The 72,089-nt window shown below is 36.5% G+C and overlaps 3 protein-coding genes and 1 pseudogene across 5 annotated transcripts; 3 read left to right on the forward strand and 1 right to left on the reverse strand.

The window, feature by feature from the left end:
• The first annotated feature begins 1,761 nt into the window (after positions 1-1,761).
• LOC121253056 (G-type lectin S-receptor-like serine/threonine-protein kinase At4g03230) lies at positions 1,762-6,253 on the forward strand. The gene is given in 9 exon segments (XM_041152953.1): positions 1,762-3,084; positions 3,087-3,204; positions 3,518-4,051; positions 4,252-4,422; positions 4,545-4,756; positions 4,846-5,056; positions 5,186-5,423; positions 5,560-5,710; positions 5,799-6,253. Coding segments are annotated over 9 exon segments (3,216 nt in total). The 5' UTR covers positions 1,762-1,812; the 3' UTR covers positions 6,108-6,253.
• Positions 6,254-24,434: 18,181 nt separating this feature from the next.
• On the forward strand, positions 24,435-25,675 carry LOC121253226 (zinc finger protein CONSTANS-LIKE 4-like). Of its 2 annotated transcripts, none has more exons than XM_041153205.1 (2): positions 24,435-25,077; positions 25,201-25,675. In XM_041153205.1, exons 1-2 carry the CDS (start codon positions 24,553-24,555, stop codon positions 25,447-25,449), a joined length of 774 nt encoding a protein of 257 aa, XP_041009139.1. In that variant the 5' UTR covers positions 24,435-24,552; the 3' UTR covers positions 25,450-25,675. The 2 variants fall into 2 exon arrangements, with proteins under 2 accessions (XP_041009139.1, XP_041009140.1); XM_041153206.1 differs by having other exon boundaries at positions 25,204-25,675.
• Positions 25,676-36,111: 10,436 nt separating this feature from the next.
• LOC121253263 (frataxin, mitochondrial-like) lies at positions 36,112-48,304 on the reverse strand. Of its 2 annotated transcripts, none has more exons than XM_041153261.1 (5): positions 48,003-48,304; positions 47,722-47,794; positions 47,319-47,366; positions 47,135-47,229; positions 36,112-36,483 (listed from the first exon to the last, which is right to left on the reverse strand). In XM_041153261.1, the coding sequence occupies exons 1-5, from the start codon at positions 48,212-48,214 to the stop codon at positions 36,459-36,461; spliced, it is 453 nt and encodes a 150-aa protein (XP_041009195.1). In that variant the 5' UTR covers positions 48,215-48,304; the 3' UTR covers positions 36,112-36,458. The 2 variants fall into 2 exon arrangements, with proteins under 2 accessions (XP_041009195.1, XP_041009194.1); XM_041153260.1 differs by having other exon boundaries at positions 36,112-36,495.
• Positions 48,305-56,672: 8,368 nt separating this feature from the next.
• Positions 56,673-59,359, forward strand: LOC121253377 (annotated as a pseudogene).
• Positions 59,360-72,089: the final 12,730 nt, after the last annotated feature.

Raw genomic sequence — 72,089 nt, forward strand, 5'->3', positions numbered from 1 at the left:
TTAAAAATAAACCATAACTATATATATATTTTTTTTTTTTAATAGACTAAATCATATCTAAAGTATAAAAATAACATTACACCATTATCGCTTATTCTTAAAATAAAACTTTACTTAATAACATGATAAATTACTTAAAATATTTTTGTAATCATAATTAAATAAGAGTTTATTAACACATATTAAAATTTTAAAACACATTAGCATAACTTGCAGTTCAAAGGGTAAAAAAGTAATTAATGATATTAATGTAAAATATGGCTTAGAAGCGTGTAATTACACTCACGTAAAAACCAAATTCTTTGAATAAAACAAAAGCTACGTACACAATGGAGGTTCACCGTGAAGAGTGGAGCTACGATGGAGTGGGGTGCTGTGGGCAGCGGTGGTTACTACGGTAGTGCACTGGAAGAGAGAGAGTGATGAGCGAGAAAGAGAGAATGGAGAGTGAGAGATGTGCGAGATAGAAACAGAGACGGAGAGAAACCACACGGGATACTCACCGAGAGGGCAGCGATGCGGCGGCAACAAGGTGGTTGGGTAGCAGCAGATCACAGAATGGTTGGGGTGTCAGCATCGTTGGGCTTCCCTTTGTCATGGCTGGTGGCACCGAACAAGATAAAGTGCCCTATTTTGAGATGCAAAAACAGAGGTCCTTCAGTGTGTTTGAGGGTGGTGTTTTCCGACGTGGGTTCACGGCTGGCTATGGCGTTGAGGTCTGGGCAGAGGTTCACTTGGGGTGGGTGAACTAGAGTGACAAGGTGGTGCAACTTAGTGGCCCGTGGCCGAGCTGGGGGGTGTTGCGCTACTGGGCTTCACGCGGGAAGGATGTTCCCGATGGCAAACGATTGCTGTTGCTGTTCTCCCACGGTGGTTGAACGTGGAGGCTTGCGGGTCGAGTGGTTTCTCGGGTGCAGTGGTGAAAGGTAGCATTGTGGAGGTGTAGTAGGCTAGCGGCTGCAACGTGGAGGAGGTGTTGCTTCACTGAAACTTAGGCGGCTGCACTCTAGCTTAGGTTGGAGATGATCACTACGTGCTTGAGGGGTTGTGATGTGTGCGTGAAGTGTGTAACGCATATATATGAAAAGAAACTGATAAAAAACCCTAGAGATGAGAGAAAGTGGCGTGCATGCAAAGGAATAAAACGGGCGTGAAACTGGGTAGCACGTGGAAAAAATAAAGTAGCACGGGCTTGGGCTTTTTTTGTGAATTATAGGCCCCGACTCAAACTCAAAAAAAAATACTACAACTTTTCTTATAAATTTTTGTAGCCCATAAAAAGAAATCCGGACTAGAGATCCATAAAAAAAATACTTGTTAATCCGAAGTGGGTTTTTCTTATCTATAAACTCAAAAATTTTATAAAGCGGGCTTGGCTAGGTCCGGATGTTATATTTTTAGTAAAATATAATTAATTTTTTGTAGAAAAATAAGTGATGCGTCAATTTTTATATCCGATACGTTCTTTGGACAACAGGAAAAGTCAAGCCATCAAGATTCAAAACCACAAATAAAAAGAACTGATATGCTTAAAAAAAAAAAAAAAAAAAAAAAAAGTGATATGGACGTGGTCGTCCAGTTAACAAATGATAGGGAACTGATATAGGTACTTATCTTAAAAACTGTGAACCAAAATCTTGGAGACCTTTCCTTGGTGGAGTTACAGTGACTGCTCCAGTGCTCCACCCAAATTCAATAGTTTGACCTCAAACTGAACATGCCTCAGCAAGTAAAGCCCTTAATTATAGTCGTCACGCCAAGAGGAAAAGTTACTGGCCGCCCCAGTTTTTAGGAGAAAAAAAAAGAACTGAAATGGTGAACCAATGTACACCAGCTCCTTTCTTGGAAATGGCAAGCCACAGAAGAAAACTGAACAGACGATGGTCTGCAAGTCGCTTGCTTTCTTTTATCTTTATCTTCTTTTGTTCCTCTCCTGTATATTGCTATGCTGGAGATACTCTTAAGCATGGCCAGTCTATTGTTTTCAACAAAACTCTTGTCTCCGCTGGGGAAAAGTTTGAACTGAGATTCTTTACCACTACCAGCATTAACGCCACAGGCCCCCAAAGTTTCGTTGGAATATTCTATCATCAACGGGATCTAGATTCACCTGTATGGGTTGCCAACCGGGACAACCCATTGCTTAGGAATTTCACTGGTGTTTTTCGAATTGCAGAAGATGGAAACCTCAAGGTATTGGACACCGCCGGGAAAGAATATTGGTCTACAGGTCTTGATGAGAATTCCTCCTCTACAAATCGAGCTGTGAAGCTCATGGATTCTGGAAACCTGGTATTAAGCGATGATGATCACATGGAGACGAGTCTGTGGGAGAGCTTCAAAAATCCAACCGATACTTTTCTTCCAGGTATGAAGATGGATGAAAAACTAACATTAACTTCATGGAAAGGCAAAGATGACCCTCGAAGTGGGCTATACACGTTTAAGCTAGATCAAGAAAGAGAGGGCCAATATGTTGTCATAAAACAATTCGTGTACTGGAAAAGTGGGATGGCAAGAGGTAAGTTCCCGAGCTCGGATGACATAATTCCTCCTGCCATAGCCAACCTGTTATCCAATTTCAGCAACAGCGTCATACGTAACTTTCTGAAAAACACAACAAAACAGCTGCCGACTAATGGAGGTTTAGATTTCACAAGGCTGGTAATGAATAACACTGGGCAGTTACAGTATCTGACCTGGGATGTGTCGGAACACATTTGGTCTTTAACATGGTCGAAACCGGAAGACGAATGTGACATTTATAACTATTGTGGGAAATTCGGGAGCTGCAATATTAACAATTGGCCTTTATTATGCAAATGTTTGCCGGGTTTCAAGCCTACTAACCCTTTTGATTATTGGCATTCAGGAGATTTTTCTGGTGGCTGCACAAGAAATTCGGCATCAACTAAGTTCGATAAATTCTTGAGCTTAAAGATGATGAAAGTGAGCGACCCCGACCCAAATTTAGGTTCCAATGTAGCGAATAAAACAGAATGTGAAACGAAATGTCTTGAAAATAGCCAGTGCGTCGCATATTCATATCAGCAAGCTGAAAACAGCACGCAAAGAGGTGAGACAATACTACTAGTGTTAGTGACAACATCTGCGGGATTTGGATTGATCTTTTAGATAATCTTCAAGAGGAGTATCCGAACCAGGGTCGTAATCTCTCTCTTCGCGTAGCAAAAGCTGACATAGGTAATCCCTTTTAAAAATGTCATAATATTATGGAGTTGATTCAATAGCTGAATTGTAACAATAGTCGTTGATTTGGCCAATGTATTATAGCTACTTTTCAAAAAAAAAAAAAAAAAAAAGAGAATATAGATAAGGAAAAGGAAGAGAAACAATCAACTCTCACCTTCAAAATCTTTAATTTCGTTAGGCAGCCTGAAAACTCTGCATAGCAGATCTGTAACATGTTTTAATGCTAAACAAGTTCTTAAAACTAAAAGGGGCAAAGCTCAATTTTTAGTGTATATTTTCTATTTTGAACTTTATAATCTTGCAGAATCAACTGCGAGGACTTGTAAGCCTTGTGGCACATATACGATCCCCTATCCCTTGAGCACGGGACAAGATTGTGGTGACCCCATTTACTTCATTTTCGACTGCAACACCTCGTCAGGCCAGTTTAGCTTCAAGGCACCCGGTGGCGCCCATCGTGTTGTTAGCATCGATCCAATTGCACAAAACTTTGTCATCCAAGTCGAATTCCAAGAATATCCTTATGCTAGAAATTCAGCAATAATTCCGTCGCTCAATAAGTCATTGCCATTTTTTTCGACTGGCACTTTGATTACTGAGGTAGGCAACTCCACTGATCAATTGGAAGGCAGAGCGGAGCCTTCTAGATCACAAAGGAAAAATATAGTCGGCGTAGAGTTTAGTTGGAAGCCACCATTAATGGAGCCAACCTGTACTTCATCCCAGGGCTGCAAGGATTGGCCAAATTCAACTTGCAACGCAGCCATAGATGGAAAGCTGAGGTGCCTTTGTCATTCAAACTTCCGATGGGATGGCTCAAATTTGAATTGTACTAAAGGTTAGGATGGCTATGTCAGATGCCTCCGCAGATTAGACCTGTGTGATGTTATTGCTAAAGAGGAGTCAGTTCTATTGAAACTATTTTCTTGTTTAGCAATATCTGTTTTTCCCATTTGATCTTGAACATGTCCTATTCAAATAGAGTCATTTCAATATTTTAAATATCTAAGTGAGACATGTACCTTTTCTTTCTTGTAGGAGGTGATTTTCCTAAGTCTTCAGAAGAGCCTTCGAAAGAGCCTTCAAAAGATCAGCCTTCAACGAGAAAGATTCCATTGACCTTGATTGTTGCGTTACCTCTTGCATGTGTGACTGCTCTCGCTTGTATCATTATTTACATGTGGATAAGAAAGATGGCCAAGAGACAAGGTAACTCCTTTGTGCAATTCACACCGTACTCTACAATAATATCATAATGAAACCACTACTAGTATGACTAGGATCTCGAAATTATCATGTAAATAATATACATGTTTGTCTTCGGCACTCAGAAGTTATAAGAAGTGATAAAAGAGATCGAGCACTTCGCCCATTAGACAGTGAAAGGCATGTCAAAGACTTGATAGACTCGGTTGAGCCCATAGAAGAAGATGGGGAAGGCATTGAAGTACCTTTTTTGGATCTGGGAAGTATACTAGCCGCTACAAATAACTTCTCAGATACAAACAAGCTCGGACAAGGGGGCTACGGGCCTGTTTACATGGTAATCGATCGTAGAAGCATATATAATTTGGTATGTTCATATATGCTAGTTTCTGTTATTAGTTTATATTGTGGGTAATTTTGTCACAGGGTACATTTCCAGGAGGTCAAGAAATTGCTGTAAAGAGGCTCTTATGTGTATCAGGACAAGGCTTCCAGGAATTTAAAAATGAGGTGGTGTTGATTTCAAAACTCCAACACAGGAATCTTGTTAGACTTCGAGGATATTGCATAAAGGGAGATGAAAAGATTTTACTCTATGAGTACATGCCCAACAAAAGTTTGGACTTTTTTCTATTTGGTTAGCTTCTAAACCAAACTCGTAACTAATTCCTGTAGTGTTTGATAAAACTGTATCTTGTTAGAGTAAAAGCTTATTTTTTTGGCTGCTAAAATTCTTCTCTTCAATGAAAATTGGAAACCTTGAAAGATCAAAATCTGAGCATGCTTTTGGACTGGAAGATCCGCTTCAACATTATCTTGGGAATAGCTAGAGGACTTCTTTATCTTCACCAAGACTCCAGATTGAGGATCATCCACAGAGATCTGAAAACTAGCAACATTCTTCTAGATGAGGAGATGAACCCCAAAATATCCGATTTTGGTTTGGCAAGGATTGTTTCAGGCAAAGAAACTGGGGATAACACAACCCGAGTAGCTGGAACTTGGTAAGTTTACAGTTAGTCTATGAAAGTTGATTTTCGTATAATATAACCATAATTCCCAATGATCTCCAAATTCCAATTAGACAAAACTCAAGAAAGTTTCAAACTTTGCATACTGATCAAAATCATCCTAATGCAGTGGCTATATGTCTCCGGAGTACGCATTAGATGGACTTTTCTCGGTCAAATCCGATGTTTATAGTTTTGGTGTAGTTCTTCTTGAGATTATATGTGGAAAAAAGAACACAGGATTTTATCGGTCTGAAGAAGCCATGAGCCTTATAGCTTATGTAAGCGTGTTATAGTTTTTCACAATTTTTTTAACTTTATTTTTGATCGTCTTATTTCATATCAATATCTGTTTGAAAAATGTATCAGGCATGGAGATTGTGGGTAGAAAACAAGGTGTTGGATTTAAGGGACCAGAACTTGCGTGAGAGTTGCGATGTTGATCAGTTGGTGAAATGCGTTAATATTGCATTCTTATGCGTACAAGAAGACCCAAGTGACCGCCCCACCATCTCAAATATTGTTACCATGCTTGACAGTGAGACTGCGATGGTTCCAAATCCGAAACAACCAGCTTTCATTCTAAAGAGAGGCCTTTTTAGCACAGCAAGTTCTTCTAGTCGACCGGAGACACATACAGAATTGACCATTAGTTCAGGAGAAATACAAAATGAATGATGTGGTGATCGTGCTGTTTCTATGCAACTTACTCTGATTTTAGCTGTATTCTTGCTGGAAATTTATTTGTGTGAGTCTTAACATTCATACATTTTACTCTGTTATGAATTTCTTTGTGGGTTTGGAATTACATACCCACTTAATAATCATTGGGCCACTAAAGTATTAATGGACTTTAGGAAACTCAAGAGTTTATCAGTGGGAGTAAGAATTATCAGTCTTTGATGCATCTAAAACTCCTTGGGCCAGCAGAGATTTCTTCCTTGGGCCTTGGTAATTGCCATGCATGCTTGATAATGAGCGGATGGTTAGGTTAAAAGCACATTGCACAACAGTGGTTAAAAATTCAAAAATTTATCCAGCCTTTGTTATATGTGCCTAAAGGTTTTAGGCCGTGGTTCAAATAATTGAAGCTTGTGATATTTCATTCTAAGTTTTATATATAGATGATTTATGTGATTTTGAATCCTTCTCCTCTGAATCCTTGTCCTCTCCCCATCACTATCTTCTCCCTATTTACTCTCCCACGTCGTTCTTCTAACTAACATGCAGATGACTCCCTCTCTAGTTCTCTGTGATTTATATCGCCCAAACCCAACTGTATATAAATCTCTACTTCTCCGTCATGAAATTGAAGCAAGGAGCAAACCTCACCTCACCTTCTCACATTGCCTGTAAGTTCTTCGTCCTTTCATTTTTCTTGCACGAAATAATTTGCTACACTACCAAGCCCCTCCAGTCCACACCAGCAATCCACCATTACCACCCTTCGTTGGAAATAGAAACTGTAAGCCACCACCGTGAACCCCAAACAGCATCGTGAGCCTCCTTCACTCCTCCACACTGTTGTACCTTCCCCTCACATACAGTAAGTCCCCGCATGGAGCAACTGCTTGCAAGGCCCCATCGCTACAGAAACTGCTACCCCCCGAAACTACTGAATTGCAGGATAGCCACCACCTCCACACCGTCTGAAACCAGCCCTACACCTCCACACACAACCAACCCAGCCTCTGTTTTAAAGAAGGAAAAATAGTGCACCGCTCTTCTTCCTCCAAGCACGACAAACCAGCAAACAAAAACCCTTTTCAACCGTCCGACATAGAAAAAGACGGCGCCACCCTACGTCGAAATTGTTAGAATGACAGACTTGAGGAAATTCTTCCATAATATTTCATTATGTAAACAGTGGTCCATATATAGACTGTCAATTTTTATCATAACATTACCCCCTCTACATCTCCTATTCATCTCCTGCACAAGTTCCTGAGCCGCAGCCTGCTCCGGCGAAATAATTTTTTCCAACATCGGCACCAACCTCGTCATCAATATCTTAGACAAGATTTTATAAGCCACCAGGCATAAGCTAATGGGTCGAAATTGGGAGAACAAATTAGGTGCATCCACCTTTGGAACTAACACAATATTCGTGGCACCATAAAAATTTGTAAACGGCATTCCGCCAAGAACTTCACAAGCCAAATTCAAGAGATCCTCCTTGACAACTTCCCATGCTAGAATAAAGAAACTAGCTGAAAAATCATCCGGACCTGGGCTGCTATCCTGTGGAATAGACCATAGTGTAGCCTTAACCTCCTCCAAATTCAGTTCACAACACAACATCTCATTCTCATGGTCTGAAATATCTGGAGTAATCAAATGTAAATCAGCCTCCTCCCATGTAATAGGCAACGCCGTAAGCATCTCCTGGAAAAAATTAACAACCCCCTGATGTACCTCTTCCGTTGAACTCAATACATTACCATAAGCAACCAACATACGCTCAATCAGTTTATTCTTCTTCTTGACACACATAGATGCATGGAAAAAGGACGTATTCACGTCACCCTCCGTAAGCTATTTAATCCGTGACTTTTGGAACCCCAAAATCTCCTCACGATGTAACCATTGCACATGTTTTTGTTTACAACACAACAATTCTTTCTCTGATTCCTGAGAATAATTAGAAAGAACCAAATCCTCCAACTCTAGTAGCCAAGTCTCAAGCTTTTTTATTTCGATTTTCACTCTACGAAACACCTCCACATTCCACTTTTGCAATACTTTCTTTAAAGCTTTCAGTTTCTTACTGAGCTGAACCATAGCACGTCCCTCCACTAGTTCCATCCAATACCCCTTAACAACCTGCAAAAAAGATTCATGAGTACCCCACATGCACTGGAAACGGAAAGGCCTAAGCCCCCCTTCTTCTCGCATAGCTTAGACTAGTTACCAAAAGACAATGGTCTGAGGACGTACAAGGCAAATACATCACCCAAGCATCCGCAAAGGTATTCAAGAAAATTGTATTCACTAACACCCTATCAAATTTAGCCCATATGTGTCGGCCACCCAACCTACCATTACACCAAGACATTTTTTGGCCATCACAAGGAAGCTCATGGAGACCACACTCTTGTATACAATTATTAAAATCCAGTTTTGTACGAGCAGCCCGACATGAACCTCCAACTTTTTCATTATCATTACGAATAATATTAAAATCACCCACTACAAACCAAGGCCACACTCCTGCATCAAGTGCCTTCAAATATTCCCACAATTCCACCCGAGTACGCTGAAAACAACTTGCATACACTATTGTTACCAGAACCCTAAAATACTTTCGAGAAAACCACCTTGTAATAGCCTGATCTGAAATTCAGACCACCTCAAAAACAATATCCTCCACCCAAAAAATGCAAACTTTGCCACCAGCTGCAGCATTATTAAAAAAATTTGGAAGATGCATCCATTTCACCCATCTCCCACTTTTATTAGGACCAAGAAACATGTCTAAAAGAGCCACCACCGAAGGGCGATTTTTATTCAAAAGACACCGAAGCCTACTCTTTGACAAAAAAAATTCCTCTAACATTCCAAGTAAGAGTATTCATCAACGTTAATAAAGTTTATGGGACCTAGTTGTCCTGCGAAGCACAACTAAATAATTTTTCTTCTTCATTTCCGAGTAAGATTCGTAGCATTTCAAAGCAAAGTTCTCCACATCTTTCTCCCTTTCCTCATCAGTCAAAGAACACACATAATAATCCCCCACTGCCATATCCATATCAGATTATTCCCTATGCACTAGTTCACACTATAGTGCCTCATCAATCAATCTCAAAGAGCTCCTCGGTGAAAACAACACCAGAATTTCAGAGAGCTCATCAAGCTCCTCCCCAGCAACCGATTGATCATACCACCTACCACCCCTATCAACATTCAACTCCTCCACTCTGCTACTACCTGCATTATCACTAACCAGCACAACCTCTTTTTCACCAAGTGATATCAATTTCTCTACAAACTCCTCCCTCCCTTCATGTTGGAAATGACTCAACGCTTCCCCCTTTTGATCAACATACAAAATAGGCATAGAATTATTCTCAAAGTTAGACCGATGTCTCTGGAGCTCCTGTAACAGCACTTCCCGTCGTGTTGGCTTATTAGAAACCATGTCAGGGACAACAATGGGTTGCTCCTTCTCTGGTTCTTTGACACCCACAGGTTTCCAGACTTTTTTTGGATTATCACGTCCCCCCTCAGCCTTAGAACTCCCTGCACCAACTTTCTCCAATTTTCCATTGTATTTACATCTCTGTTCAATATGACCCTGTTTACGACAGCGAGAGCAATATGCTAGTAATGATTCATACACAACTTCATGAAGATGACTATTTTCCAAACCCGGAATCCCAATCTAGAAAGAATGTCTCAACGACTTTGATACATCCATTTGCACACATGTCTGTGCTGCCTCAGGCCGAGTCACACATGTTGTAGCATTATCCTGTTTCAGAAAACATCCGAAACCACCCATAATACTTTTCAAAATAGAAACATGGAAAAAATTTGACGGCAACCAAGCTTATCTATTTTTTCTTCATATCATTTAAATATTATACTTTTTAATTTTTTTTATTCATTTCAAATATTTTTTCTAACTGCCAATAATATCCTCATATCTTTTGATATGTGCAATATCTCCACATATACAATGTCATATAGTTATGTTCTATTTTAAATTAATCCCAATTTATAAGCTAAACCAAGATATAAATTAATTTAAAAAATAAAAGGAAGAGATTAATGAAAATATTCTCAAAGTATATTATAAGAATATCCATTCTCAATAATTGTAAAATAATATTATTAAGATATTCTTCAGTATATTCCGTGAATATCCATTTCGATAATTGTGAAAGAATATTCTTTAGATTATCTTCAGTATATTCCGTAAATATCCATTTTCTATAGTTATGAAAGAATAGTCTTAGTATATACTTTAGTATATTATGAGAATATACCTTTAGTTTTCTCAAAACTTCAACTATAAATAATATATTTTCTTCATAAAGTTTCACTAACATCTTCATTTCCATTTCTTTACACAATTCTTATAATTCTTCTTTCTTTATAGTTCTTGTCTTTGAGGTATTTGACTATTCATCATCTGACGAGGAGTTGGAATTAAATTTAGCTCTTGCTATGGAAGAAGAACGTTTGGGTAATGAAAGAGGCTCGACATCGCATCGTAATTCTATTCTACGTTGTATATTCATTTGAAGAAATTCGTTTGAAGGCCACCAACACCTTTTTCAAGATTATTTTACTGAATCACCCATATATCCTTTGAATCTATTCCGTATGAGATTCCAAATGGAACGTCATATTTTCTTGTGTATTCAAGCTGCAGTCAAAGCATATGAACCATACTTCATCCAAAAAAAGATGCGTCTAGAAGACTTGGGCATTCCCCCTTCAAAAAATAACTATTACGATGAGAATATTAGCTTATGGAGTATCTGGTGATTTTGTGGACGAATACTTAAGGATTGCAGAAAAAATACAACAACTAAGTGTTTGAAGAAATTTGTTAAAGCTGTCATTAGCATCTTCTCCAACGAGTACATAAGATCATCAACCGATAGTGATATTGCTAGATTGTTCGCTGTTGGAAAAAGTCGTGAGTTTCCTGAGATGTTAGGGAGTATTGATTACATGCATTGGAAATGGAGAAATTGTTCAAGTGCATGGAAAGGAATGTATTATGGTCACATTCACGAACCAACGATAATTTTAGAAGCTGTAGCATCATACAACCTTTGGATATGGCATGTTTTTTTCTAGATTACCAGACTCTCATAATAATATTAATGTCCTAAAATATTCTTTTGTTTTTAGAGAGCTCGCTCAATGACATGCTCCGAAGGTCAACTATTCAATAAATGAAAATAACTACTCAATGTGATATGGTATATATAATTCGTGGTCGACGTTTGTCAAAAAAATTCATGCTCCACGTGGCCATAAAATAAAAAAAAATAAAAAATAAAAAAATTGTTGCAGCTCAAGAATCAGCAAGAAAATATGTAGAATGAGCATTTGGAGTGCTTCAAGCTCAATTTGCAATTGTACATAGACCTGCACGGTTTTATGATCGACAATCGCTAAAAGAGATTATGATGGCATGCATAATTTTGCATAATATGATTGTAAAAGATGAGTAGCATTCTTATCTTCAAGTATAAGACTTCGCTTACAAACAAAACGATAAAATATCCCAAGAGTTAGTGTCCCATGAACATAGAGATGAATTTAAAAACTTCATTCATCGTCATCATCACATTCGAGATCGAAGACTTCATTCTCAACTCCAATAAAATCTTATTGAACATTTATGAAGAATATATAGTCAATCTTAAGTACTTGTATTTTATATTTCACTATATTTAGCTTAATGTTATATTCTTGTTTTGTACAAGATGTAACCTTAACTTGGAAAAACTATATATGCATGTATGGCTATGTTATTTAATTTCTAGTATGGCACACTTTTCATTTTATTAAATAAGTGATATGTGAGACTCAATTTTAGTAAAATATCACCACTTAGTCCAACAATGTCTCAAGTATGGTAGAATATGGTAAAGTTAACTGGAAGTAATCACAAACAGTTGCCATGAATGAAATCCAATTAAATACACAATTTCAACTCCAAAAAAATATATTAACAAATGAGTGAGACAGCAGACTCTGATTCAAGGACTGATAAATTATTATTGCACAACAATTGTCTATACCTTTAGGATAAATATTTTACAAAAATACATGATGTGAACCAATATGTCTCTTTCTGCTTTAATTTGTTTGTCATATCCCGAACATAGTGATTAAAGCAAACTCCTTAATACCGTAAGTTCAAATTCAGCCTTTTGACATAGTCAAAAATCAATAAAATGTCTTTCAATTTAAAACGTACGCCACATAAGCTCATAACTATGGTTGCTCCAAACATCACATCCTCATAACTATGCCAGAAACTTAAACAATATTGATTCATACACCAAACATCTATTATTTATCTTAAACAATACTCATTCATACACAAAGCAACTCATTCATTCACACAATACTCTCAAATCATTCACAACAACACTTTAGTGTACCACCATCATAATTTCCCTAACAAAGAACACATTAAACTATTAAGATAGTTTAATTGTGTTGTGTTCTATACAAAATAAAAATAAAAATAAAAATAAAAACTATCCACTAGCTGCATTGTGGCTTCATATACAAAAAACTATCAAAAGAACATTTCCAAATATGGCTGCACATAAGACCTATGTTTGTGATGTGTTCTATATAAAAAAACTATCAAAGTAGAGCTTCCAAATGTAGCTAAATTTGTGGCTTCAGGTTTGTGCTATGTTCTATACAAAAAAATAACATAGGAGCATTCCCAAAAACGGCTGCATTGTTACCTTTCAAAAAATGTTCATTTGCAGCCCATACCAAACCCATACATGATTTTGTAGACCTTTACTTTTCAAGTATTTCCAATTAGAGGCTACGGAAATACTCTTGCTGCATTGGAAGCAAACTTTAGGTCTTCATCCTCATAATTTCCTTATCTTCTCTCCATTGATTCAAATCAAGCCTCTCTTTTGTAAGGCTGATAATCTATTTCCTATCTTCTCCCTTTTTAACATTTGTTCTCTTCTTTTCCTCTCATTTTAGTCAACAAATCAGCAAGATTGAAAGAAGTACTATCTTGCCTCTTTCACTTCTTTTCAACCTTCTTTCCAATGGGTCTCTCCAAATTCACATCTATAGATGGAGATATGTTGTCTTCATCTAGGATTGTAAACTCTGGCACATGAGTATCTAGGGTTACTGATCTTCTCTTAATTTTCACACTGCCTTCAACCACAATCTATTTCCATTTTAGATGGTGCCTTAGAATACTCCAACAATGAAGGAAGTTGAATGTTGTGGACTGGTTACTTCGATAGAGCTCATTTGCTTGCTCAATCTGAAAAATCAGTAAATGAGATGTGAAATATATCTAATGTAATGTCATTTAAAGGATCAAATTAAAGGATATTGTTTGTGCACCTTATCTTGCTCATTAACCCCACTGGAGACCTTCCTTCTATTTGAGCTAAGGTCCCACAAAACTTACTTGTGACATGTTAGATGGTTGACCATCTATTTGTGAGAGAGCTAGAACTACGTTCATAAGATGTGGATTTTTTATTTTGCTCATTCATGTACTCTAGCCCAAAATGAATGTTTAGATTGATCATTGTGTTGTAATTATTGAGATAAATTTGTTTGATAGTATAGTTGGAAGAATTGTGTAGCACTCTGCTATACTACTGTTTCTATACAACTTACTCTAATTTTAGCTATATTCTTGCTAGGGCTTGTCTGGAGAGCGAGATGAGATAAGAATTTTGTTCATAGTAGTAAGATAGTTTGTTAATAATAGTTAGATAGTTTGAGTTAAGTATTTTTTGAGTTTTAGGAAATGAGAGACAAAAAGTTGAATAAAAAATATTACAAAATTAAAATATTGTAATAATATAGTTTTATAATATTATTTTTGTTTGGAGATTTGAAAAAGTTGGAATTGGTTTTTTATTTTTTATTTGATAGTTTGAAAAAATTGTATTTGAATTATGTTTAGAAATAAGATGAGATAAGATAAAATGAGAATTTTATGTCTCAACTAAGGCCTCAAACCTGTCAGCTAGGAGCAACTAGGTTTGTAAGGGTTTATTAATACTCAATGTTCCATATACCCATATCTTAATGGGCTTAAATTAATTCAAATATTATCGCTTAATGAGTTATAGTGGGACACGAATGCCTCTAAATTTCGTGAAGCCAATTTATGGCACTAAGGGGATAAAGATTCTCACCTACAATATATTGTGCCTTTAATTATCGGGAGATACTTGGAGGTAACGTTGTTTGGATAATCATTCTCTCATAGTTAGGTCAGATTTTTTATCAAACTATAAACAGATATATATGTTTTTTAAATGTTATTATTTAATGTCGTGGATCATAGAAAATCAAATATTCTAAAATTTAATGTTTCATCTTAAAATATTTAACATGTGGTATCAAAGACTAGGTTGCAGATATTCTATAATTTTGTTAAAATATATTATTTAATATTACTGATTGTATTTTTTATTTTATATGATATAACACTCGCATAGTTCTCTCAGATATTTGTGTGGTCTCATTGACAAAAAAAAATTGAGTGAACAATGAGAAGAGCTGCTGAGTGGGATTAGGAGAGGGCAGCGTAAGGTGCCCACAGTGCCTCGTTGGTAACCTAGGATGGAAAAACACCGCCAGCATTGTGAAGCCTCTCTCTGGTTGGTGGCTTGATCTCTCTGAGATGGGTTTTGGAAAATAAAATTAAAAAACAGAGGACAATATCTAGCGTCGTGAGTAGGCCAGAAACCTCCTCGCCGACATCTCTATGACGATGGTGCAAAGGGCTATAAAGCCAAGTGGCCACGGCAGCACGAGGTAAAGAACAAAAAAATGATCATTTTTCTCTCAAAGCATGTCCTTTATTGTTCAAATAATGAATGAATTCTTTAGAATTGAATTATGGCTATTTGTTACAAAAATCTTAATTATAGTTTCTTATTAATTTTATTGTATGCTAAGTCATATAAATGTATGAGTTATTTGGACTTAAATTAGGGCTATTTGTTATAAAATTCTTAAATATTGATTTCTATGAATTTTATTATACGGTAAGCCATATAAATATGTGATTTATTTGAATTTGAATTATGGCTCCTAGTCATAAGATTCTAAATTATTGTTTCTTATGAATTTTATTATATGGTTGGCCATATGTATAAATAATTATTTATTTTAAATAGAGTGAGAAATTTGTACCAAAATCAGGGAAGAAGTTAGTTGCCCAAAGGTACAAAACCTTACTTGATTTTATATGATAAATAATTAACTCTATAATATCATAGATAATAATGAAAAATCTGTGATATAATTAGTGATATGGAGAGAAAAATTGGTGTATCAAAGTTCATTAGTATAGGAGAAATTTTGATGACGCTACTAGTTTATCTATAGAAGTAAATATTGGAGGGAACAATTTATATGCCGGAATTTACTCCCAAATGAGAATTCTACAGCTAGATCATGCACATAATTTAAAATTAGAGGGAATAATTTATATGCCAGAGTTTACTTCCAAATGAGAATTCTAGTAATATAACTAGTTCATCCACAGAATTTAAAATTGGAGGAAATATTTAGACGTCAGACTTTACTCAATGAGAATTATGATGATACAGTTAGTTCATCCACAAAATTTAAAATTAGAGAAAACATTTTGTATGTCAGAGTTTACTCTCAAAAGAGAATTCTCGTGATACAGCTATTTCATCCACAGAATTTAAAATTGGAGTAAACACTTTGTATGTCAGAGTTTACTCCCAAATGAGAATTTTGATGATACAATTAGTTCATCTACAAAATTTAAAATTTAAGGAAACACTTTGTATGTCAGAATTTACTTACAAATGAGAATTCGGGTGATACAGTTAGTACATTCACAATTTAAAATTGGAAGGAACAATTTGTGTGTTGGTGTTCACTCCCAAAGGAGAGATCTCGATGCCATTATTAGTTCGTTCATAATGGTTTAAATTATGAATTTAAAATTGAGGGAATATTTTTTGAGTTAGAGTTCACTCGCAAATGAGGGATCTCAATGACAGTATTAGTTAATCCAAAATAGTATAAATTCTATTATTGTTTATGAGTGTTGAACTCAAAGCATTAATGTGATCAAAAGTTTTTCTTGCAGTAAACATATCAATATCATTACAATGTTTCGTGTACAAAATGACTCTAGTTTAGAGAAACATGAGCATTTCAGCTTTACACTCAGAGTTTTAGACCCTGGTTTATCCATTTAAAGTCTAACATCAATTATTCTTGAGAATAGTGGTAAAGGTCAGAAAAGTACAATGTTTAAGAAAGTGAAATTAATTACTACATATCAAACCTTAAACTTTAGAAATGAAAATGATGAAATCTTCTTATTTTGTACAAAATGGTTTATTTCAAAGGTATTGTTAATTTATCAAAGTAATGAAATATGATCGAGTTGGTAGCATGGTTGTTAGATTGATACAATTTTATTTTGCTAATTTATATTGAAAAGCAACTATATCTTTTGAAAAATGAAGGAAATGATGGTTACAAAAGTGTAAGAATTGTGGCGATTAGATTTAGAAAGAAACAATGACACATGAAGGTTTAGGTATCCTAAGCATAAGATTTGAGTCGAAGAGAAAGGAAAACTTTTTCTACATAAGTTTCGAACCAGATCTTATATATATTTAAGATCCATTTTTTTAGTTTAAACTCCAGTGCAAATGTTCATCTTTAGTTTGTCTGTTTAAATTTCAAATCAAACGTCTCAATAAAGGTTTATACTTGTGGTTGAACTTTAGTATACATGTTCATGTTTTAACTTGTTTCAAAATATCATTTATGTTGGTTTCATTTTTCCTTCCAATAAAATTTGTAATCATCAAACCTTCATAATGCATTTGTTAAAATTTTTCTACACTTATAGTCATGTATTGAAACCATAGGAAATATGATTCATGAAAATTTTTTACAATTTGTGCCATAGAAGTTTGAATTATAATCAAAGAAAAACTTTCATTGTGGCACAAAATTTTAGAGATTATCCCCAAAGAAAAATTGTAAAGATTAGTAAATAAAAGATTTTTCGTATTTAGATTTTCTAATCTCATTATGTATGTTGATTTGTATAAAATGAAACAAATCAAACATATCAAGAAAATATGCCGCAAAAAATAGTGAGTTTCTTGAAATAATGCATATAGACACATGTAGACCTTGTTCCCTATAATATTTGATAGATAAAAGCATCTTATTATCTTACCTTCATAAATGATTTTCATGGTATGGAAGTATCTATCTGTAACATAAGAAGTCTCAAACCTTTTGTAATTTTTGAGGTACTTCTTATTGGAAGGAAATGCAGTTAGGTAGAAATGTGCAAATCATCGAATTGGATTGAAGTTATGAATGCTATGAAAAATATTATGAGTCAGGCCATAACCCTGACTTGTTTTCTCAACTTCTTGAAAAAATATAGTAAAAGTCTTAAAATAATGGTGTAGAACTTATATCGTATTCTTAATAATGTAGATTTAATTAACGCATATACATGTATAGATAGTCAAGTTAAAGTAAGATTTTATAACCTAAATGAAAAACAAAATTGAGTTCTATAACAAGAATTGGATATATTATTATTATTGATTACTCAGGGAGATTCGAATGATATATGTTGCATTGTTTCTAATCATGAACATAGTATTGATGAAATTAAAATGTCAAATTCTTTAAAGTTGGCAAAATTAGTGGAAGTAAAGAAACTAGAGATGTGATTGTCGAGGAAGTGCATGCTTGTATATTCAAAAATGCTTATAGTTCCTTTTTCTCATTATCTTAATGATAATATGGAACAAAGAGTAAATGATCATCCACTTTATTCAAGAAACACCGCTGAAGAATTGGTCAATGAGACATCAAAATAAGTAATCTCAAGTGATCTTTTTGATTTGCTATTTGGTTAGGCTATGTGGTGTATTTTCAAAAATTGAATTTGACATAAAATAAATAAAAATTCACATATGTTTTCACAAATTATAAAAAGAAGTGATTCTATAAAAGATTGATAAATAAAAAAAAGATTGAAATTCATGAATTAATATAAAGTCTATAATTTTGTCTAATTTTCTGAAAAGTATAAAAGGTCGAATGTAAATGAGTCTTGGAGACAAAACCCTGACTTTAAAGGCAATATTAAATGATATAAAATCAAGCTTGTAATCAAATCAGAAATAAGCATTGATCAAAAAGAGATATTTTCTAATAAACTTAAAATGACTCATTCAAGATCACTATAACATTAGCAACTCACTATGATTTAGAGTTACATTAAATGGATGTAAAAATAATTATAGAGTGAAAGTTTGAAGTTTACAAAAAATGAATAAAATGACTACTTTAAAAAGGTAAAGGATTTTTTTAAAAATGATATCTAAAATTTGACAATACCAATACGGTTCTTGAATTTAAGAAAAATATTTGTTATTAATGTATATACCCGAAATTCAGTGATATTTGTATTTATGATTGATACTCATCAAATATTGCTTACAAGTATAAAACCAGATTTAAATGCAAAGGGAGCTTCCAAGGTCATTTCCACATGAACAACTTTATCAACACAATCAATCAAACAAAAGTTCAAATGTGAAGTAACAGAAAAAGAATATAGACAAATAGATTTTTTCTTTGTTGTGTGAGTTTGAGATTATTTACTAAGAAAATAATATGGACTATGTACACTGAATTTATACAAAATATAGAATGAATTTGCGATTTATCGTTAGAAGTGAGAGGTTGTAATTCCTCTAGAAACATTAGTTCTAATTAATATGAAAAACTTAGATTTACAACTTTTAATTCTCGAAAATTGTGTTCATAAACAAAAGCAACACCAAAAACAGTTTTAAAGCTTAAGAACCGAGATCGTAATTGTTAAGAAAGTAAACACTAGGGGTACAGGGTTAGGGTTTCCTCGACCATCGAATTGTTAGTCACTGGGTGCATCTGCTTGTGTCAAACCAGTCAAGATATTAACACTTAAACTCAAACAAACATTCATACTTAGATTACAGCACCAATAGAAATAAACCCCTCACTATATTAACATCCTCTTTCATTTCAAGACTCTAAAGTTGAGGGATTCTTTATTATTTCAAGGTCCTGTTATGCCATGAGTCTACAACAGGTCAAGAACAAGAGATCTTTCAAAACCAACAGTGAATAGTGAATGAAAATATGGAGACAAATACAAGCTAAGTATCGCAGCAACCAACAACATTACAAAAAGGTGAAGAAAACCATGTTCCCTATAACCCTAGTTGTAGAAATTAGCCTTGAATATAAAAGATGATTCCAAGACTATCAAAACCTTAATAAAACAATGTTTTTGGCAAAAACAGAATAAAATGAAGAAAACTAAAACCGATACAAAAATGATTCCTTTCATCCTTGTGCCTCAGCTCCTTTTATCCCCTCTTCCATTCATCTCTCTTTCTCTCTCTTTTAACCGTCGTCTTTCCCTTTCTCAATTCTGTCCTTTGGAAGAACACTTTCTTTCTCAAGTTTCCCTAGTAACCCTTCGGCTTCTCCCATTTGACAAGTGCAGAAAGTAGTAAAATGTTCTTATGCAAAGAGGCATGGCTGAGGTTAAGCTTCATGATAGGGTTGAACTTCATGTAAAGGTTGGGCTTCATGTGTAGAGTTGGGCTTAGTACCTACATGTTAAACAATCTGTTAATCCATGAAAAAGGTAAGCAAATAATAAAATATATGTTCTAAACTTACAGCCCATGAAATAAGGTCCATTTTCTCAAAATATAACATTTAATCTTACTTATACAACTATTCAGCCTCAAATTAACTCACAAGTAGGTATTTTAATCAAAATATCTTGATAATCAGTAATCATGCATGTATATGACATTTTGGCAACTATAAATCATGGTTTGTAATATGATATTAAAGTTATGTCTCTAAAGAACGTTACAAGTGAAATTTATGAATGAGAGATGCTTTGCAAGTGGAATTAAATTTTAATACCAAGACGAGCACTGGTAGGATTGTCTCAATATAGTTGCATAGAGTTTTAAAAGACTTTGCATGAAGAATTGTTGGTCAATAATGCTTTAAAAATAAAATGTGACATACTCAATATTTTATAATATCTTAAAATTAATTAGGAAGTTAAAGAAATTTTGTAGAATGTTGATTAAAAGAATGTAATAATTGTACAAACTTGTATAAGGCCGAATACCAATTTTTTAGTTAGCATCATGGGTTGTTGCCAAAGTAATCCAATGATATTTAACCCAAATGCTGTGAAAAGAGTGTCATCTTATTTGTAAGAAATTAAAGACTATATTATTGCCTTGAGAAGAACTGATACTCTTAAGATAATTGGATAATCAAACCTTATTTTTATGAGATTGCTCTAATGATACAAAATATAGTGATGATTATGTATTTTACTATCTAATAGAGTTATTTTATGGAAAAGTGTGAGACAAATCTCTTACTAATTCATGTGCAATAAAGGATGCATTTGTGGTATGCTTTGAGGTCACATGTTGGTTTATGACTGTGGAGACTTATCTTAGGATTTGGAATTTTCAACTTTATAGACAATCCGTTAAGAATGTATGACAAAAATTTGTTCGAATATTTTTTTCCGAATGATGTGTATTTAATTAAATTTTAAATACCTGAATGTTAAGGATAAAGTAAATAAATAAATGATGTTCATATCAATATTTTGTTAATGATTATACTTTAAGGAACATGTTAAAAAGATGAGTGATGGTGCTTATACTCATGATGTGAAAATATTAAAGAAATCATTGATATGCTGAAGATTTTGTTTCTGGAAATTGGAAGATATCTGTTTTCTTGTATTTTCACTTTATATGTACATTGAATGGTATGGGTGAATGATGACAAAATTATGTCTAAAATAGACATGAATTGGAACCCAAGTATTACAATATTAACCTTAATTGTCTCAATTAAAAATCGTATTAAATTAAGTTACTAGTGTTATGGTACATAAAAGGAATTTAGTTGGTTATATAACAGAGAACCACTATGACTCACATTGATAGATGATTTGACATTAATATTACAAAACGCATATAATATATTTTGAGCTATGAATGTTTTATGAAAATGAATGTGCGCAATATGTCAATATCCTTTAATAAACCCATAAACGGAAAATGTTGTTTTATGGGCGTATGAGCCAAGTGGATGAATGTAAAAGTTTTATTAAAACTCTATGTCCTACACACCTATATCTTAATTGGTTTATACTAGTTCAAATATTATCGTTTAATTAATGAGTCATAGTGGAACATGAATACCTCTAGATTTTATAATGGTCAAAAGTCTATTTATAGTACTGAGGGGTTAAGGATTTGCGCCTACAACAAAATTATGCCTTTATCCATCAGGAGACATGCGGACGTAAAGTTGTTATGGTAATTATTCTCTCATAATCAGATCAGATTCTCTAGCAAACTGTAAACAGAATATACATTTTCTAACTATTATTATTTAATGTCGTGGATTATAGAAAATCAAATATTCTAAAATTCAATATTTGATGTTAGAATATTTAACAATGTTTTCATAGCACTGTGTCGATATTATGAAATTGTGTTGCTTGAAGCAGCTTTGGTTTGATAGTATTTTTTTGACTGTTCTCAGGAATTCCATGCTGATGGAAAATTTGAGAATGTCATTATGTCACCATGACAAGTATATTGATTATTGATTCTCAAGCAATTGGCTTACTACTAGAATGTGGTGTTGTTACTATAGATGCCTCCCATAAATGAGAACATAAAAGATATAAAAATAAAAAAGTAATAATGCATTTGTGTGAGTTTTAACTAACATTCAGCCGATTCAAGAACTTATGAGATGTCTCAGTCTGTTATGAATTTCTTTATGGGTTTGGAGCTATATGCTCACTTAATAATCATTGGGCCACTAAAGTATTGATAGACTTTGGGAAAACTCAAAAGTTTCTCAGTGGGAGTAAAACTCCTTGGGCATCTAAAACTCCTTGGGCCACCAGAAATTTCTTCCTTGGGCATTAGTAATTGCTATGCATGAATGAATGTGCGGATGGTCGTTGGAAGAAACACTGATTCATCTAAAACTCATCTCACTTAGCTTCTTAATTGACTTCTTTAGAGTATATATATTTTCTTTTTATCGAATTACCAAAAGACTTCTAAATAGGGTGATTATTCACATAAAAAATAATAGTTAATCGGCCCGGTTTGTGTTGGAACTGCATGCATACCATATTTCTTGTTTTAGGTTGCTCAAGAGTGGTTTAAAAGTTCAAAACTTTATCCAAGCCTGTGTTATATGTGCCTAAAGGTTATATATACTTACACTTTTATTTACATTTTTACTTACAATATTCATTCTATTAATTTTCTTTAAAAAATTCAAATTTTATAATTTTTGAACTTATTAATAACTTATTAAAAAGATTTTAATTGTATTATTGATCACTCCTGTAGAAACAAAGCCTATATATGAGTTTTTTTTTTTTTTTAAGTCGTCCTACCCATAAACCTCACATCCTGCACATCATTTAAAAATATGTCTTTTTATCTTTTTATCCAATTTTACTTACAAATATGTCTGGAATAATTTTCATTCCATGGATAAAAAAATAAAATGATATATTTTTAAGTGAGTGTACAAAATGTGAGGTTTATGTTTAGAACTTTTCATCTTTTTATAATGTAGGACAGGAGAGGAAGTTTCCTATTAAATCATTAATAAAAGTTGATTTAACTCTTGAGAAAAGCTCAGAAACGGTCGGGTGTCTAACTCTTATTCACACCGGCCAATAGGAACACATCATGTGGCAGGTGTATTTGTCTTACAATAAACCACATCTTATTGTAAAAAAACATTTCCATCTTCTCTCCTGATTCTTCCTCTCTTCTACTTATCCTCTCTCCAATTCTACTTCTCTTTTTTCGTTTTGCTCTTTTGTTTCTTCTTTTTTCTTCTTTTTCATTCAGTTCTTCCGATTCCTCCTGTTTTAAAATCTTATCCATTTTCTGGACCCTTACGAGGCACTCATCCATTGAAACACATACGGACGATGCATAATTTGTTCACAAGTCTTATAATTGTCATTTTCTTTAATTAGATAATTGAGTATTGTTTTTGAACATTAGGCTGTGTAAATGCTTGGAAGAATTTTCTTCTATTTTGTTTATACTGATTCTTGCTGTGTATTCCATGGTAATTCGTTATGAACCTGCGTAAATACTTGCTGTGATGAACATGGTGAATGCTTGTTGTGATGTAATGAGGAAATGTTAGATTGCTGGATTGCTTTGCTATATTCAGAAATGGGAATGGATGCAAGATGTTGGATAAAATGTTCAAATGAGCTGATTTGTTTGATCTTGATCAACTCCTGTAGAATAACAACCCCTCAGATTCTTTGGAAGCTATAGGGGAGGAGGCCGACATGACAATTTGTTTTAGAGAGAGGCAGGGGAGGAAGCTGACGAGGGTGGGGGGAGGAGGAGAGAGAAGATAAAACTAGAGAAGAGAAGAGTTGTGGTCTCCGTGAAAGCGTTCGTGAGTCCAGATGTTAAGCGTCAAAAGGCCCACGAGAAATAAAATTTCTTAAAGTAGTGATCTGCTACATGCGATTATATTTACAATATTACTAAAATTTATGTGTGGCATATTATTATTAGCTGGTATAAAAAACTACTTGACACGCGATCAGTCCATGTGCTTCTCTTTAACTCTTTTCCGTGCATCAATATGCCTAAATTAAAATTATTTTTGAGGTTCAGAAAGAACAGGACCAGCAGCCAGGAACGCGTGGTTGGAGTGGTTCACGTAATCACTGTCATCGACAACAGGGAGAGAGACAAAATATTCAAGGGGGGCCCTCAAATCGGTGCAGCCCACGTGGTTTTAGTTGTCGAACCAAATCATGCCACGTAAGCGAATCGGAATCTCCGCGCTATCTAACTGCCATGTAGACTCAGAGTCGAGCCAAGAGAAATATCGCTGCACGAACCAGGAAGCAAAACCGAAGGAGCCTGTTGTTCCATCAGGAGCCAACACCTGGCAGCATGGGACACCACACCCTTGGAACGGTGTGAATCATTGTTTTCTCGCCCTATACCCCACCTTCGTCTTGAGCATCTCGCTTTCACTTCTAATTCCCGATCATACCCTTAGTTCCGGTGTAGTCTAGTGCAGGTAGTTTCGTAATTTAAGAGAAAAATAGGGGTTGGTTACTGTAAAGACTGCGACTTGCCTTTTTCTTATTCTCTTCGCTTCCTCTCACGCATCCATCGGTGAGGAGAGAGGAAATTCCCTAGAAAGGGTGAGAGAGCGGAGAGAAAATACAGAGACCGAATCGAACCTTTTCTGGAGGAGGGAAGAGATGAAGAACTGCGAGCTCTGCAAGGTCCCGGCTCGGACCTACTGCGAGTCGGACCAGGCGAGTCTGTGCTGGAACTGCGACGCCAAGGTCCACGGAGCCAACTTCCTCGTGGCTCGCCACTCTAGAACCCTACTCTGCCACTCGTGCCATTCCCAAACCCCGTGGAAAGCATCCGGTTCCAAGCTTGGCCACACGGTCTCCGTGTGCGAGAGCTGCGTCCGTGGAACCGGAAACAAAGAAGAAGAACGACAAAGCGAAGGAGGTAACGATGTTGATCTCCGACAAGACGACGATGATAATGAGGTTGATGATATTTTCAATGATCATGACTTTGATGATGCAAGTGATGAGGAGGAGGAGGAGGAGGAAGAGGAGGAGGAGGCTGATAATCAAGTGGTTCCATTGTCTACGACACTGCCCCCGCCTTCGACCAGCTCTTCGAGTAGCGAAGAAGTGTCGGTGACAACGCTTTCCTTAAAGCGAATGCGTGAGAATAGTTCAGATCTTCGAGACCCTCGGGTTATGGTGTGTGTTTCCTCTGTTACGTTTCTATATATGTCTCGCCTTGGCTGATTCTGTTTAAGTTTTGTAATGCTTGATAATCGAGATTCGAATGAACGGTTAGGATTTATGTTTTTGTTAATATAGCAGGACGATCTCGGCTTTTTTTCATTTAAACGGGGGAACGATGCAGCATTGACGGCTCAGGCGGGTGACGGCGACGGCGAGGCGACTTCATTGAGGCCATGGAAGGATCGGGCGGTTCAGGTTGACGGCGGTGCGGCATCTTCTTCGGCGATGATAAAGTCGATGAGGAGAATCCGTGGGCGAGATTTATGTGACCAGAGCAAAGAATCCGTAGCCGTTGATGAGGATCCGTCGAATAGTGTTAGTTAGCCGTCCGATTTGAAGTAGTCTGTGGTTACGGTAGATATAGTATTTAATTATAATTTAAGCCCTCTTCTTACAACAGCAGTGGTAGTTGTTGACTATTTAATTTAACTTGTTAGTACTAAATTTATAGGTTTTATTTAGATAGAATATTATTGGGTGGAATGGAACGAAGAAGGAGATTGTGGTTTTGATTTTTGTTGTAATTGATAATTGCTAACATATTAGATGACGACGTCGTATCAATATGTGAATCTATTTCCTTGAAATTCTCGAAAAGAAAAGGCGGGCAAGCCAACCTATAATTGGTGGTTGAAGTTGTTGGGTTCGAAGTAGTGAACACCATCCGTTCAGTTGATGGAAAGATGCAGAAATGGGGACAGCTTGGATGGAAAGGAATGTGAGAGTAATGAGGATAGTGGGATAGGTTGAGACGAGACGAGACGGTTTTAGAATAAGAGACGGTTTTAAAATAAAAATTGAATGAAATATTATTAAAATATTATTTTTAATATTATTATTATTTTATAATTTAAAAATATTAAATTATTTATTATATTTTTTACGAAAATTTAAAAAATTGATCAAATTGTCAGAAGATTTGAGGTGTGAATCAAACTGAGGCACGCTAGGGAAACTGTAAACGTGGAGGGGGAGGGATGTGGGGTTCACCTGCGGGAGTCGTGGAAGTGCATGTATATGGGGTTGCCCTTTGAAAATAATTCTGTCAGTGAAAAATATATATGATAAGATTTAATTTAAAAGTAATGATTTTAATTTTATAAATGAATTTATATCACAATAATGTTATGAATTTTCATCCGACTTCATTTGAAATTGTTGCTTTGGTGATTTTCCTGCATTGTTCTGTGCAATGATCATAACGTGTAGGTTGGGAGGCTTGTAGCATCTACCCTGGTTCATCATGGGTTATATTCTCGTTGGAAACAGCACGTTTATTAATCCATTTTGAAATAAAGAAAATAAACAGTCCAAGATGGTGATCTACTTATTTATATATATATATATTATCTTCCAAGATAAGTTAACTTCAATTAGGATGTTGTGTAAAATCCCTTTACACACCTTTCATTAAAAAGCATGACACATAAGCTTTTCAGTTGACACTAAAAAAAAAAATTAAAGTTTAGCAGCCAACTTGGGCCGTGGGCGCCACATCTGGCAACGAGAAATACATTGCTGTCGGATCAGGCCATATCCGGCTCGACTTGGCGGATTGATATGACCGGATCTCATTAGATTCAATATTGGCTCTACCCACCATATCCAATACTTATATTGTTATATGCACTTATAATTTTATATATAAAATTTATTTTATCACTTTTTTTAAAAAATTTAAATTTTGAATTTCAAATTTTATAATTTCTAATATATTAAAATTATATATATATTAATTTTTTATATTGTATAAAATATTTTTTATATGACTTTTTATATTATATATAATTCTTATATATAATTTTGTATTATATGATAAATTACTAATTAGTATAATATTAAATTTTAAAATCCTATATAAATAATTATATATTATCACTATAGTCTATTGTATTAATAGTTATACTAATACTATATCATTATATATTATAATATCACTATATTCTATAATATAATTATAATATATATTATAATATACTACAATATATTATCACTATATTATTATAAAGTATAATATACTGTATAATATACCGAAAAAATCGAACCGAACCAGACCGAAACTAGTAAAATCGAAAGTACCAATGTAAGGGTGTAACCGAAGAACATTGTTGAGACAATGAAATATGGACATTATTTTTTTGCATGAAATGAAGTTGGAGATTATTACAAGAAGAACTATTTGGAGTATTTGGAACTGCCAATATGTAGGATGGACATACTTACCTTCGAAGGGGGGTTCGGGTGGAATTCTGGTCATGTGGGACAAGAGGGTAGTGGAGAACTTTGATGAATTTGTGGGAGATTACTCAGTGGGATGTTCTTTTAAAAATTCTGTAGATGGCTTTGAATGAGCCTTTGCTGGGGTTTATGGCCCCAACTTAGATAGTGAACGACGGTTGCTTTGGGATGAGCTGGCAGGCCTATGTACTTGGTGGGATGTTCCGTGATGTATTGGTGGGGATTTCAATGTGACAAGATTTTCCAGTGAAAGATCGAGGAAGGGGCGACAAACTCAAGCTATGGTGGACTTCTTAGATTTAATATTCGATCTAGAACTCATGGACTTACCACTCATGGGAGGTGACTATACTTGGTCTAATAACCAATTCTGGTCAAGGTTGGACAGATTCCTCATCTCTCCTTCATGGGAAATACAATTTCTAGAGGTATGTCAGAAAAGACTTCCTCGGATATGCTCTGATCACTTTCCCATTGTGTTAGATTGTGGAGGAATTTCAGGGGTAGAAGACCGTTCAAATTTGAGAATATGTGGTTGAAAGCGGAGGGGTTTGTGAAATTGGTTAGAAAATGGTGGAATTCATATAAACTAGAGGGCACCCCGAGCAAAGTCTTGGCTAAAAAATTGAAAGCTTTGAAGGTGGATTTGAAGATATGAAATGAACAGGTATTTGTTAATGTAACATTACAAAAGAAGAATCTCCTTCATGAATTGCAAAGCCTGGAGGGTAGGGAAGAAGAGAATGAATGCAAAGGCCAAGTTGTCTCAGAGATAGAAAGGTTGATATTAATAAAGGAGATCTCGTGGAGGCAAAAGTCAAGGACATTGTGTGACAATGGCCAAGTTGTCTCCTTAAAGGTTGATATTATGTAAACTAGATATAGAAAAGGCTTATGACCACGTCAACTAGAATTTTCCATTTTATTTGCTAAGTAGATGTGGTTTTGGGGAAAGATCGCAGGGGTAGATGAAGCATTGTGTGACAATGGCTCGGTTCTCGGTTTTAGTAAATGGTGATCCTGTGGGTTTCTTTAATAGTTTGCAGGGGTTATGGCAAGGTGATCCACTATCACCACTCTTATTTGTGCTTGTGATGGAGGCTCTTAGTAGAATGGCGTCAACTGCGATTGAGGGGGGTTTTTTTTCAAGATTTTCAGCGAGGGCTGCTAACCATGGCTCCACCATTATTTCTCATCTCTTATTTGCAGATGATACGTTGTTATTTTGTGAGGATGAGGTAGAACATATTCAATCTTTGAAGGCCATCTTACTATGTTTTGAAGCAGCATCCGGATTGAAGATGACCTTGCTAAAACAAAGATGGTTGCAGTGGGTGAGGTAAGAAATATTAGAGGATTAGCCAACATTTTGGGGTGTATGGTTTCTTCGGTGCCATTGAAGTATCTTGGTCTACCGTTGGGAGCAACTTTCAAAGCCAAGAAAATTTGGGAGGAGGTATTAGATAAATTAGAGCGTAGGTTAGTTGGGTGGAAAAAGTTATACTTATCAAAAGGGGGGCGAATCACAAAGAGACTGATAATTCTGATCAAGATGAAGAGGTGATACTGTCTCGGAGAGAGACTCCATGAAATAGACATGTCTGTGAAGATGCGGACTACCTGCACCTGGACAGAAAGACCCTATGAAGCTTCACTGTTCCCTGGGATTGGCCTTGGGCCTTTCCTGCGCAACTTAGGTGGAGGGCGAAGAAGGCCTCCTTTCGGGGGTGATGAGTTTAAATTTCATCTAATTGGTTGGGATAGAGTGTGTACTCCTTTGAGAGAAGGTGGGTTGGGGGTCCGTAATGTGAGGTTCTTCAATAAAGCCTTATTAGGAAAATTGTTGTGGCGTTATAATCATGAGAGGGAAGCCTTATGGAAATAAGTGATTGATACGAAGTATTAGAGTGCAAGGGGGGTTGGTGTTCTAATAGGGGGGCTTACGGGGTAGGGTTGTGGAAGTTTATAAGGCAAGGGTGGGGGATTACTCGAGTCATACTTGGTTGTGTTTGGGGGATGGCAGCAAAATTAGCTTTTGGGAGGATGTGTCAGTGGGAGATCTGGCTTTTAAGGATGCTTATCCTAATATTTTCAGAATTCCACGAGATAAGGAAGTTATGGTGGCTGATGTGAGGGCAATTAGCCATGGTTCACAAGTGTGGAATATCAACCTCACTAGGGAGGTACAAGATTGAGAAGTGAGTGTACTGGAGGAATTCTTCCACTTGATGTACAACATCACTGTTGGGGTTCCAGTTGAAGACACGTTGGAATGAAGTCCTTCTAAGAAAAGGAAATTCTATGTTCGCTCTTTTTATGATATACTCTCAGCTCAAACTAGGCCCAATTTCCCGTGGAAGAACATATGGAGGAGTAAAGCACCTCCCAAGGTTGCATTATTTGTTTGGACAGCAGCTCTAGGGAAGATCCTAACCATTGATAATCTAAGAATGAGGGGAATTATAATTATGGACTGGTGTTGTATGTGCAGAAATAGTGGAGAAGCAGTGGATCATTTACTACTACATTGTAATTTTGCAAAGGACATATGGAACTACTTCTTCAGCAATATGGGACTAGCTTGGGTAATGCCAGGAATGGTGGTGGAACTACTAGCTAGCTGGAGAGGGATCGCAGGGACACCACAAATTGCAGCAGTGTGGAAGATGACTCCTATTTATATTTTCTGGTATATTTGAAGAGAACGAAATGATAGACTTTTTGAGGATCATGAACGTTCCTTGGAGGATTTTAGGAGATTTTTTTGGAAGATTTAATTTATGTGGGCCATTGCTCTAGAATTAAATGGTCTCAGCTTCCATAACTTTCTCGTAACAATTTCTAGTTCTTAATTTGGTGTACTCATATGTATACATCTGGTGTACTTGAACTATGTCTATCTTTATCAATACAACTACTTATTACTTATAAAAAAAAAATCGGTGCGGTATTATTTTTCAAATCTCAAAACCGGTATATACTAGTTTAATTCTAACATATATCCAAAATTGAATCAAGCCGGACCGATTACACCCCTATTTATTGGAGAAGACGCTAGGCGGGAGATGTGCTCGACCGCATTGAGGAGAGGAGAGATGGGGCACTTAGAAAAGGAGTTCCCTCCATTGTTTGTCTGTGCAAGCAGGGAGCATCGGCTCAGATAACCAGGAGAGAGATGTGTTCGACTGTGCTAGATGGCGAGATATGACACTTAGGATAGGTGCTCCCTCCTTTGTTCGTTGGGTGCAAGCTCGTAGTATCGACTTAGGTAACCAAGTGGGAGATGTGCTCGACCAGGCTGGGTGGTGAGGAGGGATGAGACACTTAAGAAATGTGTTTCCTCCATTGTTTGCGGTTGTGAGCGCAGAGCATCAACTTAGATGCTTTGGCAAGAGATATGTTCGACCACGTTGAGGCGATAAGAGATGGGACACTTAGGAGATTTTTCCCTCCGTTGTTCGCTGGTACGAGAGCGTAGAATCGACTTAGCTGCTTTGGCGGGATATGTGGCTCGATTGCACCATTATTGTGGGAGACAGGGCATGATTGCGCCATTGTGCAGGGAGGCTTGGCTCAACCGCGTTGTTGTGGTGGGGAGGCTTGGCGGACTGCATTGTTGTGGCAGGGAGGTCTGGCTCAGTCACACTGAAGTTTTTGGCAAAATCCAAACAGGTCTGTGTAAATACTTTAAAAGTTTGAGATTTGCAAACCTGGACCATTTTGCGAGAGTGTTGAGTTCGGAGGCAGGTGAGCGACCCTCTGTGGCGAGGAAAACAAGGGAAACTTAATTTCTCCAATCAGATCAACCTAGTCCCTGTCCTTATTTTTGCGAAGATCAGATATCACTGTGGGAGCCGGATGTGCCCGTCAACTCATGGTCGATGTCACAGCTGAATGTCTCCATGCAATGTGTCGTGGAGGGGGCTTGCTACGCGATAGCAGCCTTGTTATAGACTGTTGTGAGTACACTATAGTTAAGTGACTAGGTATGGTTGAGCAATGGTGGATGACCGTGCAACTTTTGTGTCTGAGAAAATCTCGATGGCCGGGCATCCCTCTATACATGGTCAAGGAAGCTTGTGGTGGGTAACTCTCTTCGTAGTCGAGCCACTCTCCGTTCGTGGTCGAGGAACTTTATGGCCGAGGGACTCTGTTGGTCGAGCAAGCTTGTGGTGGGCAACTCTCAGTGGTCGAGTAAGACTCCATGTGGCCGAGAAAGTTGTGTTTGAGGAAGGTGGTCGAGTAGACCACCGAGGAAGGTGGTTGGGGAAGCTATGTCCAAGGAAGGTGGTCGAGCAGACCACCGAGGCCGTTGAAGCTGTGTCTGAGGGAGGAAGGTGGTTGGGGAACCCGTGAGACCGAACTAGTGGGAAAGGTCCAACCAGCACTTTCCCTTGTCAGGAACCACCACGCTGGTGACAGAAAATGCCAATAGGTCCCGTGGTGGCCCTGGGTGACCTTGGCAACCGGTGGTAGCTGACGCGTAGTTACTCACCAGCTTCTAAGTTCTCGACGGTGAGGAACCGATGGGAGACCTCTCGCCGACTTCGTCTAGGAGTTCGATCTGAAGACCGAGACTTTGTCGTGCCATGTGTGGGAGGTGGCGGGCTTACTTGCCTGTCGCATTATGCATCTTGATCAGGTGCACCCGTTGTGTGCACCGGATGTCTTTTGTGGGTGCTCCGGACATCGTGGCAGTTTGAGAAGAGAGATGTCATGCCGAAGGCAGACACTGCCAACGACCCCCATTGTTGCCTGTTGCTTCTCCAGCTCACAGTTTGGTTGGCTGGATGGCTCGGTCATAGATGCCCACAAGCTCCTTAGGGCGCATGACAACAGGCAACCATTACACTCATTATGCACTACCCCAGGGGTCGGGAACCACCCTGGTAGCAACAAAAAGCGCCGATGGTGTGACGGTGGCTAGTGCTGGCCACGGGTAACTGGTCTGTGGTTCTCTAAGGTGCACGTTGGTGTGCATCTTGCGTATATACTGTGCATGGCGTGCACAGCACCCTATGGTGGTGGGAAATATGTAGAAGACACCGTCTTTCCTGTCTGGGTGTCAAGCCAAGCAACCAACCTTGACCTGTGCCATCGCGAAGGGAATGGGGGGCTTTCATGCCCACCAACGAGAATCACTGGGTGAATAGTGGGGGTGTACCCGTTATGCCCATTGTGCCCGCCATGCACAGTGGGTCCCTTACGTGCATGGCATTTAGTTCGTGCATGTCATGCACGTCCTACGTGCTCTTTGCATGCCCCACATGCAGAGTGTGTGTTGTGCATCTGTATAAGTAAAGTGCATGTACTATATGCACAGTGCACATGGGCGATTTAGTGCACTATGTACTTAACTGTATGGGCAAGGAAAGGTTTGTCTCGCCCAATCTTCTTCCCTTTTTTTTTTGAATAGTGATATCCAAAGTAATAAGATAAAAATAATGATAGATGAAAATGTGAGGGGAATCTTATCTGCTCATTTGGAGATGACTTTAGAAGCCAGGAAGTCATCATTTTCCCACGTTCGGTGTAAAGAATAAATCGATCCCACATATGGTGCCAACTGTTAAGATGAAAATCGCCCCACAGGCCGAAACGGGAGAAATAGTCATTCCCAGCCCACGAAAAGGCGCAAAGCTCGATGATGCTGTCTGAAGCCCATGATGGTGCTACGGTGCCCATATGTACATCCATAACAGTGGATAGAAAATAAATACATAAGATATAAATAAAGATGGACACACAGATTTACGTGGTTCAGCACAGAGCCTACATCCATGGGTTATTTGGAAAGCAAATACACTAGTATAGAAAGTATTTTACAGTCTCTCATGGTCTTTCATATCTTACAATACAGTGGGGGTAGGGACCCCCTTAACCTAGAGAAGATAAAAAAAAAAAAAAAATTGGCATCTTGCCTTGTCTAAGATTGAAGAAGAAGAAGCTGTTATTGTCTAGGCCCGAAGTTATCATTTCTCATATCTTAGTTCCCTTTTATCTAGCCCTTGGGAGTGGAGAACACCAGTCTTATGTCACCTTACCGTCTACTTTTCGTTTCCGACCCCCTTCTTCTCCTTTCTCCTTTTTCCCATCAGTTCTCTCCTTTTCTCTAACACCCTGCTTTTCCTTTTTGTCTTATCTCATTCTTTCATTTTCCCACTTGCCTCTTGATGATGATTATTTGATGGGCTAAGCTTAGTATATTTGGGTATGCTATTTTTATCCCCTTCACAGTTAATATATAGTATAGTGTTGACTTTCCTTCTTTTCACCCTTTGACATACAATGTTGACGATGATGTATCTATAATGGCTGAGGCCTAGGCATTGGACTAGCTGTTATTGAGTTCATGAGAGCTAAAGTCTTTGGTGAGAGATTCATGCCCTATTGCTGAAGACTTGTAAGCTTGATTCTCCTCCTATATATCTTTGTTCGTAATAAGGAGTGATAACCGCATGGGTAGGGATGGGTCGACCCTTCCCCACACCCCGCCCCTATGATGTGGGGCGAGGTCCCCCATCTCGGTGTAGGGGTAGGGGCAGACCCCTCATCCTCCCTGTCTCCCACTCACACCTATTACACTACAACTTGCACATAGTATTAAGAACTATACTTAATATTATTATTTATATATAGTAATATGTATAAATATAGCGGGGTGCAGACGAGTGCGAACGGGGGCGAGGTTGCTGGATGCAGGCCCCCGCTGTCCACCCCAAGTTCGTAATTATATTTTCTATCATTTCTTTAAGTCGTAGTATGCTCATATTGTCATCCAATCATCAAAACATCATTCGCACTGCATCACAATGCTCGTTGTCTACCGATGTTCCAAATCCAACTGGGAAAGTTATCGAAAGACTAGCACGAAAGGCTAACTTATTGCAACATATCTAGGCCTCTAAATGCCACACACACAATACAAATATATCCTTCCTCTTCTTATCTTTCAAACCCGCCTCTCTTCACTAAAAAGAATAATACTATATGCAATCATGGAGTATGCAAACCACACGCACTCCTTTAAAAAAAATAAAATAAAATCTACTATTAAAAAATAATTTTTTGATATAGATCTCAGATTTATTCACTTTTTTCAAAAAGAATACGCGAGACTTACACAATCTAAAACTACAAATATCATTTCTCATATGCAAATAACTACTAAACAGTCCCTTCTTAGATTAACCAAGAAATATGGGTTTGGATCCATTGCTTTTCTTTCTTTTATTGTTAGATATTAGGTCTGGTCGTGCCCCCTCTCTTGTGTTCTTATTTTGAATTTAATGCTATCTTTTTCTTTTTCTTTTTTTGAATTTTTAATTTTGAATTTATTCGAATTTAATGCTATCTTGATTAAAAAGAAAATAGTGCACCATTCTTCCTCATTAATATATACGTGTAACCAATTGTCTTTCTTTTTTTTATTTCTGTCTTTTGGTATAAATGTTTACTAATTAAGTCTTTAAAATAATCAAGGAGATGAATATAATAATTTGGATACTTTAGAATTTGTGTTCAAATTTTAGGACATAGAGTGAAAGAGTAATAAACACAAAATGGATTTTATAATAATTATTAAACATGTAATACTACTCATATAATATTCGCATAGCCATAAATAATGTGAGGCCCATTCTATATAATTTTTTTCATACTCTAAAATCTTAAAAAATTCGAATATAAACTCCATATATCTTAATATGAGTACAGAGGTTTACAGGTATAACAATCAACTAAAACAAAGGGCTAAAGAAAGGAGACAAAAATCCAAGTGATTTGACACTCTAACTCCCTCATCATGAAGTATATGGACTTCCCCAGTCCACCAGTTTTTTTTTTTTTTTTCCTACTCTAAATGTTTAAAAAAATAAATAAATAAAACCTGTGTTCGATAATCCACTTGCACGTCTTATTAGCAAGGAAACCTACTGGGTTGACTAGCATTAAAGTTGGTTGGATTTTCTTCAAGACATCAAAAAAATAAAACTCAAATCATAAGATTTTTCATAGACATGAATAGACGGTAGTCCACAAATTCAAATCATAAATAGCTCTTTTTTTTCTAATCATAAATAGCTCTTGCTTGCCTCATATAATATATAGGAAGGAAATAAATATATCCAATGGGGGAGCTCAAGACTTTCTTTTTCACCACTCTTCTAGCTTGGATAGCTTCCATAGAATTTGAGGCATGTTTGGACTAAGAATTTTCAAACCTTATCATAATTTCATTTTTAAATATGACTCAACCATAAAATACTTTTCAATTTTAAATTTTTAACTTTTTTTATCTAATCATTATCTAATTACTATTCAAACACAAAAATAATAAAACTTTTACAATCTTAAAAAAAAATATATATATATATTAAAAAAATACATTGAGACAATTTTTTAAGTTTATAATATTTTTATTTTAACTTTTTTTCCCTTTTTCCAAAACTCAATAAAACATTTTTGCTCAAACTATTTTACTACTATTCACAAAATTTAACCTATTCCAAATGTCCAAACATGCCTTAATCTCCATGATTTCTTACATCTTTTTTCTATTTCTAGCTAGACGACTTTCTTGAACACATCCAATTAAACTTAGATTGTGCATTTGAAGCTTTCTAATTAAATTTTTATTGAAATTTATAAGATATTTAAATTGGTAATAAATAAAAAGGGTCAATTAGTTTAACACCCCTAGTTATAAGCTGGTGTGAATAACACCCAAACTACAAACTGATTTGAGAATAGAATAACTCTATCTTTTTACTTTTTTATTATTTCTCTTTTTCGCTAGGAAAAAAATGCTCCAGCTCGAGTGCACAAGTACAATCCAGAAGAAAATCTACAATGCATTTGTACATTCCTTAAAAACCTATGATGATATAGATTTTATATATGAAAAACCAAAATACAGGGAAAGAGAGGTAAGTGCAAAAAACATCAGTACTGAGAAGAAATACCCAATTGAAACCATGTAATGTCACAGATATCCCAGTAGCTTAAGAAAGATTGATGGGTTGCCCACACAGTTGCTCCAACTCACTTTCAAAAAGTTTCAGCAAATCTGCTTTAGTCCGCCTATAAACCCAAGTTCAAGCGTTCCCATCCCAATCAAACCTGGATGGACCACTGCATGAAAATCACAATCTTTCATACTGGAAAAAGAATATTCAAGAAAAACAGAGAGAAAAAATTTGAATAAATATTGCCTTAATAATGCAGGTAGCCTGGACTAAGATTGGAGACACATGCATGAGCACGGTTCAGTCATAATGCACCATGGTTTAGTAATATTGTTAGGTTCAAACCCACATCCCAGCTCATTGATATAATTCATAAATTAAACGCGTCCCAGATATTAGAATATGTGATCAAAATAGCAAGTCTGTCACCAACACATACACATCACGGCAGACGTAAATTCTGGAATAAGCACAGCAGAGGAAAAGTTTGTTATTCTCTGCTGTACCATGTAACTGATTAATATTCTTTGATTCCTTTTGTAATGGTCTATAAATAGACCAACATTCTGAAATGAAATGCAAGGAAGAATTTTCTTTATTCTCATATCTTAACATGGTCTCCAGAGCCCACGACTAACGGTCCCTCAGATCCATGGCCAACTCTCTCCCTTCCTCTTCTCCTTCCATTACCTCTTCCTTTTCTCACATTGTTTCCACAAAACTCACCACAGAAAATTATCTTCTCTAGAAGGTCCAAACCTTAGCTTACCTAAGAGGTCAAGATCTCTTCAGCTATGTTGATGGCTCTTTGTCACCTCCACCTGTTTTTCTCCCTGAAAATAAACCCAACCCAGACTATGCAACATGGAGGCGTACTGATCAGCTTGTTTTGAGTGTCCTCTTTTCTTCCGTCTGAATCCATTCTTAGCCATGTTCTTTCTTCTACCACAGCCAGAGGTCTATGGAACACCCTTGCCTCAATGTTCTCATCTCATTCACAGGCTAAGGAATTTCAGGTTCTTTTTCAATTAACAAACATCTCTCGTGGTGACCAAAATATTTCTGATTACTTTGGCAAAGTCAGATTACTGGCTGATTCCCTTGCTGCAACGGGAACTGCTCTTTCTGATAAAGAGCTAGTAACCTATCTATTGAATGGTCTTGGACCATCCTTTGATTCCTTTGTGACTTCCATAACCACAAGAGCTGAGCCTTTAACTTCCCAGGAATTATACCAACTTCTTCTCATTCATGAAAACCGTATGTCTCATAATGCTAAAACCATAACCTCTTCTCTTGAGTTATCTGCCAATTTCAGCTCAGCAAATAATTTTAGAGGCCGTCCTCCTCAACGAGGTGCTAGACAAGGACGTGGCAGAGGAAGGTACCCTTCCAATGGTCGTGGAGGTCGCAATGGTTCATATACCAACTCCTCACAGCAATTTAATCAACATCGCCCTACCTGCCAAGTCTGCAACAAGTCAGGCCATGTTGCTCTTCAGTGCCGACACCGCTTCAACCATTCATACCAGTTTGAATCACCACAAAATTTCTCTGCAAATTACACAGTCTCAGCTCTGAATCCAACTTCAGAAAATCCGTGGTACCCTGACTCAGCTGCAACACACCACATTACAAATGAGCTCTCCAATCTCAACATCTCTTCAGAACAGTACACAGGTGGAGATACCATTCGCGTTGGGGATGGCACAGGTCTTCCAATCCACAACTTTGGTGATTCCTCTTTACCTACTCAATCTTCTTCATTCATTCTTAAAAATCTGCTTCATGCTCCATCTATCACAAAAAATCTCATCTCTGTTGTTCGTTTTTGCATCGACAATCAATGCTTTTTCGAGTTTCACTCAACTCATTTCACTGTGAAGGACTCGCAGACAAAGCAAATCCTCCTCACAGGACCAACACGTGATGGTCTCTATGTCTTTCCTCGCATCAGCTCCACATCACCTTCTGCTCACCACAACGAGAAAGCTTCCCTCTCTTAATGGCATCGCAGGATGGGTGACCCATCTCTCACACTTGTTTCCCGCATCTTGCACAACCAGTGTCTGTCAAAACTCCCGAATGAAGACCCTTTCAAATGTCATGAATGTCCCTTAGCTAAATGTCACCAATTACCCTTTAACACTAGTCGGGCTGTTTACAACAGGCCTTTAGAATTAGTCTATTCAGATGTTTGGGGCCCAGCTCCCTATGTATCATGTTTGGGCTATAAATATTACATCTCCTTCGTTGATCATTTTACCCGTTTTACATGGATATTTTCCATTAAACTTAAATCTGATGTTATTCATGTATTTTCCAACTTTTTGCCATTTATTGAAAGAATGTTCAACACTAAACTTATCTCCATCCGAACTGATGGAGGTGGTGAATTTAAACCCATTACCTCCATGTATCAAAAACTTGGAATCAACCATCGACTCTCGTGCCCACATACACATCAACAAAATGGGCTTGTCGAAATAAAGCACCGTCACATAGTAGAGACTAGGCTTGCTCTCTTGGCCCAAGCCTCCCTCCCTTTCACATACTGGGCCGATGCTTTTGAAACTGCAGTCTACCTTATTAATCGGCTTCCATAAAAAACAATCAACAATAAATCACCTTTTTCCATGGTTCACAACACTGAACCAGATTACAAATTCCTCAAAATTTTCAGTTGTCAATGCTGGCCCAACCTCAAACCATACCTTTCCAATAAATTCAATTTTAGGTCCACTCCATGCCTTTTTCTGGGCTACAGCAACTCACACAAGGGATATAAATGTTTGGATCTCACCACACACAGACTTTATATCTCACGTGATGTGCTCTTTGATGACAATTTTTTTCCCCTTGCTAACTCACGGCCCAACATCACTTCCATTTCCTCTCCTAAACAGACTTCCCTACCATTATTTCCACCTTCAATTTTAGGCCCAATTCCTACATCTTCAATACCTCCCGTCCATAACACTAGCCCAAACCAACTTCAACAAATATCTTCCTTATCTCCTTCGTCTACCTCACGTTCTTCCTCATGATACCACTTCGGCGTCTTCCTCAAATCCCAGCACATCAATTTCATCTCCTCCCATTCTTGTTCCTCCAAGAGCCCCAATCATCACCCGTGCTCAAACCAACTCCTCCAGACCCAAAGTTTTCAACGATGGCGCTGTGCCGTATCCAACTCGTCAATGTTTCTCCACTGTTACTGTTACTGTTCCTGATGATCCCTCAAGCTACTCTGTTGCAACAAAATTCTCAGATTGGCGTGCAGCTATGGCCAAAGAGTATGAAGCTCTCTTGCAAAACAATACCTGGAAATTAGTTCCTCCAGTACCCTCCTCCAACATACTTGGGTGTCGATGGGTGTTTCTCACAAAAACAAACACCGACGGATCCTTTGAAAGAAGAAAAGCAAGACTAGTTGCCAAGGCTTTCATCAACAGCCTGGCATCGATTACCATGAAACATTCAGCCCCGTGGTTAAGCCATCCACGATCCGTCTCATTTTGTCAATTGGAATCTCTCGAGGATGGCCTTTACGGCAATTAGACATTGAGAATGCATTCTTGCATGGTATAAATACTGATGATGTTTTCATGCAGCAACCGCAAGGTTTTGTGAGTTCAACTTATCCTACACATGTTTGCAAACTCAACAAAGCCATCGACGGTCTAAAGCAAGCACCACGGGCGTGGTTTGCTCAACTCAGCTCATGGCTCACTGAGTATGGTTTTCTTGCCACTAAAGCCGATCCATCTTTGTTTATACTCAGTCATGGTGATACAAAGATTTACTTGCTTGTCTATGTCGATGACATAGTAATCATGGCCTCTAAGTCCTCTGTTGTTGACAGCTTAATCAATGCCATAGGTACTGCCTTCCCAGTTCGAGACCTTGGAAAATTTTCTTTTTTTTTCTGGGTTTGGAAATTGATTATACACCTGATGGTATATTGTTGTCACAAAGAAAGTATATCAAGAACTTACTCACACGTAGTAACATGATGCAAGCCAAGTCTATATCTTCTCCAATGGCCACCTCACTAAAATTGTCCAAATTTGACAGCCCTGATTTTGATGACCCCACATTATACAGAAGTCTAGTTGGAGGTCTTCAATACCTCTCCTTAACTAGACCAGATATATACTATGCTGTGAACAAGATTTGTCAATTCATGCACTCACCAAAACTCACCCACTGGAGTGCACTAAAACGCATACTCAGATATCTTAAGGGTACAATAAATCATGGTCTGTTCTTTGCCTCAAAATCCAACTTCACTCTTCAAGCTTATTCTGATGCAGATTGGGGTGGTTGTCCCGATGATAGACGGTCCACAAGAGGCTTCTGTATTTTTCTTGGCAAGCACCTCATTTCTTGGAGCTCCCAGAAGCAGAAAACAATGGCGAGGTCCTCTACTGAAGCTGAATACAAGTCGTTAGCATCCTCAGCAATTGAACTCATATGGCTTCAAACACTACTCAGAGAACTTGGTTTGCATTTGAATAATGCTCCCACACTCTGGTGTGACAATCTTGGAGCAACCTATCTTTGTGTTAATCCAGTGTATCACTCCAAAACTAAACACATGGATATGGACTACCACTTTGTCAGGGATCGAGTTGCAGCCAACACAATCAAAATCTCATTTTGCAGCTCCAAGGATCAACTTGCAGATGTTCTTACAAAGCCTTTAGTTGTTGAGAAATTCAATCATTTCAAAACAAGTCTCAATGTGGTAGACACCCCCTTGGACTCGAGGGGGCGTATTAGAATATGTGATCAAAATAGCAAGTCTGTCACCAACATATGCACATCACAGCAGACATATATTCTGGAATAAGCACAGCAGAGGAAAAGTTTGTTATTCTCTGCTGTACCGTTTGTTATTCTCTGCTGTACCATGTAACTGATTAATATTCTTTGATTCCTTTTGTAATGGTCTATAAATAGACCAACATTCTGAAATGAAATGCAAGGAAGAATTTTTTTTATTCTCATATCTTAACACCAGAAATCATAAAGCATGGCCCTTTGTTTTACGAGTCATTGGATTCCACCGATCAAAAAAAAAAGTCATTGGACTCCCCGAAAGGAGCAAGAAAGTCCTGGAAGATTGACATGGCTAAATCCGAGCTACTATTGGTCGGCAATGTGAATGATGTTCATGGCCTAGCCCGTATCCCGGGGTGTTGGGTGTCTTTGTTGGAGCCTCGTGTTAAGGTCAGGATGATTTGGGAGGGTATTCCAGAAAAACTAGAATGTCAACCGGCTGAATGGAAAATGATGTATTTGTCAAGAGGTAGGGCAAATTTGAATAAGATTACTCTCTCAATCCTTCACACATACTTTGTCCTTATTTCCCCTCCCTATAGGAGTTGCTTGCCGTACTAATGAATTACAGAGAGATTTCCTATGGAGTGATTTTGGGGAGGAATGAAATTCCACTAGGTGAATTGACCCAAAGTGTGCTCTCCAATGACTTAGGTTGGCTGAGTATTAGATCTTATATCCAATATTGCTGGAGTAAAGATAGTGAATAGAATCCCATATTGCTTAGGACTGAGAAGTTCTTGCCCTTTATCATGATTCCAAGTGGCTCCAATTATATCACTGACTACTAGTCTTTTACAGTATAGGCCCAGATGTGGCTTGGGCCTCTTTGAGGTCGTTACACAAGATTAATTACATTCCATAGAATCAGGAATCTGGGGGAATAAATGGAGTCCCTCTCCAGCATCTTACACAATACAGTCTCCTCCTAATGTATTGGACAAAGAGGCTACAGGAAGAGAGCATTAGTGGATGAAGGCACTGGTGATTGGGATAGAAGTCTTATTTATCAGATCTTGAACCAGAAGGAAGCCGAGACAATCTTTAGTATACCTTTAAGCAGGCTAGGTGCTGAGGATAAGATGGTATGGAGGCCCTCAAAAGATAGAATCTTCCAAGTGAGAACTGCCTATCATCTTGAATTGGACAGAGGAAATTACAAGGAGAAACCTCAGCAAGATCATCCGAGGAGACAGCATGGAAAATTTTGTGGAAACTAGGCTACGTTTGGGTAATGAGGTGATCTCAGATGATCTGTGAATAGTAGTGAAAAAGTTGTGAAAAAGTAAACATAAAATATTGAAAAGTAGTCCACTACCCACACACAATCTAAAAGTACCAGGATCTGTGAAACACTTTCTCTGGAAAGCTTGTCATGATTTACTCCCCACAACACTAAACTTGTTTAAAAGACAGGTGGTTGAAGAGCCTTGGTGTCCCATTTGTGAAAGGGAAGAGGAATCATCTATCTATGCTCTTTGGTCTTGTCCTGCTGCTAGTGATGTATGGGGAGAGGAATCCAGTCCCCTCAAAAAATGGCTGAATGCAACTACTAATGTCTGGGAATTGTGGCAGAGACTGAGTGAAAATCTGAAGACTGAAGAGATAGAGTGTGCAGTTATTATTATGAGAAATCGGACTAGAAGGAATGCTTTCATTTTTTACAAGAAGTTTGACAGGCCAGAGTTGATTATACAGAAAGCTGTTACGAATTTGGATGACTATCAATCTGCACAAAAACCAGTTAACACAAACAATCTCAATCAGACTGCTGGCGCAAAGAGGGAGCTAAGGAAATGGAAAAAACCAGATGAGTCCCACATGAAGGTTAATTGGGATGCTGCAGTGGATGCCAAGGCTAAGATTACAGGTCTAGGAGTGATTATTCGAGACTCTGTAGGAGATGTTCAAGCTTCCCTGTGCTGCAATATTAATGCCACCCTAAAACCTGTAATTGCTGAGGCAAGGGCATTAAGAAGAGCTATGAATCTGTTTGATAATAAGAAGAGCTATGAATCTATGTTCTGACCTAGGCTTCTCGAAGTTATCTTTGAAAGAGACTGCCGAGAGATAGTCATGGCTACAAATAATCATCAGGATAGCTGGGCAGAAGTCAGTCCTCTGATTCATGATATGAAAAGCATGCTGAAGAACAGATTTGGTTGGAAGGTTTCCTTCAACTACGGGGAAACAAATTCAGCTGCACACAACTTAGCCAAAATTGCTGTTTCCTTTCCAGAGGAGCACATTTGAATGGAGGAGTGTCCTACGCAAATTATGAATGTAGTTTTGAAAGAGAAATTTTGTAATGATTGATGATTATTTTCCTAATAAAAGCAGTGTTAGTTTGCTCTCAAAAAAAAAAAAAAAAATTACATTCCATAGAGCCCTGTTGAGGAAGTGGCTTTAGTGCCTTGTCTCCAGAAGAGGTCTATAGGAAGAGATGGTAGAAATGAAGTATGACAGCAGAGAATGAGGTGGCCAGGAGTTACGGGGTTGGGCCATGGAAGAAAATTCGAAGTGAATGCAGGGAATTTTCCCAATACATTAGGTATGAGGAGGGGGATCGAACCAAGATAATCTTGGCAATATGTAGGCGTGCCGATGGGTCTCTTAAAGAAGCTTTCTAGGAACTGTTCAACAAGGATGGGGATAAGGATGCATTGGTAACTTATAGCTATCCAATGGCTCTCCTTGTGGGGGATAGAGTTTATCCAGGCATCGAAAGATTGGGAAGTGGATCTCTTTCCCTCTTTCTATGCTCGCCGCACTATTGACTCAGGCAATGTGAGGAAGACAAGATGCAGTGGAGTGTTTCTAAAAAGGGATTTATCAAGTCAAGTCATACTATGATGCTAGTCCCCCCACAAGAACATTACTTTTCCTTAAAGGCAACAAGGAGGAGCAAGGCTCCCATGAGAGAGGATTTGTTTGTCTGAATGGAGAGTTTGCTAAACTATTCCATCCTAAATACATCGATTCCCCCAAAAGGATGCTGGAATTCCCTCCCATGCTTCTTGCATATAACTGGAAAAAGGGAACCATATCATTCTCATCGGCTTAGTGAGAGAGTGAGAGAGAGGCTCAGTTGGAATGCTATAGGAGATGTGAAGAATCATTAGAGCAAGACAGACTTTTGTTTTTTTTTATAAGTTAGAGCAAGACAGACTTGAGCTGCAGAATTCAGAAAGCTAGATTTTCTTTGCTGAGATGATTTTAGTTTTTGAAATCATTGTTTTTTAGCAAGTATCATCTACATACTGATTCATTGGCAATTCATTCAGTTTAATCTGGAGATGATTTATACTGGAATTCAGAAACTCAAGGTTTATACACATTTTGGTGAAAAATGATTCGTATGTAAAATATTCTTCAACAGTGATTTAAAGTTTCCATCTAAATGTCAGTGTTATATTCCCGTAAAAGTTAACTTAGTTAAAAGCTGTTCACGTCATCAATTTGACCACCCCTAGAGATTTGAAAAGGTCCGGAGCTGGGCTTTTGACAGTTTGTGTGTTTCTCTGTAAACAGAACAGCATGCCCAGATATATGGAAATCACATCTACATCTGGAGCTATAATCTTTAGGTATAAGAAATGTCTAGATAATACACCCTCTTGTCGCACATCCAAACATGACACACAGAGTACCAGTTAGATGCAAAATACAAACCAATCCAGTTGCCGTGGGAGGGATTCTGAAACTCTTTTTTTTTTTTAGTGGCTATAACTTTCCTCCAAAGGTGATTGATTATATGGTTTTTCTTTGGAAGGTGATTGTAATAGGAAAGGTAGTTGAAAATGAGTAGAGAAGACAGCGAAGATGACTTTTTGTCAAAACACCTTGTTTTTTATACCACCAAATATCTGTCAGCTATAAAAACCAAAAGGATCAAATCTTCTACACTGCATCCTTCAGAGATGACAGAAACATTACATGACCATATTATGAATCAAACCTTAAAAACTTCAAGCCTACCAGAAGATAAAGGCCTATAGAAATTTGTGTCATGTCCTAGGTCCTACATGCGTAATTGAGCAATAAAGATGGCAACATTAGCACATTGATCTAATTTTAAACAGCTCCTTGATTGTTTTGCTAATTGTAAAAAATTCCAAGCTCTAAAGTAACAGTGTGGAATGAACGGCTCCTGGGTGTGAATAAGACATATCAAACAAGAGGCTGCCATGTCATAGACGCTTAATTTATATCTTTTCAAACAATAACTAGATGTTTGGGGAAACCATAACATTCTATATATTTCCAGATTGAGAGTTTGCCAATAAATCAACAGAAACATTCTGTACAACCTGGTGTCCCTAAATTGGTGATTGTTTAACTCATATGGGACTACCCTTTACTCATCAAAAAAAATAAATCAACAGAAACGTGAATCAAGAAAGAAAGAGATGCCACATATTAGTTTCAATGGTGATAGCTAAGAAACATATATTGATTTGTGAGCTTCTGTAATCTATACAACAAGATAAGAAAGAATGAAGGTTTTAATGAATTGCAATGTAGCCCAATCATTTTTAACAGCATGTCAAAATAAGTAATATACTGACTAATATGTTGTAAGTAGACTTAGAGGAAGAATTCCATTGTCATTCATGAATAATTCTCAACAAGAATGACAACATTCAAAGATTTGAGCTGAATCTTATAATACACTCATTAGAGGATCAAGGTCCTTGGAAATTCTTAAGGATTGTAGAACTCTGAAATTAGACCAATATTGGCTGTTACTTTGTAATAAACGACCTTAATTACCACATGTTGTTAGCAACATGATCTATAACAACATAATTCTTTGCAATGTTTCTCCCTCAAAATGGCAACTATGTTACTACAGATTGTTTAACACAATAAATTTTTTTTTTTTTTTTTTATAAGTAGATTGTTTAACACAATAAATTCTAGTCCAACCTCTTCATTGGCCTTTAAACATGAAAATCACAACTCCATTGTCAAACATTAACTGGCCAGAATTCATAACTCCCTATGAAAGTTTGTTCAATTTTATTCTGTTGCAGGCAAAAAAAAAAATCCTTCTCTTGCAACCATTTTTCTAGCTCTGCATCTTCCTTATCCTTTTTGAGTGTGTCTTGCATTTATTAGGCCAATGTCCTATTGATTTGCAGGAAAAAAAAAAATAGATTATACGATCAGAATCAACATTTATCAAGGTCAAGCAGTTGTAAGAAAACGGCAAGAACAAGAACAAGTTTCTACACAGCTCAAACTCAAATGGAAGAGATATAGAGAAAAAAACAAAAGGAAAAAAAAGAGAGAGGGAGGGATGACAATATTTGATCATTATACGATTTGATTTAGGTTGGTGAAGTAGAGCTGACGTGGAGGAAGACAATGGCGATGTGAGGATGGGTGCTGGGCTCTGTGTTTCTTACTGAGGGAGACGAAGCATGAAGAAGGGCAGGCATGACTCTCTCTCTCTCTCTCTCTCTCTCTCTCTCTCCTGCCTCTAACGTTGTTAGTCCCGTTAGTTTACTTTTTCTAACCTTTCAAGCACATTTGGTGGTGACAGGAGAATGCTGTCTGGGTTGATGATGTGTTGTAATTATGGTCGTTCATCACGAAGAAACAGTCAAAATTTGTCTAATTTCAGAGTTATGCAATTCCTTAAAATTTCCAGGGACCTTGATCCCTCATTAGAATCTTGTTTTTGAAGATATTGGTGCAATTTGAGTCCATTTCAGTTTATATTTGAAGTTGCTTTAGCTGAATCCTTGGGCATGGTGACATCATGTTATTCAACATAACCAGCTTCAAGAACATTCGCATACCAGGTTAAAATGGTACTTGTAAGGTGTAAGGATTTCTTGACAAAGCCATGCCCCGACATCCTTTGTTTTTTTTTTTTCTTGATAAGTAACCACAACCCAAGACCTTAAAACACAGCCAACAAATAGTTTAGAAAAATACTATATATATCATACCTTACTGGGGAAGATAACCAAATTTGTCTATTTGGTGATTGTTTATTCAACACATAAGTACCCAGATCCCCAAGCTTTAAGGTTAACACCTCATTCTCCCAAATTAATAGCCAAAATATGTAAGAACAACTATCATACCTTTCGAAATAATAACTCATTCTAAAAACCATTCAATCGTTCTCACCCCATAGTCTACAACAAATCCATCAATTTCAACATGATCTCCATATTCCTGTGCACCAAAGACCAATCAAAACGACAGATATCATGAGTACCTATTGCTATGAAAGAACACAGAAAATCGTATAATGTAATTTTATTTTTTCCCGGGCGACAAGAACAACTCACACCAGATAATTCATAAAAATAAAAGAAATCTTGAAAATAAAATCCATATAACAACTCATACACAAGAGGACGTTTTGGCCAAACGCGGATTCATTTCAAACAGCATTGTATGATTGTTCTAAGCTGCTCTTTGTAAAATGGATACATGGCAAACCAAGTCAAACATTTGAAGTAGGCAAAAGTAGCAAGATTAGCATTGAATAAGCATAGATAATGTACAATCCAACGGCGACGAATACCTCCAGCTTCTCCAGAAGATAATGTATTGCGGAATCAGCTAGCGTGTGAAACTCATCCTCCTGTAGCACGGAACTGTTTTAACATTACTCAATAGCAAACTCACCGTCCCCCGTATCAATTAAACTAATTTTAGAATAAAAAAAAAACAAAAACCCCTCAGTCGAATTTAACAAATAGAAAGTTATCACCACATGGAACGAAAAAAAAACCAAACTTGTATTTTTCGTTCGAGTTACTCCAAGTTTCTCGCGAACCAAACGGACCACAAAGATAAATGTACCGGTAATCAATGGCGGCGGGGCCTTGAAAGTCGTCGGCGAGATTGACTGGGCCAGAAGAGAAGGTTCTACAAGTAGGAGAGCATCGAGGGGCCTCGGATATCGAAGATTCTAGAAGCAAAAAACGTAATATATGAATCGAAGAAGATGAAGAAGGAGAAGGCGGCTTCAGAAGCCTTGGGAGCCTTCTGAGAAAAACAAGTTTGTAAGCCATAGCGCAGCAAGGGGTTGGCAGGGAGGGACAGCTCGTTTCGATTGGCAAATGGCAAGAGATTGAAATTTTTACGAGCTAAATACAGTCGAGTGCGTGGGCAAAGCACTGGATAATTGTTTTTTTTTTTTTAAATAAGATTTATTATTAAAAAATTAATTTTTTATTATTTAAATTTTGTATGTATTTTTTTTAATTACATAATACTGTCACGATTATAAATATCAATTTTATTTTTTATTTGATGTGATGCTTGTATACGTGGCCAGACTGGTTAACCGGGCTGGTTTTTTCTCGTCCGGCCTGGAATCTGGTTCAGGATTGTTGGATCCAATTATGGTTTTGTGCTGGGAAAAATTCGAGTTCATTCCCAATCGGCCCTATCTACACCCGGACCCGGACCCGGACCCGGATATTATTTAGAGAAATAATTTATATAAGTGCTAAATAGAAAGAGGTGCTTCCTTGTCATCCTTTTATGTAAAGAAAGATGGAAGACGCCAACAACGAAGCTCTCTATTGAAGCCTTTTAGGGTTGGCTTAAGTAGTAAAAATTTAGATCTTGATCGTATAATCCCTCTAAGATTCAAGATTTCGAAATTTTATTAAATAGAAACAATCTTTAAGAATCATCAGATTAAGGGACTTTTTTCATGAGTTACTTAGGTACACTTATAAGAAATTTCTTATCAAGAGTCTTTGCACCTCTTAAATTAATTGAAACGTTGTTTCCAAACACCCGATACCAAAAAAAAAAAAAAAAAACCCTCGTACTCAAACGTTCGAACTTTCTAACGATTGATTATAGTTAAATTGGAATTAAAGTTCTTTGGAACTTAAAGGTCTCAAGCATGAGAAAAATAAAAATATGAAGCAGGTCCAATAATATTAATTGCTTATTTGAGAGCCTCAAGAACTTATATTTTTCCGTTAAATTGATGATTGCAAAACTATTTCCTACCTACTAATTTTTGTTAAATACTCACATATCAATTAAAGAAATAAAACTATATCTGTACACATATTTTTGATAAATAAAATAACAATATGCACCATATAATTAATTATGTGACATCTAAATCTTTCGTAATAAAATCAAGGATGCAAAACAGTGGAATACTTCTCTGGTAAAGGCAATCTTCTCAAATTCTGAAGCTAAGATAATATTCAAAATATCAATAAGTCTTTGCAAAAATCTTGATAAACTGGTGTGGAGATGCACAACAAATGACAAATTTTCAGTGAGAAGTGATTACCATCTGCAAGGAGAACTACAAGATTGACTAAAGGGCCAGTCTTCAAGCAGCTTCAACAAGAAAGTGAGTTGATCCAAGATATGGCAACTAGAATTCCTTGTGCTGAAAAAATAAATTTGTGAAGTGCCTGCCTTGATGCTCTCCCAACCAAAATAAACATTTTCAAGAAAAATGTGGTTGAAAATCAAAACTGCCACATATGCATCAATGATATAGAAACAATGGAGCATGCTTTTTGGGGTTATAGTTTAGCAAAAGATGTTTAAGGACAATAGTAAAAAAGGATACAAAAAGACAGGATCATGAATAAGACTTTCTTAGCAGTACTAGAAACACTGATTGAGTCTATGTATAATGAGAAATTGGAAGAGATAACAATGGAAGCTTGGAAGATTTGGTTGAGAAGAAATTCCTTTGTTTTTATGGATAATTTATGCATCCTAGTAGACTGGTGATGTAATCAAAACAGGTTTTGCATGATCTCAAAATATTGGCCCTCAAGAATAGAACAAATGTAGCAACACCCACAAGCGAAAAATGTTATTGGGTAGCACCCCTAAAGGAAGCACAAAAGATTAACTAAGATGCAACAATTAACAAAAATCTTATTAAAATTGGGATTGGAGTAATTGTACATGACCTGAGAAGACAGAGTAATGGCAACCATGAGGGCGAAAAGAGACTTATATCCATATACGTTTCTAGTTGAGACTTTTCCTACTAGAATAACACGTGAATGTTAATAGCTGACATTAAATAATAATAAAAAAAGAAAAGAAAAAAAGAAACCTCAAATCTTACTAAGTTTGGTCACTGGTCTGTTCAACGTGATAGTGGCTCATGTACTAGCAAAAAACACACTAAGAATATCCGAGGATATTATTATTGGGTTTGTTCCTTTGGAGTCCCACACCGGTGGTTGAAAAGTAAGGAGCAGGCCTCAAGGCCTATAAATAGGGTATTTAGCCTATTAGTTAATTATACATAGTCCTAAGTTTAATTAGTAACTTGTGACTTTAAGAAAATTCCTCTATTAGTTTTTTTTTTTTTTTTTAAATGAAAGAGGTGAGAGTTAAAGTTTTGCTAGTGAAAAAGTTTTGTGGGTGTCATTTGGTCACTGGTCTGTTCAACGTGATAGTGGCTCATGTACTAGCAAAAAACACACTAAGAATATCCGAGGATATTATTGTTGGGTTTGCTCCTTTGGAATCCCACACCGGTGGGTGAAAAGTAAGGAGCAGGCCTCAAGGTTTATAAATAGGGTGTTTGACATCTTAGTTAATTACATAAAATCATAAACTTAATTAGTAACTTGTGACTCTAAGAAAATTCATTTATTAGCCTTTTTTTTTTTTAAATGAAAGAGGTGAGAGTTAAAGTTTTGCTAGTGGGGAAGCCTCGTGGGTGTCATTTGGGGTGAGGAGAAAAATTGTGTGATTGTAATAATTTTTCACATAGTGTATTTTCTTCTTTGGGTCTAGTGGTTTTTTTCTTATTTTTTAGAGTTTTCACGTAAATTCTTGTGTTGTTATTATTTCTCTGTTTTTCTTCATATTTTATCAAAAAGTGGATCCTAGGATGAATTTGTGAGGTCTCAATTCCTAACAAGTGGTATTAGAACCATTAGGTTCTTTTTGGTGGGTGGAGTTTTGGTGTAGTAGTATGAATACATATAGTCTAATGATGTTCTGTCTAGAAAATTGGTATTTAAGTGGTCCAGTGTGACCCTCCAATCTTTCATGGGTCTAGTGGTTTTTCTCTTATTTTTTAGAGTTTCCACGTAAATTCTTGTATTGTTATTATTTCTCTGTTTTTCTTCATATTTTATCAAAAAGTGGATCCTAGTATGAATTTGTGAGATCCCAATTCCTAACAAGTGGTATTAGAACTATTAGGTTCTTTTTAGTGGGTGGAGCTTTGGTGTAGTAGTATGAATACATATAGTCTAATGATGTTCTGTCTAGAAAATTGGTATTTAAATGGTCCAGTGTGACCCTCCAATCTTTCATGGGAATCTTGAAGTTCTATCTAGGAAAGAATAAGCTTTCCTGAGAACTTACTTAGTGAGTACCATTCATTTCTATGGTAAAATTCATCGAGGCAATGTCAGCGGTTTTAAATCCTATCAGATATGAGGTGGAGAAATTTGATGGGAGAATCAATTTTGGTTTCTGGCAAGTTTAAGTCAAAGATGTTTTGATTCAATCAGGATTACACAAGGCGTTGAAGGGCAGACCAACTCCTGAAGTTAGCAGTGATACTAGCGTGACTGGTGAAATAAAGAGCAGATCTGTAATGAGCGATGAAGATTGGGAAGATCTAGATTTGAGAGTAGCAAGTGCGATACGTCTGTGCTTGGCCAAGAATGTTCTTGCAAATGTACATAGAATATCTACGGCAAAAGAACTCTGGGAAAAGGTCGAAGTGTTGTATCAGACAAAGGGTGTCTCATATCGGGTGTACCTGAAGGAACAGTTTCATACACTGCAGATGAGTGAAGGTATGACTATTTTAGATCATTTAAGGTGTTCTTAATGACATTGTCTCTGAGCTAGAATCTATTAGAGTTAAAATTGATGATAAGGATCAAGTCTTGAGGCTCATCTGGTCTCTTCCACCTTCCTATGAGCATATGAAGCCTATTTTGATATATGGGAATGAGAAAATAATTTTTTTAGAGGTTAACGGTTAATAGTAAACTCTTTTCTGAAGAAAGAAGACTATGTGGTGGAAGAAATGGTCCTCCTAGGAACTTAGCATTGGTAGTAGCTGGTAATGGGAATAATAAGAACTCCATGAAGATGAAAGTAGTTTGTTGGGGGTGTGGACAGTCTGGGCATGTCAAGAAAAATTGTCTAATAGTAAGAGCAGGTTCAGCAAGTGGCTCCAAGTCAGTAAATGGAGATATTGGTAATGAAACTAACGTTGTGTCTCTCTCCATGGAAGATAATGTCTTTTAAAGGGACATGTACATCCTCATGGCATGCCGCTAATTCTCAAAGTTGCCATGATAGAGGATGTGTTAATGTTAACAAGTTCACAAGTTTGCACACAGGCATTGGTTTAGCATTAATGCAGGATGTGTGGTGGAAATTCATGTCGATGACTGATGAACTTCCAGGAAAGCCAAACGTGGAAGTTGCACCATAATTTTTTAGCAAAGTTATTTTCGATATGGGCCGAAATTGAAATGCTTGGAATTAGTTTATTCTGAGTGGGTATGCTTTTATGGTGGAGCATGATAGCGGAAACTACGAAGATCTTCATTGTGGTGGAGCATGGCTGTGGGATCATCCAAAGTCGCAAGGTGGTGATTGCTGAGTTTGCTCATTTAGAGCCCCACACCGATGGGTGAAAAGTAAGGAGCAGGCCTCAAGGCCTATAAATAGGGTGCTTGGCCTCTTAGTTAATTACATCAAGTCATAAGCTTAATTAATAACTTGTGACTCTAAGAAAATTCCTCTATTAGCCTTTTTTTTTTTTTTTGTAAAAATGAAAGATGTGAGAGTTAAAGTTTTGCTAGTGGAGAAGTTTTGTGGGTGTCATTTGGGGTGAGGAAAAAATTATGTGATTGTAATAATTTTTTACATAGTATATTTTCTTCTTTGGGTCTGGTGGTTTTTCTCCTGTTTTTGAGAGTTTTCATGTAAATTTTTGTGTTGTTATTATTTCTCTGTTTTTCTTCATATTTTACCAAAAAGTAAATCCTAGAGATAAATTTGGAAGGTTCAAATTCCTAACAATTATTAATACGGGGGAGAGATCTTCTTGTATTCGTTCCTTGTTATAAAAGGAGCATTATTAATAAAACTCCTTTGTTTTTTTATTTTTATTTTTTATCGACATTAATAAAACTCCTTATTTCTTGAAAAAAAAGATTACTTTAATACTTTAATATTGTACTAGTGTCAATGCTAACCTTATTTGATAAAAGAATTAAACTATGAGAATTTTATGAGAGAGATAAATACCATTGCAAGGCTATTGGTTTATCTACTAAAATATTACACATTATGTTAGTCAAATATTTAATATTCGGCTAAAATAGTATAATATAATATAACAATTCTGCTACGTACAACTGCCCCTTGCGTAATCCCATGCAACCAACGCCCCTTTTCATGAAAAAATTTATTTTTTTAATATTTCCATCTCGTTTTCTTATCATTTCATTTTCTCTCTGTTTCTCTATTAATTTTTTTGTCCTTCTTCTTCCTCCCTCTCCATTTTCAGCACTTGAGCTTTCGGAAAGTTGAGCCCTGCGCATAGTCTCCACTGCATCTTTTTTTAACTTTTCCATACCTCTTAGCCTCTTGAAAAGCTTCTCATTTAGCCTTTCCAGCCTCTACCATGGTTAATGTTGGGAGGGAATCCAGAAATTTCTGCGCTCTTAGTAATCCAACAAAACCAAAACATTTTTTAGGCACAATAGACCCAACTTATGATTCAAACCCTCTGGTAAATGAATGGGTTCAGATTCAAACCCTTTGGTCCTTTTGTGGACATACAGAAGAGTATCACCTATGCGTGCCGGTCAATTTCTTTAATTGCATGAGCTTTGTTTTAGTTTTTTCACAAGTCATTGCAAGCTTTATAACACGGTATCTAGCGCATGCTCATTGCTAATGGAAGGGTTTACTATCTTTTCACGTCAGGAAAGTTGAGCCTCTGCATCTTCTCTAACTGGCGTAACTACTGTATAGAGATGAACCTTAAGGGTGGAATTTCCTATTTTCATGTAGAACCTTTTTTTTTTAATAGGATTATTTTCACGTGGAACCCTTAACAGACCTTGCAAGTAGAATCGAAGTAAGAGGCTACAATTAGTTAAAATGCATCCAGTTTTCTGGTTTTTCCATCTTTGCTTCTCTCTTTTCTTTTAATGGAAGGAAAGAGGCAGGGTTTTTTCATGAAAAGGGAGAGGGAGGAAGATGAGACGGAAATGTTAAAAAAATAAATTTTTTTATGGAAAGGGACGCCGGTTGTATGGGTTACGCGATTGTAAGTAGAGTTTCTGTAATATAATCATATGTACGTACTACGTACCTATGGAAACGACAGCCGAGTCTTCTGCAATCTTTAGCACAAAACGACAAGGTCAGCTCTCTCTCTCTCTCTCTCCCCCACAACACAGCACTGAGCACAGCTGACAGCACAACCAACATCTACCACCCTCCGTTTGTGGAGGCAGAGTTCTCTCCTCTTCTTTATGCACATGTATGAGGGTTTAGAAAAGAAAACAAGTTCTCTTTTAGCCGCCGATCAGCTAAGTAGAATCCAGTTGTTTTGTTGATTAACTTATAAATTATATTTGTAAGTTTTTTAATTTTAATTTTAATTTTTGGGATTGCTGGAGGAGGAGAATAAGAATGCGTTTTTCTCTTGTAGAACAAGGTTCGTGATTTTGCAATTTGGCTAGAGAGAGGTCAGATCTCTGTGTCAACCTTATATTTCTTGTTCCATTTTCTGCGTTTTGTTTTCTGAAACTGAAAACGAGTGGTTGTTATTTTTTCTTGGGTATTCTAAACCATTTGTTTTCTTGGAGGTATGCATGATTGTAAATCAGTGTTCTTGTTTTGTTTCATATTGGGTTATAATCAAAGATCCTATTTTTTATTCTGCATTATTCATGTTCACTTATTTCATTCATACACCAACGAGAAAAAGGCCCAGACTGATTCATCTACACATGGTATAAAAGATGCTAAGCTATTTAATGTTTGGAGGAGATTAGACTGATACTTTTGGCGTATTATCTGGTAAAAGTCTTAGGGAATTTAAACATAGGTAATATTCTCTCCCTCTGTTTTTTTTTTTTTTTTTTTTTTTTTTTTTTTTTTTTTTTTTTGGGTCTTGTTGAAGTTTTTATGGTTTGATCTCCAGTCTAATGTATAAGGGAGTTTAAACAGTAATTTGATTATTTTCCCTCTTTCAAATCCTGATTTGAATGAGTTTTTTGTGTTTCTTTCATTTGTCTTATCTTGTGTGAATGCCTTATTATGCCCAGTTTGCACAGGGAAACAATGGAGTAATATAGATTATTTGAAAAACGTGGGATCTTAAGAGTAATAAAATCTCAAAACAGGTTGAGTTGCAGTGGATGTTTAACATTCCTAGTTTTATTTTCTATTACTCCATTATATCGGTAATAAACAATGCATATTTTAGCCACTGCAGTTCATATGGAAATAATGTAATGTCGATGTACATTTATTTATTTATTTTTTTGATGTTGGGGAACCTCTCCAAAGTAGCTCCCTTCGGACTCACCCCTGCAGAGTAAACCCCGATCTCGTGCACTGCACTCTCGGAAGTTTCTCTACACGAAACTGGTTGAATCGCTAGTTTTTTACCAGGGGGTGCGGCCCCAAATGATTGTTTACACTCATGAGGTGTTAAATCTTGGACCTTGAAGGGAATGATACCCCAAGACCAAGGCCTTCACCACTTGGGCCAACCCCATGGGATTAATGTCGATGTACATTTCCCAATGAGAAGAAAGGAAATGTAGCAATAACAAAGTTCAAGGTGGCAATGATTAAGTTCTAGTGCCTTTTTGTAGATTGTTTGAAGTTTCCTTCGATACCTTGCAAATTACTGCCTAAGTCTCATATTTCTTTATGGCCCTACCATAAGAATCTTGTCTACATACGTAACTATACTCCCCCTTATATGCTGCTAAGTCACCCTTCATCCTTTTTCTTCCTCTTTATCAGGTTGGCATCTGGGTTTGGGTTTGGCTAGTTGGCAAAGAATTTAATTCACTCTGGCCGCCACAAAAAGGTCTAACTCTTCTTGCACCTCGAAGAAGGTGTGGGGTAGTTCCACTGAAGGAGTGAATTTGATTTGTGTTTTATGGAAATCAAGGTCATCAAACATTTGGAGGTTGTGCCGTGTTTCAGAAGGTTTATCACTTGATTATGGCTAAGGTCATCCTTGCTATGTCGTCAGATGCTTGATGGTCATTTGTTACTCTTATCATAGCAAAATTACGTCTCTGGTTCAGGCCTGTGGACAGTTTTTGAGCAGAATAGTTTCAGTTTCAGTAATAGGAGCTTATGTAGAATAAAGCGGTCGTGTGTGTATGGCTCCAGTCAGTTTAACCTTTTAACCGCAATGGTTAGGTTTTTATGTTTCAATTCTCGCGTTCATTGTCCCAAACCAAAGGTAAGTGGAAGACTCACTTAAGGCCATCAATGCTTAATTTGGGTACAATTAGAATTATAGGTCATGGCTTATCCTGATTCTGCATCTCCCTTTCTCAATCAGAAAACAGTTCAACCTTCGGCTGAAAAAATGTACAAGACTTCACAAGATTTTTCTCAAAGTCAAGCCTCAGTGGATTCAATTAACCATAACAGCTTGAACCCGTCACTTTTGAAGGTGCGAAGAAATACTGAGATTGACAAGCAAGTTCCTAGTGCGGCTTCTGTTGAGAGTGTCAGGGATTCAGGGGACATGAGGAGCAAATTTATTATTGAGAGTGACTTTAGGTTTGAGCGGAGAGGGCACCTTAGGAAAAGTCACTCTGTAGGAAGTGGACTGTTCCAGAAGGACATGGTGTCTGCGGGCAATGACATCAAGGATGAGATTTATTCAGGGTGTTCTTTTGAGGGTCCCCACGAACACAAAGGATTGGCAAAACCAGGTTCCAGCGAGGACGGAGGAGTGAGCCTGCCAGACGAGTCTAAAAGAATTCCTACATTGAAGTCATTCCGTTTAAGTTCTGGCATTATCAATAACAAGTCTATTTTCTCAATAGGAGATCCACTACATACAGAGAAGGAAGGCCATGAAAATTCTGATACACCATTATCTGGTGAATGTCCTGGTGAATCTGGCGATCATACACTTCATATCCCACCTCTGATTGTAAAATCATATTCTTTGCCCAACATCAGTGCCTGTAAATCCATTTCCGGCAGATGTTCTCCTTTCGGACATTTAGCTCTGCAGTCAAGATCTTCTGAGGATCTGCAGATTTTAGACATGAGGCGAAGAGAGATATCAACTCATGAGTCCGAAAGGCATGGTGCGAGGACAACTAAAAGATGATGGCTTTGATAAAGCAAAGAAAAATACTTTTGAAAATTCAGTTGATTGTCATAATTGTTCTGGTTTAGCAAAACACTGGATAATGCCAGTTATGGATGAGGTAAGGCCAGTGAAAAACCTTCTGGGAAAACCCTCAGTCCACCAGTGGGATGAATTGCCTGTTAAGGATTTTCAAATCAAGCGCATTGAGGAGTGGATCGATGATCTTCGACTTTGCAGCCCACTGGAGGAAACAAATGAATCGTCCCAATCTGGTGACCAGGTGAAGATAGACCCTAATAATCTAAACAGTTTGGCTGCTGAAAAAGTGGATGGGAAGGTCGCTTCTGGCATGGAGGGTGCCAAAAAATATATTTCTTCTCTGAGTGCCATAGCCACCATTGCTCTACTGGCAAACCATGGATTGGCCATGATACCATTTCTGAGTGCATTTACAAGCCTGAGGGTGCTCAATCTATCAGGAAATGCAATAGGTTTGCTACTCTGACAACAGCTTCATCTGCTTTTTTTTTTTTTATTTTTATTTTTATTTTTTTATGAAAGAATTTCTTTTTTTCTGATTTCTGATCTTCCTGCTTACCTTTTCCAGCGAGGATAACTGCTGGCGCTCTTCCTCGAGGACTTCATATGTTGAATCTGTCAAGAAACAGTATTTCTACAATTGATGGCTTGCGTGAACTTACACGACTCCGTCTGCTGGACCTGAGCCACAATCGAATATTCAGAATTGGACATGGTATGACATTCTGGACTGCGATTTAAAATTAGTTGGCTGCTTAAAAGTATGTCATACTCAATAAAGTTTGCAGACATTCAAAACTCCAATCACATTTCGATTTTTTTTTTTTTTTTTTTTTTTTTTTTTTGTGCAAGGCCTAGCTTCTTGTTCCACCCTGAAGGAGTTGTACTTGGCTGGAAATAAAATCAGCGAGGTAGAGGGTCTTCACCGACTGTTAAAGCTGAATGTTCTGGATCTGCGATTCAACAAAATCTCAACGGCCAAATGTCTTGGTCAACTTGCAGCTAATTACAGTTCCTTGCAAGCTATCAGCTTAGAAGGAAACCCATGCCAGAAAAATGTTGGAGATGAACAACTGAAGAAATATCTGCAGGGCCTTCTTCCATAATTGACTTGCTTCAATCGGTTGCCTTTCAAAGCTAGCACTTTCAAGGATGCTGCTGATTGGTCGGCTCGGTTGGGCATCGGTTCCCATCAGTTAGATCGCAGCATCAGATCTGATCACAAGGTTACAAGAAAGGCTAGCCATGGTCCAGCTGCTCATAGGCCACCATCTTCATCAACTCATGGTCATAAAAGTCAAGCTGTGGTCTCGCCAAAACGGTCCAAGGGTAGGCATGGGCTTCTGCCCCCAACGGGAGGAACCAAAGTAACAACCCGTAATCAGTATAATGACTTTGATTTCAGCAGCAAACTTCTGAACTTCAGGCCAGATCTTTCCATCCATAGAAGTGAAGTGAGGGAACTCTCCGAGCTCTTTGAGATGATTATAGATTTTACAGTATATTGCACATGGTGCTTGGGTTCTGCATTACTTATTACTCGTGGTTTTGAAATTTCTCTGCCTTATGAGCAGCCTGCTATCCAACTTCATTGTTTTGGTATATTTAAATCATTTCAGTTTATCTGAGATGATTTGTGTCTTTTATGTCTGGAATGTGGCCTAAAACAATGCTTCCATGGTTAAGAAATGCTTTCATATTGCCAGGAATGATGTACATTGATCATGCTCGTGTGACCCGTACTGCATTTTATTGCATTAAGCTAAGGAAGCAAGTTGTGGAACATCAGTGGGGTAATTCTGGCATAATGCATTAAATTATGATAGTCCTGGCAATAATCTTGGTTGTCTAAGCTGGATTGGTTGTTTTTGCTCCTCATTCCCTTGAACATAAGTCATGAATTGGCCGGGTTTGCACATCTCTTGTATTATGTATTTCTTGTAGTTCTTCCGAGAAGCTCACCATACACGTACTCCATAAATTAACCTAGGGATTTCAAAACGATGAAAGGCAATTGCACGGACATAGAAGGAATGGAAACTATTTTATAAAGAGTAATATTAGAAATAAGTCTCAAATAGACAAGTCTCGCGTAGATCCTTTGTAAAAGTCCCCTAATCTGATCTGAGGCATTCTGCTTCTCTCTAAGATCTCTCTAGACTCTAAGAAAAGCCTTGACCCACTTTATTGTAAGAGGACATGGAGGAGCTTAGCTCTTCCCTTCTCCTCGTCATTTCTTTCAACCGTAGATTATCATTTTTTGTTCAAATTTTTTTCTCTTCATTACATCAAAAAAGAAAAAAAGTTCAATCTATTGCCTTCTAACCCCCGGATTGCGAAACATGCCACACCACCATGCTCGTCAATTGTTAGTCCTCAAAGCACTCGTGGAAGTGTGGCCAAATGACTGGCATGTGCACTAGGGGTGAATAGGAATCGGCCGGACTGACCGTCGAAGTCAAGAATCGGCCGAAATCGATAGAGAACTGGTGAAATTAACTAAAACTGACGTCGACCCGAACCTGAACCAGGTTCAAACCATTGAACCGACCAATATAAAATGGCATCGTTTCGTCTTAAACTATATAAGAAAAAAAATAAAGGAAATTATATCGTTTGGTCTTAACCACACGACATCATTTCAAAGTAAGTTAAGACTTGCAAATTCTCCAACCCCCCCCCCCCTCCCCCCCTCCCCTCCCTTCTTTTCTTCTTCTTCTACCAAATTCCCTCTCAGCCTCTCTCAGACAGTCGATGAACCCCCGAGTCCCGACGGCCCACGCCTTTCTCCTCTCTCCTCTCTCGACGGAGGCTAGGGTTAGTAGTCCATCTCTTTCTCTCTGTGAAATTCACTGTGTTTTTTAACATGTGAGACTTTTGTTATATAGAGGCTAGGGTTAGTTGAATTAACTTATTGTGTTATGTTATTAACTTATTGTGTAATTTGTGTGGGATTTTTATTAGTTCCTTGAATTAGTACAATTTTTATGCTACTAAAGTCTAAATCTGTGTGTAATTGTGTATGTAAATCTGTTGCCCCACCTTTGTTTTGGGGCATGTTCTAATCTAAATTATTTACGTGTGTATGCGAGACGTTGTAAACTATTTACTAAATCATTTATGTATGTATGTACAGACATTGTAAAATTTTTGGCGCACATTCTTGGGGTTGTGAGTGTTCCTACTTCTTAATATGTTTTGCATGAAAAAAAATTTATTATTGTTGATTTATGATATTCTAATTTGTAATTATAATTTGTGTTATGCACTATGTAGTATGTACATGTAACATTTATGTTCTCTTTGTTCTCATTATAATTTAATTTTAGTATTTTTCATAATCCAAATTCACTAACATTTGATGTTTTATTTTTATTATTTATTAATGTTTGTATATAGAGTTGGGCGCACAATCAAACGTCACAACTATTGAAGATTAAAGCAGCAAACATGAAGATCACTCCCAATTTGATGTCATTTATCTATGGTATGTTTTTTTTTTTTTTTTTTTTTTTTTTTTTTTTTTTTGCATTGTTGCTATGTTTAAGACAATTTGTTTTCACTTATTTATGTTATGTTTTTTACTTGCATTGTTGTTATGCTTAAGACAATTTATTTTTATTTGTAATGTGTAATACTAACATCTAGTGAAGTTATTTTTAATTTTTTAATTATCTAGTAAGTAATATAGTTAGTTTTAGTATTATAGTTATAGTAAGTAACATTTATTGCTAATTTATTTATTTATTTAAACATAACATTACAAATGATATTAAAATAAAAATGAAACTTAAATATAGAAATAGTGATCTAGAAATAGTTTAAAGCAAATTAAGAGTTTAAAGCAATCTCAAAAAGGCCCAAAGTGATATAGAAATAGTGTAAAAAAGTCTCAAAACTAGGCCCAAACCGACACCAGCCCGTTGAACCGACTGAGAACCGACTGGTATACTTTCTCCCATTCGGCCGGTTCAATCAGTCTCTATGTCTCAAAAAAAGTGTGTCGGTCGGTTTACAGCCCTAATGTGCACAACAAGCATTGCAAACTTACTCGTTACTTTCATGTGCTGAGAGGATACCTCATATTGATTGATAAGTGAATGGTAGGTGGTATATGTGATTCCACAATGCTTGGGAAGAAGAAATTGTTGTTTTTTTTATAATGATTCCAATGGAGTTTTAATTATATTATTAAATAGTCTTTTTGAAATATAAGTTCAGATGTAGTTTGGGCCTTAGGGCTTTACAAATGATGGTTTTGCCAGCCACCAATTGTCACACGCACGACATGACTTGAATTCTCATATCTAAAACTTTCAGATCTAAGTCATCTTGCCCAACCTCGTCAGCGCGTGAGCCTCACAAGCACTCATTATTGTGTGTCCTTCCGATGAGTTTTACTAGTATGGGATGTCCAATTCTAAACATCAAACTATATTTTAGCTTTTTTTCATTGAAGATTTGGGGGAAAAAGGGCATGGAGATTTCCTTTGACAGTTTTATAATAGATGATTGCAGTGCCTCTTTTCTGAACGCAAATCACAATCGCATTTAATGAATCCACCAATTGGATTACAGAACCACTATTTTAGAGATTTTCTTTTGGTTTGGTTGAAGAACATGGACTCGAGTCCTATTAGTTGGGCTTCCACTAGGGCTAGGCTCCGACTTCGATGGAGTCAGAATGCCCAACTTTGACCTTTGACTTTGACTAAAGTCGAAGGCCAAGTTGAGCTTCAACTCTATCTACGAATCGGAGCGGAGTTAAAGATAACTTGGCCTTGGGCTGAATCAGAACACTTGAGTTAAAAGATAGCTGGTTCTCCAAGATGCATGCAATATACAAAAGTAGTAAAATCTTTGAAACATAAACTCTCCAAAACCTCACTCCCCTAGAACAAACTAAACATGAGATTAGGACAAATTAAACCACATAAAAAGGATGTTGAATGTAGCACATATGCCTTCCTACCACAACTGGCCTATGGAGTATGGAAACCAAAGACATAAACTCACGCTTAGTGGCATAGGGTAGAGAGGAAATTTATAAAAATAAAAGGTTTGCAAAAATTGGTCTGTATGGGGGCTCGAACGTGGGTCTTTTTAGTTGCAAAATACTCTCTCAACCGTTAGGCCACTCAAATGGCTAGCATATGTTACAATTTTAAATATATTTAGTTTACAAATTAGAGTCAAAGTTAGGAGTTTGTACCCAACATCGCTCCGACTTCGATTTTTTTTTTACTTTCTGAGTAACTCTGACTCCAAACACTTATTTTTCTGACTTCATCAAAATCGGAGTCAGAACAAACATCGGCCAAAGTTAGAATCGGAGCAGACGTCAGCAGAGTTCAAGCTGGCGAAGGTTTTGCATACCCCTAACTCCCACCATCACCTTTTTATTCTCCTATTTAGTTTTAATTAGAAAAAAAGAATATAGCGGAGATAGGAGCTTATGGTAGGAATATATATATATATATATATATATATCTATTAAATAAGTGCGAATAGGGATAAACAGTGTTTTCGTCCATTATTTTTTTCCCAATCTTACCCTCTATTTTGTCATCAAATTCCCATCGCTTTTGTTTTATCTTCCTCTCACCGACTGCCTAAAGTGTATTTTTACAGTTTTCACTTATCTCTTTATAGCTTTCTTCTTATTATTCTCCATTATTTTTTTCCTATTTTACCTCTGCTTTTATAACTAAACCTTCTCACCAACTGAACCTTCTCAATTCTAATATTTTGGTTCCTCTTTTGAATCTCGGCATCTCGTGGGTATAAGATGTTTGAATTTCTACAGTATTATCAAATAGATCATTCGCATATGCATGACATAAAATAAAACTCAAACAAAATACTAAGACCCTGTTTAGATAGTAAAAACATTTCATTTCATTTCATCTCATTATTACAACTTTCTCAAATTTTTATCCAGAATATAATAAACAATTCAACTTTTTCAAATTTCAAAACAATAATAATATTAAAAAATAATATTCTAATAATATTTTATTCAACTTTAAACTTTTATCTAAAACTATTTTATCATCTCACTATCCAAACTGCCCCTATTATGTTTGAATTTATACGAGTTCAGTAAAAAAATCATACCCATATATATGAAACCAAACCAAATCCAAACACAATCTATAATACATGTCTATATCTAAAAAATAAATATTCGCTCTAACGATTTCTGAAATACCATTTTTTACATAAATGGGTCAAAATGAAATCATATCCAACCAAACACAATATGTAATATATACTTTAATCTAGAAACAAAAACATGTTTAATGTAATCACGAAACATAGAGAAGTGAGATCTAAGGGATTTTTAGACCCAAAACCGCATATTATGAACCTTGTTGTAGATTGTTGTGATGTAACTAGAAAGGAAACGAAAATGTAATGATGGATGCTGTAATGGAAATCGGAGATGGCTATAAGGTGTTTGTGAAAATGCTAAAGAGAGTCACAAATTCTATTGATAAAAAGGAATGCTTCAAGGGATTCCCAACCTAGACTTCAAAACCCTTGAAAATTTCCAGATACCCTTACAGTTTCCTCTCACTTTCTCATATATCCATGACTTGCGAATCTGTAACTAACTTCTAGCAATTGATAAACTAACCTGACGGACACATGCAAATGATAGTAAAATAAAACACACCATTTGGTATTTTTAATCCCAAAACAATTTGTATTATAACAGATCTAAACGACAGACACTAAAGACTCAATTAAATGCTGCGTATTATAGCTCCTAAACGACAACCAAGCTTCAGCCAACACACCTCAGTTTATTCTTCAAAACACAGTGCTTCGTGATCCCTTCCAACGATATCGTTCCCAGTTCCACTTAGTTTACTTCGCAGACCTTCACCTTCAGTTCAACACTTGCTTACTTTTTTACTCTACTCCTCCCTTAGGATTTGCGACACGAAGAGGTTCCTAACACCGCACAACTTTTTTTTTTTCCCGTTCACATCAGAGACAATTTTTCTTAGATCTCATGGAGGATAACGATAGTTGTTGGTGAAATATTGACTACATAGAGAGGAGAGAAGAAAGAGTGGGATAGAGTGAGGGAGAAGTTAGATCTGAGTGGGATAAAGTGACGGGGAGAGAGAGAGAGAGAGAGAGAGATGAAACACAAGACTTATTGTCGGTTCGTGCGACCTCATCGGAAGTGGCAGAGGTTGAGGTAAAAGCAGAGAGGAGAATGGTTGTGGCTGTTGTTGGTGGAAGATTAAGGAACGCCATCTGAAGTGGTGGAGGCTGAGATAGAGGGAGAAACAAGAAGGGTGGTGGTTGTTGTTGGTGGAAGATGGAGAAAACAGAGAGGAGAAAAGAGAGAGAGTGATTGATTGATTGAGAGAGAAAGAGAGAGAGAGAGAGAGAGAGGAGACGGAGAAATGGGGGAGAGACAGAGGATGTTGGGAAATACAAAATTAGGGTTTACTTGCTTTGTCTACACGATGTCGCAAGAGGGAATGGCTGGTAGGGGTGCTTCCCGCACCATGCCCTCCTCGCCCCGCACCATACCGGCGGGAGGGGGGGGAGGGGTTCCAGCCCTGCCCCGGTACCGGGGGTGGGGTTGAAATCGCACCCCGCTCAATCTAATGACCTATTGGGTCTATAAATTGTTTTTGAGTCTTAGACTCAAATTATAAATTAAAATTTATACATTAAGAAAAAATATAAACTCATTAGAGTTATATTTTGGATTGCCTTGACCTCATATACTAACATTTATATAGGAGGTTAAGGCAATACAATAGTAATATTTAAGCAATGTGGGACTTAACCATTAACTTGAATTCAACTTCAAGTTTTTAACAAATTGTATTTATCTATATACAATATATTTATATAAATTATTTATATAAATATTAAAAATATAATTTTTTGTATTAAATATAGGAGGGGTGCGGAGCGGGATGTGGGGTGGGGCCCCGCTGGGGTCAGCCTGTCCCTTGCCTTTGCTAGGGGTTTTACATGAGGGGCGGGGGTCCTCGCTCGCCCATGCAGGGGCAGGACGGACGGGGGCGAGGTAGAGGGGGATGGGCTCTCGCTGCCCACCCCTAATGGCTGGGCTGGGTTTTAATGGTTCTTTTTCCACTCTACAAACCATCACACTTTATGAAGAATTACTATCATTTAAAAAAATAATTAATTTCTTTTGGCCTTTAGGTGTGAGAAATAAATGATGTCAGAAATGAGTTTGGGTTTATTAATTGGATTATAGTTTTTTTCTTTTTTCCTTCTAAATAAATCCTAAGTATTCATAGTATTCATAAAAATCTGATAGAAATAAAATCTTTATTTGTTTTTATTTTGAATTATTTATGTATTATTTTTCTCTTTTATTAATGATTTTTATTTAATGATTTCTTAAGATAAATCATTTCCAAACATAAATATTTTTTTGATTGTTGGATAAATTTAAGCGTTCAATAACAAATCTGATATTAATAACACTATTTCACATAGATTTACAATTTCTAATGTAATATGGTTTGTTTCTATCATTTCCTGCAATATTTTATTTCCTTCATAGATTCTGTAAATATTGAATTTAATTGTTACATCTCTTATTATTCTTAATATGTTAATAGAGTGTTATTTAACAAATGTCACTAATGTCATTGTGTTTTTTTTTTTCCCCTAATGTGTTCTTTATTATGAAATCCACGCAACCAATGATGGTATAATTTTATTCATTAAAATTAATTTTTTATATTTAAATTTCTTTTATTCCTATATTCAAATAATAATGAATTTCATAAGTATCTATTCTTAACTGCCATATTATACATTTATCTCTTTCTTGTTAATGCAAAGACCAAGATTTTGGGTTATAGGAAGATTTTCCATAGTTGATTTACATAATTTATTTTATTACATGTCTTGTGCAAATTGTAATAAAAGAACTGGATATGAATACAACCAGAAATCCCTGTTATAATTGCAAGAACATGAGTATCTCACATCCACGATAAATATCTTAGTTCATAATTTTAAATTATAAATTCTTACATCATAATTGAAACATACTAACTATTAGTATTAACCAATAATAATCATTTGATTAATTTTAGCTGTCGAGCCTATCAGAAGTAGATGATAATAGTGGATGTATAGTAGTTGTTGTTTTTGGATCAATAGCAGAAGAAATAATGAATTGTACAACCATTAATCTCTTGGAACACACAAGTGAGGTAAAATGTATATTCATAAAGAATAATGCTACTATCCCGTCCCATTTTGTCCCCTCATTTTGATTGCTCATGTATTTAATTTTTTTTACATTTTTTTCTTTTACTTATTCATTAAGGAAGTGACTATTAGTATATTGATATTTTCGTTTATATTTTTTTAAAAATGTTTTAAAATATTAAAAAAATATGAATAAAAAAATAAAAATAAAATTTTACTTAGGGGCACGCCCAACGCTCACTGTTGTGCGGCACCTTAGCAATATTGACTTGTATATAAACTCAATGTCTTTTATTCACTTTTTATTATGTTTGGTTTAACTTTTGTAAATTTATAACATGTTTTAAATCTGTTTGAATTTTTTATTTACCTTCTCATTTGATATTTACTAAATTAGTAGTTTTTTTTCGTTTTTTTATTTTATAAACATCATGAACTACATGTTGTGCCCTTAGAGCATTCGCATTGAAATATCCAAATGCAAATGCAAAAGCTCAAATGGCTAATAAAACATGAAAAACGGTTGCATTGGATTATGCAAGTGTAAAATCAAATGGCTTTTAGCTACAGTGGTTCAACTCCTTTGATCATATTTGACTTGATCCTGTAGCTCAACCAAATGTTTGTTTATTATTTTCTTTCTCTCTCTCTCTTCCCTCATTTTTCCAATGTGAATTAGTTGCTTTTCCAGTCCAACCTCTATACAAAGTGCATCAAGCCCAGTAAATGAACAAGTATTGACACAGAACAAAAAAATTAATATTATAAAACATTAATATTTTCATGTAGCTCTTAATTTAGAAAAAAAAAATTAATAGAACAAAAAAAATTGAGAAAAAAATTATTAAATTGAGAATATTTTATTATTATTTTAACTAATAGATGAATAATCCAATGTGAGAATAAGTTTTGAGTAGAATAGCCAAATGTAAAATCATGTCATATTATGTAAATTTTACATTTGCATATGCATAATCCAATGCTAATGCTCTAATGTGTGTGTGCATGTGTGTATATATATATATATATGTATATATTTCAACAACTATGCTACAGGTACTCGACGTTGGGTATCTTTTGGGAAATCGACTGACAATTTTGCTAGGTACAAGCAACCTTGTGTACCAATTGTGTACCGATTGCAGACATGGCTTAATAGGAAAAATTTAATTATAAGCGATTCTGCGCACTAATATGCGCACCCTTTCAATATGATTAGTCAGAAAGTAGATTTTATTGAAAACAGTAGTAATTTAAATTTAGAATATAAATGCAATAACATTAGTACGCAGATTGATAAACAAATTTGTTTGTACATAGTAAAACTCGGCTTAATATATTTAAAAAAAAAACACAACACAAAAAGGAGAAGAAGACATACACTCGGATGCTTTAGGCCAGACTAGAGATGCTCGCAGAAGAAATCCAAGGCCACGCCCAAGTCTTTTGAACCTGAAGACATACACGGAAGGCCAGACCATATTGGAGCGGCTTGCAGGAGAAAATAGGATACGCCCAACTCCTCCATTTTACCATCAGATCCCTTTCATCAAGTAAAAGCAATCTCCCCCTTCGCAGAAGTATTTTTTGTTGAAATTGGTTGTGTTGAATGCTGAAATGGAACCCGTATGTTTACTATGAACCGGAAGGAATCACTGAACTCAAAATCTCCTCCCACATTTACTACATTTTCTGTTAAAATATGATGGTAGGCTAAATGTGGGTTCCTTTCGTTCGCTTTATTTTTTGTTTAGGAAAGATCTTTCGGGTGTTGAAAAGGGCAAATGTAGTGACAGAGAAAGGGAAAATCAAAGAGAAAATTCCGAGTAGCTCTTGTGAAAAAAAAAAAAAAATCACCTCGACTTTGTGTTAGAGGAAAAGCGCGGTTTAGTGATGGCAACCTGGCCTCATTCAGTGAGATATATGTGCTATCAGCTTTGCGTAGTCACTACTTAACATTCATTGTTTAATTTCAATTTCCAAAGTGGTATCTGTCATGGGTATTTTTGAGCTCATGATTTTAGATCCAGTATGACAAATATTTACAAAGTTTATGTCATGTGAAGCTTTTTGTTAAGGATGCACTCTAAGTATATGATAGATAGTCATGTTGTTCTAGTGGCTCAAATATGATAAACAATGCTTCTTCTTCATCTTCTGCAAAATAAACATCACATTCTCTTACTGGAATGATAAACAATGATAAACATCACGTTTCACTTTTCTGGTTTAGTTAAAGCCACTAACCAAGCCTTCCTGTTTATCTTCATGTCGTGAATGGTACGGAATAGAGGACACTCAATGTGGCCACCTTACCATGAGTTGGGGTATACATGCAAAGGCTTATTATATAGTATATAGCATAACTTTATATATTACGAGAAACTGAACTTTGTGAATAAATGATGAATATATATATGTGTATACACCGTTAATCACCTATAAAAAAAAAATGTATATACCATTAATCTGTTTTCAAGTTCTTTACTTGAAATATGTATATACCATTAATCTATTTTCAGATCTTGTTAATATGCATGTACATAATATCTATGTTTATATGCATATGCTCCAAAATTTTGAAATTACAATAAACTGTAAGATCTGTAAATTGCAGGCATAGACCCATGTATTCTTCCTCAAACAGTATACTTAGCGTCGATCTAGAATTTATGAAGAAGGTAGAACCAGAATTTAGCAAGAAGGCAGAGCAATTATAGTGCCCCACTGCATGCAGTTATTGGTATGGCTGGCTTTTCCTCAGACAAGTTCCCAAATGATGAAAGTTGAGGACAGATTTCGCATCATTAAAGCAAAAGGTTCCTCGTGAAAGATTTGGGATCACAAAGACAAATGAATTACTGCCTCACCAAATGATCTTTGGAGCATCTCTTTTGTAGATTTACTTCTGTAATAAATCTTAGCCTTATGAGCAAATATAATGTTTCTTTTTTCTTTATAACGCCTTTTTGTAATTAGGCATAGCAAGCCATACATGCACCATTTGGCTTGTTCTTTATAAACTGTGATACACACAAGCAGAGTCCCCTTCTATTCTTAGAACTCAGTAACTTCGAAAAAAGACTCGGTCAAGAAATTACAAGAATCAGAGATAAAATCATCAAGAATAACAACAACAACAAATAGATCAACAAGAAACAATAAAGAAGTAAAGAATAAGAAATACAAACAGAGATTACGTGGTTCGGCCCTAATGGCCTACATCCACGGCAGGAACAACCTCAGAGATCATTCTTTATTGAGTAATCTTCAAAAGCCAATGTATGTACACAAGATCAAGCTAATACTGAGCCAAATACAAGCCTCAACACAGCTTTCTTTTCTCCTTCAGTAAACCCTAGCTTCTCTCTCCCTCTGTACAAAAGCTCTCTTCTTTCTTTCTAAAACGGCAAAAGAACCAATTGCTCAAATGTAAAACCAGTCCGTAACCCTAACACGGGAAAACATATATATATATATATATATATATATATATATATATATATATATATACAAGAGATGGCTGCACGTGTCTTTGATCCAGCGGTTATTATTCGTAGAGACAGAAGGCCAAAGGGTGCTCACGTGAGTAGCACATGTATTTCCTCTGCCTATCAGATAAGTGCCAGTGGATATCACCAAATGTCCCAACCTTTAATAAGCTGCATATACAAATGTTAGAGTAATAAAGCAGAGATGGTAAAATAATTGACACAATATTCACAATTCTCCACCTTGACAATATTATACCCATCACTTCTATCCTACTCTCATCTTGGCTGTTCCTGCAATGTCCCTCTATTAGGGACCCTTAACAGTCTGCATGTTAATTAAGTTCAGACAGTGTCTGAACTTTGCCACTGGTAGGGATTTAGTCATCATGTCTGAGGGATTTTCCTCAGTTGGGATCTTATCCACTTCAACTTCCTTAGACTCAATTACATCCCTTACAAAATGAAGCCTAATATCTATATGCTTAGTCCTTTCATGATATACTTGATTTTTAGCCAAATATATAGAACTCTGGTTATCACAATGTACAGTAATATTTCCTTTAAATATACCTAATTCATGTGATATACCATTTAGCCACATGGCTTCCTTTATAGCCTCTGTCAAAGCTATGTACTCAGCCTCAGTGGTTGACAAGGCCACAACAGATTGCAAGTTTGATTTCCAACTAATGGCCCCCCCATATGCAGTAAAAACATATCCTGTTAAGGATTTCCTGGTATCCACATTACCAGCATAATCAGCATCTACAAAACCCTCTAACTCACAACCCTTTTTAACATTTGATCCATATTTCAGGCCCAGATTAGTAGTTCCAAAAATATACCTTAATAACCATTTAGTTGCTTGGCAGTGTGCCTTACCAGGATTACTCATAAACCTACTAACAACACTAATAACATATGTAAGATCTGGTCTTGTACAAACCATTGCATACATCACACTTCCCACCATGCTAGCATAGGGAATTTGTTGCATAAATTCTATTTCTGATTCTGATTCTGGGATCTGACTAGTGGACAACTTGCAATGCTGACCCAAAGGTGTGCTTGCAGGTTTAACTTGGTCCATACCAAATCTTTTTAGAATTTTAGAGAAATAATTTTTCTGAGATAGATACAGACATCCCTCTGACCTATCTCTTATAATATCCATTCCTAAAATTCTACTAGCAGGTCCTAGTTCCTTCATGTCAAATTCAGATTTCAACATGCACTTAGTCTGTTTGATTAAAACAGGGTCTTTACAAGCCACTAACATATCATCTACATACAGTAACAGATATAATAGTGTTCCATTAACATCTTTATAGTAAACACAACTGTCATAACAGCTTCTTTTAAAATCATTTTCAAGCATGTAACTATCAAATCTTTTATACCATTGTCTAGGAGATTGTTTTAGACCATATAAAGATTTTTTAAGTAAACAAACTTGATTAGTGTTAATGTCTTTTATAAACCCCTCAGGGGGTTGCATGTAAATAACCTCTTCTAATTCTCCATGTAAGAAGGCAGTTCTTACATCTAGCTGTTTAAGTGCAAATCATGATATGCAATGTACGACAAAAGTAATCTAATGGAACTATGCTTAACCACAGGAGAGAATATCTCATTAAAATCTATTCACTCTCTTTGAGTGAAACCTTTAGCCACTAGCCTTGCCTTGAACCTAGTACCTTCTACCCCTGGTATACCTTCCTTTCTTTTAAAGATCCACTTAGATCCCACTAGCCTAACCCCATTAGATTTGGTAACTAGTTCCCAGGTTTTGTTTTTATTAAGAGACTCCATTTCATCATGCAT

The sequence above is a fragment of the Juglans microcarpa x Juglans regia genome, chromosome 2S, assembly GCF_004785595.1.
Source record: "Juglans microcarpa x Juglans regia isolate MS1-56 chromosome 2S, Jm3101_v1.0, whole genome shotgun sequence".
Classification (NCBI taxonomy): domain Eukaryota; kingdom Viridiplantae; phylum Streptophyta; class Magnoliopsida; order Fagales; family Juglandaceae; genus Juglans; species Juglans microcarpa x Juglans regia.

What these genes read in the sequence shown, in the direction of transcription:
- LOC121253226 (XM_041153205.1), top strand. Translation starts at nt 24,553, where the DNA reads ATGAAGAACTGCGAGCTCTGCAAGGTCCCGGCTCGGACCTACTGCGAG. An exon ending in TTCGAGACCCTCGGGTTATG is followed by an intron (nt 25,078 to 25,200) that starts GTGTGTGTTTCC and finishes TTGTTAATATAG; the next exon opens with CAGGACGATCTCGGCTTTTT.
- LOC121253263 (XM_041153260.1), bottom strand. Translation starts at nt 48,214, where the DNA reads ATGGCTTACAAACTTGTTTTTCTCAGAAGGCTCCCAAGGCTTCTGAAG. An exon ending in GATTTGTTGTAGACTATGGG is followed by an intron (nt 47,230 to 47,318) that starts GTGAGAACGATT and finishes TTAATTTGGGAG; the next exon opens with AATGAGGTGTTAACCTTAAA. An exon ending in TGGTTATCTTCCCCAGTAAG is followed by an intron (nt 36,496 to 47,134) that starts GTATGATATATA and finishes ATTTTCATGCAG; the next exon opens with TGGTCCATCCAGGTTTGATT.